The sequence below is a fragment of the Thamnophis elegans genome, chromosome 11, assembly GCF_009769535.1.
Source record: "Thamnophis elegans isolate rThaEle1 chromosome 11, rThaEle1.pri, whole genome shotgun sequence".
In the NCBI taxonomy this organism is placed as follows: Eukaryota; Metazoa; Chordata; class Lepidosauria; order Squamata; family Colubridae; genus Thamnophis; species Thamnophis elegans.
The window spans coordinates 28,842,516-28,914,604 of record NC_045551.1 but is presented as its reverse complement, the minus strand read 5'-3'; the positions used below and the strand labels follow the sequence as shown (position 1 = coordinate 28,914,604).

Genomic DNA, 72,089 nt, shown 5'->3' with positions numbered 1-72,089 from the left:
ACATAAAGGATCCATATAATGTCAGAAGATGACTGTTAGAGATAGAGATGAGCAGTCATCTCAATTTGTTCACTTCTTCAAAAATTTGTTTACTTCCTTAAAATAAAAGACATTATGACTGTTGTATAGCCAGCAACAGCCTGTGCTGTGACATGATTGGCTGAGACGCAGCACAGGCTGTGATTGGTTGGTGAATTTGACAGTTAATGACAGTTGCTGTCGGGAGAGTATAAATACCATGACCGTTTGCAAGGGAATCGAATCGCTGTCATCTTGTAACTAATAAAGATCTTGCACTCTGTTCCATGGCTCCTGCGTCTTCCCTCACAATACACAAAACTGGTGACGAGGATGGGATCGCAATTCCGCAGAGCCTGGAATAATAAGACAATAAGCCAGTCTCAGCCAAGCGAACGCGAACGCTGGAAAAAACCCATTGAGGACCTGTCAGAGCTGCAGCAGCAGTAGCCACCGCCTCTGGTTTTCGCCTCCGGTTTCCGCCAACCTGAGTAGATACTCAGGCACGGCCTCCATCAGTCAGAGGGACGGGCTTCCCATGCTTAACCTCGGCTGGAGCCGCCGCCGCTGCTCAGGGACGAGCTATGAATCACGACAGCTCAACCGCGGCCGAAGCTGCCTGCCTGCCTGCCAGCTGTCCTTACGGCACCACACATGTAATGCTGCTGCCGAGAGGCCCAAGGAACAAACCGCCACGACCAACCGCCTACGTTCGAATTGAAGTCGCCTCAGCCTGTTTCCTCGGAAGCCTAGCCGTTCCTCTGAAGCCTCGCTGCCTGCACGCCCGGCTCCGCTTACACACGCTGCATGGCCATTTCACAAATACAAACTGGCCACTGCCTGCACCGCTTCTCCCGATGCTCTATCTGGCCGCTCAGTCTGCCTTCATCAAGCCGTTTCTCGGCCACTAGCCTTCCAACACCACAATACAGGCTGGAACTGCTCCTCTGGAAAATTCACTGATTTCATTAAATAGAGGCCACCTAAGTATCTGAATGGCCACTCCTCGTCCCACACAACCAGACGATTTTGGAACTGTAGATGTAGTTGAGGATTCTGTGAGAACCTTCCCCGGATGAATTTCAGCTCAACGACTTATTCCATCCACCTATACTCAAACTGTATACTCAAACTGAAAGCCGCTCGTTTCGCCTTCTGAAGAACAGCCCGAGACGCCTGCCTGCCTGCGAAGCCTGCCTGCCTCCAATGAGCAGCCCGGGAGCCCAGGAAGGTCAAAGCCGTCGCCGCTCAGAAGCCTACAATCTGCTCACAAACCGCCTCTACTCCACCTCAGGCCACAAACTGCCTCTCCGTCCTACGCATCTCCGTCCTAAGCCGCTCGCTTGTCGCTCTTGCCTCAATCTACACTGCCACCGCTGGCCCCCGCTGTCCTCTTCTGCTAGCCTCTTTCGCTCGCAAAGACGAGCCATAGATTCTCGATTGCAAAACCCCACAAATAGACTCACCAGCACAGCAACAATGACGAGGCCTGGAAGCATGCGCAGAAGCATGCGCAGAACACATGCGCAGAACTGGGGGGGGAAGGAGAGTGTTATGCAAATGGAATGTTGAATATGCAAATAGCAATATAGCAATAGCAGTAGACTTATATACCGCTTCATAGGCCTTTCAGGCCTCTCTAAGCGGTTTACAGAGAGTCAGCATATTGCCCCCAACAATCTGGGTCCTCATTTTACCCACCTCGGAAGGATGGAAGGCTGAGTCAACCCTGAGCCGGTGAGATTTGAACCGCTGACCTGCTGATCTAGCAGTAGCCTGCAGTAGCCTGCAGTGCTGCATTTAACCACTGCGCCACCTTGGCTCTTAAATAACTGGGGGGGAAGGAGTGTTGTGCAAATGGAGTGTTGAATATGCAAATAACTGGGGGGAAGGAGTGTTGTATAGCCAGCAATAGCCTGTGCTGCGACATGATTGGCTGAGACGCAGCACAGGCTGTGATTGGTTGGTGAATTTGACAGTTAATGACAGTTGCTGTCGGGAGAGTATAAATACCATGACTGTTTGCAAGGGAATCGAATCGCTGTCATCTTGTAACTAATAAAGATCTTGCACTCTGTTCCATGGCTCCTGCGTCTTCCCTCACAATACACAAAAATGACCTGTCCAGGATTTCATGTCCAGACATTGATGGAATCATTCCTTACTTTACTGCTGATGTCAGAATATTGAGAATCCTCGAACATGTATAATGGCACCAGGATAGGTTTGGGAGACTGTGGCTGTGTGTCCTAAACTTCAAAACTTTTCCTATCATCCAAGGTTTGAAATAGCTACCTTGCTTAGCCAAACACTATGGCCATCTTTGTCCTGAAATGTTTTCAAGGTTAACATGAATTACATAGTTACATTTTCTAAAACTGTACCTGCTACAATAGTCAAAAATGAAAAAGAATGGAAGATACAGTTAATGAAATGTTGGCAAAACAGAAGGTATGTTATAGCTCTGCAATTGGAAGAAGGTTTATTGTAGCTTTGTAATATATAATATATTATACACTATATACTATTCTATAGTATATAATATACCATATTATACAGTATAGTATAGCTCTAGTAGCAATTTGAAGAAATTAATTATTTCCCAAGGCTATTGGAAAACATATTTTAATTGGCAAAATTAAGTTGTTAGATTTTTGACTAACTGACAAAAAACAAACTGAAATTAAGTCTTTGCCAACCAACTGCCTGATTTACCCAATAACAGCCAAATTGAGTATTTTCAGGAAAAATGTCAAAGGAAGGAATTATTTCCAATTTGTCAAATCAAACCAACCAACCCAGAAATTTAACTTGAAGTCCTAATGATCAAGCTCAAATTAGCTTTAGACATATTAGATGAAGACCCAGCTCTGTGGACACAGTTATAATGCTGGGAAAGGTGGATGGAGAAGAAGATGGAGAAGAAGAGGATGACCAGTAGCAAGATGGATGGGTTCAGTTACAGTGGTTACAGTGGAGGACCCCAAAGGCAAAGTTAGGTACAGTTTGTCATGGAGAAAATCTATTTATATGGTGCCTCAAAATAAAAAACAACAACCAATTTCATGTCAAATAATCTATCAATATATAATTATCATGACTTATACTTAAACATTTATGTTAGTTAAAGAAGGATACCTTATAAAACCAAGTAAATGGTGGAAAATTCTTCTGGCATGAAGTCACTTGGCTTTTTACTTCTAAGGCAATTTTGAACTAATGTAAGTGAAATGTTGGCCAAGTAAAGAGATACTGGATTTCATTGGGCTTTTACAGGAACAAGCCAAATACATTTCAAGGAAAAATTCTGAGGAAGCTTTTTACCTAAGATTTAAGTAGACGATAAACACAAAGGAATAATACTTCATTTATTATTGGGGGGGGGGGGGGGAGTTTAAAATTACAAACAGCAAGACTTTTCTTTTAAGAGGTTGGGACTCCACAGTAAGCTATCAAATATAAATTTTATACTACTTTAAAAATGTCAGTAATGTATGAGTCTGAGGATGGAAGATCTCAGCCCAATTTCTCCATGCCAGTTGTAATTGATAGAATGTGTGGTGGCAACTTACTATAGAGCAACTTGAGGTCTCTTTGGAAGTCACAATTAACTTTCAAAAATATTAAGAGAGATGAGAAGTAGAATATAAGATATCAGTAATATTTTTATTTATTTATACACATAACAGTTGAATTGTTAACAATGAAGGTTTAAGCAGTAATCTGGAACAGTGTACAAAATGCCAATGGCAACAGATCTATAGAATCTCATTTAAGGATAAAAATAGGGGTCATCAATTAGTCCAAAACAAGTGTTTAGATTGCTTTCATTTGACCAAGTTACAGTAGGTGGATACTATACTTTGTCTTGCTATAGATTATTTTTTCTTGCTTCTTGTCTTTGTTTTTCATAGGAAATGTTGAAATTCTTTACAGTTACAATACTTGCAAAAACTTTGTTTGCTTTCGTCATTCATATGTTCTGTCAATTTTAGTGTTGATTTTTAGTTATTACATGCACAAGACTTTACCAGCTACAGTAGTGCAGTTCTAGAGCATTGCCAAATATAATGAATGATTCATATGTATCCTATTTATTCTAACTTAAAGCTGACTCTTGCTCTGGCATTAAGAGCTCTGTAATGAAAAACAGACCTAAGCAACGCTTACCTTGTTCTGTTTCTTTATGCACTTTTTTTCTATAAGGAAGATGTGAATGTTTTTGATATAGGAAAGAGGCCAGTGTGGCCAGGTATTGTTCTATCTATATCTCACAATCTAGTGGGACATTCATCTATATAATGTAAAACATATATTTATTATTGGTATTAAATCTGTGTGATTTATCCCAAGTTTCTCCATGTGTCTGGTAACTTCTCCATTTTTAATTCTATACTTTTCAACAGCAGCATCCAAGAAATAATCATACCTCATTAACAATCTTAATTAAACTATTGTTTGTTTATTCCATATATTTTTGGTTTTATTTATTTTCTTCCATATTATATATTAGTTCATCTGCATGTTTCAGTTTGGATCTGGTAATAGTTGCACTGGGCAGTGATCAATAGGTACAGGAAGGAATATAAATGACCAACATTCTTTGCTACTCTAGTAACATTAAAGGCATTGTGGATGAACTCTTTCAATTCTAATCAAAGGACAACAGAGATCAAAAGTATGGTAAGATACCAGAACTACTGAACAGAATCCACAATTCTATTTGAATGTTTAAGCATGTTATTATGCAGAAATTAGATTGCATGTCAATGAACATCTATAGTATATCAATCAGTAGCTATATGAAACAGCATAGGAAATGATAAGAGGCGGCTCAGACAATATTATTTCTCTACAGAAGATGTTTTTAGTGTAATATGTGGTAAATTTCATAGACAGGACAACCACTGCAGCCTAAACTTCAATCTGATAAGAAGGATCTGAGTCCAGATGAGGGATGGGAAGGAAAAAGAATCTCAAAAGGGTTCCTCTCTAGTTTTCTGGAAAGTAAAGGCAGGACAGAGAGGAAACACTTTCCAACTTGCAAGATTCTGTTAGTGTAACCATACAGTAATGTTGGGTTCTGGCAGCCCCTCCTGCCAGTTTACTCAGGGACGTGCCACATGGACATGCATGCTTGATGAACATTGCATGTGCATGCACAGTACAATGAAAATTGCTTTGCACATGCACAATAGCAAAAAAGAAGATGGCATTGCCTATGGCAATGGTTTGGGGGCGTGGCAGGCCTAGGTTGCTGCCAGTTTCAGTGATCCAGGCCGCTAAGCTACTACTGATTCGTCCGAACCGGTCCAAACTAGTAGGAAACCCCCACTGCCGTACAGTAAAAGTAGATTAGTACTCATGGTTTTTATTTCCTGTCTGAACTACACTGAAGAGCTGATACATATTAATCAACATCACCTTATGTAATACCTTTGCCAAGTCCTATGCTAATTTGTGTCTGGTTTACTTTCACGGAATTTCAATGAGCATAGAAGTTGGCTACTTATGTGATTACACCATTTAGTTAATGGTTATCATCATTCTGTGGATGATTTCATAATATTGTGCTTATCATATCATGTCATCATTGCTAACATTACCCATCTATTGTTAGATTTACTGTAAAAACATAAGGAAAGGATATAAATATTTCAAGTTAGCTAAACCAGCAGGATCTTAAGAGGCAGTGGCCCTCAGTGACTAGGCTAATTGTTAGTTTTTGCAAGCATGGCATTCCATCCTTACAAAGCATGATATTTTCTAAAAATATTTAGGGGAGAAATAAGGGCCACACCACTTGAGTAGAAGAAAAAAAAGATTCTTGAATAGGTGCCAGCAAATGAAATTCTTTTCCAACAAGCAAACCAACCCTTCCAAGAAAGTTCACAACTGGGTGTTATCTGTGTAAAGTGTTATGTTATTTCTGTTCACCTTCTCTTCCTGTAGATTTATGTATGAAGTGCCCTTCTTACAATGGTGATTTCATTTTTAATAACTGCTGACTTTTACATTTCCCATTACATTGTTTATTGGATCCTGCCTAAGAGTATTGTGACACTGTAACTGGAGCATAAATTCTTTGGGGTAGGATCTCCATGGACTATGCCTGATGATATAAAATTCCTGCTTGTGTCATGCACTGATTGTCCAAGACTGTTCATTTTTCCTTATATTTCCATTTTCTGTTAAAACCAAATTTTGGATCATGATATGAACCACAAGTACACTTTCCACACTTTTCAGCGTCCATCTAAGCTTTTCAAATCCACAAAATCAGATTATTGTTAGCTCTTCATCAACATGAAACAAACTAAAATATAAATGTTTAACTGGTTACTGTCTCCAAGGTTTTGGGTACATTTAGCAACACTTTGACTAGGTCATAGTATGGCATAAGTTTGTGAGGCCAAGGACTTAAAGGTACTTCTCAAAGCATCCAGCACTTAATAATAGGACAGGAATTGTATAGAGGCACTCCTGTTAATTCCTTGGTTATCATTTCATATAATCTAAATCTGGGTTTGATGAATTGAAATTACCTTACTATATACTCTTGGAGGCTTATGTGAATTAAATAGATTATTGTAGGTTTGAGAATCAAGCCAATAAAATAATCTCTCTCTCCTCTTTCCTCAATCTTCTCTTTATCATATCATATCATATCATATCATATCTATCTATCTATCTATCTATCTATCTATCTATCTATCTATCTATCTATCTATCTATTTTCTAATATCCATCCATGTACCTATCATCTATTTACCCTCATTTACCCTCTATTTATCTCATCTATAATCTATCATCATCTCTCTCTCTCTCTCTATTTCTATAGCTTCCTCCAGAGCTCTATATGGCACATGGCCAGGCTCTCTGTGAAAACCCATTTCTCTAAAGAAATCTCATGTTACCATTAGAGTGGGCATGTTATCAAATAGAGTGGGCAAGTTCCTGGTCTTTTCCCAAATATTGTCATATCATGGGAGCTAGGAATTGTGCCTTTTCTATGGCAGCCCCTGCCCTATGGAAGACTCTATCTCCTGAAGTTTGACAGGCCTCCATCTTTTAGCCATAAGACCCAGCTTTCCCCCAAGCACTAGAAGTAGATTAACTCTCAAAGATAGAATGTAATGTGGATTAGTCCCAAGTTTTTGTTTAATGTTTTAACTGAGTTACAGTTTTTAAAATGATTTATATATCTTTAAATTTTTGATTGGGAGCTGCCCAGAATCAGTTAAAAGATGGGCAGCTATATAAATGTTTTAAATAAATAAATCCCTGCTCTTCTTTTAGGACCATAGCAAACTACCTGAGTTGAGAAATGTATTCTTTCTGGAGCAGAAATATTTTAAAATTAAAACAATATTTTTTATTTTTCAGATCTTAGTAAATCAGTTATGAAAGCTTTGGAAAAGATAGAGTATTCAGATTCCATGTTGTGTCAGATCAGAATAGTTCAAGCAATTGATATTCCCTGTGACACTCAACAGAAGCAAAAGTTGAAATAGTATAGGAAGATTATTGATCCTTTTGCATTTTGGGATTGGAGAAGACTCATGAGAATATTATGGACAGCTGGGAAAAACAAAGGAATCATCAAACAAATAAACTCTGAGGCATAAATGACCAGGCTCAAATTATCCTACTTTAGACAATTCATCCAAAGTCTTAGTTCTTGGAGAAGACTAGAGCTAGGAAAGGTGGAAGGAAAGGAAAGAAGACAATGACCAGGAGCAAGGAATGTGAACTCAATTAGAAATGGCAATTGATGCACCACTGGAAGGTATGAAGAGATCAAGTTCTTGAAGTAGTCATGAAGAAAATCTATCTCTGTGACTGCTAAAAGTTGTCGTTAGCTTGATAGTGCATAATTAGCTTCCCTCCCCCCAAAAGAGAAACTAAGTGTGCAGTGTCACTATTTGATGTCTTTTACATCATGGATTCAACCCAACTGAAAATAGAGAAAAAGACCACCAAAGGAACAAAAACATGAAATTATTTTATGATCCCCTATTTAAAACTACAGTAATAAAAGTTTGTGCATTTTAATTAAATTAAAATAATCATTGCCCAACATTGGAAAACTCTAAGAAATGGAACAATTAAAATATAGATTAACAAGGTCTTTTCAATTAGCATATTAACTGCATATTAAAAAAATACAGTTATAATAATATTGTAAGTCATCAGAAGCCAGAACCACAATTCTATGATAAAAATTAAATGCAATATAACAGCAATAGATTATAATATGGTATACATATACATATATACAAATGGTATATTGTATACATATATACATATAGAGTATACAACTTGTACTTGTACAATACCCGTCTCTTTACTGTACTTAAATTTTACATTTTTCTGTAATTTCCATATCTTTTTTCTTTACGCATCTTGGATTTATGTTATTTTGGTTATTTGATAATGTAGTTAATCATACTTGTCATTGTATTATATGGGAAATATGTCTGTTTTTCCTAACTAAAAACAGATGCCTCTCATGTTTAATAGGTATGTAGGGGCTGATCAATATTTAATATATTTAACATTCTTGAACAGTTCTAAATCATTAAGGGATTGAAATATTTGTTGTTGTTTTGTCTGTGTGCTTAAGACTATTCTATAAATAATTTTCATTTCAATAAAACAAGGATTACTTTCCTTTAAAAAAAAACTTGATGGGTCTACTAAGATTTCAAGATTATTACAAATTCCCTAAAACAATGCAAAATACTGTGGTTTTCCGGCTCATATGTGAATTATACAAGTGCAAAAAAAACCTTACTCTTAGAATTATCATACAAGAATACTGAATTGGCCCTCATTGGTGTAGAGAAAATAAACAGTAAACAGGTACTGTTATTGGTGTAATATGCACCATTCTCCAAAATGTGGATGCATGATGAGGAACAACATATTCATGAAATATCAGCATGAATATTTGAAGTTATGATTGCACAAAGAATGCTGTGCAGTGCATCCATGAGTATTAATTTAGCTGTAATATCAAGTAGACTAATCGGAATCTGCTTTTAGGTAGTCATGGTTGCTACTACTTTTTCTGATTTTTGTTGCTATCTCTATTGCTCTTTCCTGACATTATTCCCACTCTCTATAGGCACAATTTGGAACTGATGACGGCTCTTCTTTCCATATATCTCAACCAGTTTCTTCATCTAAGTTTTTCTTTAGAGCCTGGACCAATGACAGTAACAAGACTGAGAGCAGCACTTATCAGATCGGGCACAGAAGGAGAGGATGAATGGGAGGACAATGAAAATAGAGGTTGCACTCCACTAAACACAAAGGTCCAAGTCAAATAGCTTAGCCAGCATTGTGTATATATTTGTGACAAAAACATCCAATATGTAGATATAACTCAAGCAGAAAATTATGCTATCCTTCTGTTTGAGGCTATTTCTCTGACAAAGATTCAGTGGGCACAAATAGAGCAATTATCCCCTCATCTGCAATCATTTGCCTTTGGTGAGCCATCCTTTTTCAGTCCAGTGCAGCAAACTTGGGAACCAGTTTGTTAGCATGTATCTAATGTTGTCCTGTTATATTCTACTGCTTAAAATAAAAAGCTTACTAAGCTTAGGAACCTTAATGGATTTCTTGACACACTAGTAAAATATTTAAAATGCCACTTTATCATAAGCTGACCAGATTTTCAGATTGGAAAAGAGGGACGCCTTTGACCGGGGGGGGGGGGGGGGGGGGGGCTTGATTAAAAAAAATTTTTTTGTCAAAAGGTCACCCCAGGACACTGAAACCAGCATAAATACGAATCTGTTGCCAAACAAAATTTTGATCACGTGACCATGAGGATGCTGCAACGGTCGCTAAGTGTGAAAAATGGTCGCAACGGTCGCTAAGTGTGAAAAATGGTCATCAGTCACTTTTTTCAATGCCATTGTAACTTTGGTCACTAAATGTTTTCCCCCTCCCCGAGACTCCTCACTTCTTCCTTCATTCCTCTTGCTTATCTACCTTCACCTTATTCGTCTTCTGCTCTTTCCCTCCCTTCCTTTCTCCTTCCATCCTCTCTTCTTTCCTCACTCACTCCCTTCCTCCTTTTCTCTTCCTTCCTCCTTCCATTCTTTCAGCTTCATTTCTTTTGCCTATCTACCTTCTCTGTCTTTCTGCTCTTTCCATTTCTCTTTTCCTCTTCGCTTCTGTTCCTTCCTCCTTCCCTCCTTTCCTATTTTCCTTCTGCCTATCTACCTTCACCTTCTCTGTCTTTCTGCTCTTTCCCTGTCTTCCCCTTTCCTCCCTCCCTTCTTTCCTTTCTAGTTCCATCTTTTCTTCTTTCCTCTCTCCCTCCCTTTTTCTTTTTTCCTTCCTTCCTCTTTCCTCTTGCCTATCAACTTCATCCTCTTTGTCTTTCTGCTCTTTCCCTCTCTTCCCCTTTTCTTCCTACCTCCTTCCCACTTTTCTCCCTCCCTTCTTCTTTTTCTTCTTTTTTTCTTCCATCTTCCTCCTTCTCCTCCCATTCTTTCTCCTTCCATCCATCTTTTCTCCTTCCATCTTCTCCCCCCTCCCTTCTTCTTTTTCCTTCCCCCCTCCCTCCTTCCTTCCTCTCCTTCCCTTTCTCGCACACAGGAAGGGGAGGGGAGGCTTTCTAGTCGCTTTCACAGCATAATTTCTTTATCTAACTTTTAAAAAACAGTGTGCAAATCAAACTTGAGATTTTCGTAACCTGCGAAGCACCAAGTTATTATCTTCTGTTGTTACAAATTCGCAGCTACTCCATTCTTTCCGATAGGGAACTGCATTTCCCAAGATGCCTCAAGTCCTCAAAGCGCTGAACGCGGTTTTGCAATTGACTCCAGCGAGGCCCGGTAGCCGCCGGCTGGGGTGGCTGTCAAGGCGCTGACAGCGGAGCAGACGCGCCGTTTGTTACTGCTTCCAGCAATCGAGACGGACGAGGGAAGCGGCGGTGGCGGGAAGCAACCAAGCCTTGCAGACTCGCTTCCCACCGCAGCACAGGGGCCACACAGGCGTGATTGCTTCCCACCCGGAGGTGGCGGCAAGAGCAGTGCGTTGTTGTTGTTGGGGCCAGCCTGCTCGTCCATGGCTGGAGCTGGGCAGCGACTGTAAGGACTGCTCGGGCGAGGTGCGGAGGAAGAACGGAAGGTCCCTAACGCCCGCGACGACGGCTCCAGCCATGGACGAGCAGGCTGGCCCCAACAACAACAACGCGCTGCTCTTGCCGCCACCTCCGGATGGGAAGCAACCAAGCCTTGCAGACTCGCTTCCCACCGCAGCACAGGGGCCGCACAGGCATGATTGCTTCCCACCCGGAGGTGGCGGCAAGAGCAGTGCGTTGTTGTTGTTGGGGCCAGCCTGCTCGTCCATGGCTGGAGCTGGGCAGCGACTGTAAGGACTGCTCGGGCGAGGTGCGGAGGAAGAACGGAAGGTCCCTAACGCCCGCGACGACGGCTCCAGCCATGGACGAGCAGGCTGGCCCCAACAACAACAACGCGCTGCTCTTGCCGCCACCTCCGGATGGGAAGCAACCAAGCCTTGCAGACTCGCTTCCCACCGCAGCACAGGGGCCGCACAGGCGTGGTTGCTTCCCACCCGGAGGTGGCGGCAAGAGCAGTGCGTTGTTGTTGTTGGGGCCAGCCTGCTCGTCCATGGCTGGAGCCGGGCAGCGACTGTAAGGACTGCTCGGGCGAGGTGCGGAGGAAGAACGGAAGGTCCCTAATGCCCGCGACGACGGCTCCAGCCATGGACGAGCAGGGCAATAACAACTAAACAGGCAGGCATGCCAAGTGGCACAGGACAGGCAAGAATTTACCAGGGGCTTTTTAATTAGGGGTGGAGGGAGATGGACCTCAATTCAGGACCGCGTGAGGGAGTCCTGTTTTTTCAAGCAAGAATTCTCAAAGAGCAGTTGCTGCCGCAAACGAAAAGCAGTTTTTAACCCCAAGCGCGATGCCACGAATGTCACTATTTCCATCCAAGCCGCCACCACAATCCTTGCAAGCCGGCAAGAAAGCGGAAGCAAGAAGAAAAAAATAAATAAATAACCACCCTCCCAAGCAGCCGGAGCTTGCAAATGGCGACGTTGCAATGAGGGTCGTACTCCTGACCCTCTAAAACTCTCGGGAAACTCCTTCACAGCCACGGGGGGGGGATCACAGGAGCAGCCCCACTGGCGGGAGAACGATGGGACGGCTGCGAAAAGGCACAAGGGGGGGGAGATTGACAGCAAGGGTCCGTCCCGCCGCTCGCCTTAAAGTTCTCGCCTAGCCGAACTCTGGGGTTGCAGCCGCTGCTCGCCATTCCCTCAACTCAGAGTATGGAGCGCGCGCAAAACCCTGCCAGGCAGGACTCCCCGCAAACCTCTCGCATATTCCCCCCCCGCTTGCTCCGTCTTACCAGATTTTGGGGGGTATCTGTAGAGGAAATTGGACGGGACATCCACCTCTTCCACTCCGGCGTTCTGCCGGCTGGTGAGCGCTCCCATGCTTCAGGCACGGCGGCAGAGGGTATCCGGGGTTGCAGAGGGGGGGCAGAGAGGAGGGGGGTGCGTGCGTGCTAAGCGGACTCCAGCCAATCAGTGAGCTGGCTGGGATGGAAAACTTTAAGCACACCGCATTTTCCATCCCAGCCAGCTCACTGATTGGCTGGAGTCCAGGCCAATCCAGTCAGTGAGCGGCAAGCTGGGCTGGCTTAAATTTGTAGGTAGGTAGGATAGAGAACAGAACGATGAGCCAGCCCAGCAAGCTAGCAGCTGACTGGCGGGAGCTGCGAGCGCCAAAAAAAGCGTGCCTTTTAAAAAGGCGGGCGGGACGCGGGAAAATGCATTCAAAAGCGGGGGTGTCCCGCCAAAAGCGGGACGTCTGGTCACCTTACTTTATCATTATATTAATCATGTATTTTCCAAGTTCTTTCATTAGATCTTCAAGATAAGGAACCCAGGTTGAACTAATTGTGTAATGCTCAAACCACTAAAGCATTTATATGTTATTGTATATCATACATATCTTTTGGCAAGTCAATTAAAAATAAAAACATCGCTTTTAGATCCCACAGATTAGGCCTCCTCCGAATTCCATTCACTGGCCAATTCCATCTGGCAACCACCCGGAGGAGGGCCTTCTCTGTGGCTGCTCCGGCCCTCTGGAACGAGCTCCCCGTGGAGATTCGGACCCTCACCACCCCCCAGGCTTTCCGCAAAGCCCTTAAAACCTGGCTGTTCCGACAGGCCTGGGGCTGATGAGTTCCTGTCCCCGCTCGAATAGTGTGGCTGTTGATTGTTTTTAAATTGTGGTATTGTTTTGTCCATGTCTTTTTTTCCTATTTGTATCCCCCCACCCCAGACTTGGTTTGTGAGCCGCCCTGAGTCCCTTCTGGGAATAGGGCAGCATAGAAATATAATAAATTCAAATTCAATTCAATTCAATTAAATCTAAGATAACTTTTAACATTGTTATTTAAATAATTAAACAGATAGTTAAGAATTAAAATGGAATGGGGTATTTTTTTATATACCCTCATTGGATTCTGCAGCTTATCTTCACCCTAAATTTATCAATAAAAAAGCCACTATGAAAAAAAATGTGAAAAATGTTTTTATTATAAAACACAGTATATTGATCTTAATATTACATAAAATACAGTAAAATATCAAAGTCTTGTAAAGACCAATAATTTATGTACTGAGACACCTGTGACTGATATACTTCTAGTCTCATAGTCTGAAAAACACACATTGACAAATATAAAATAAAAGAACATCAACTAGGAATTCTGTTGCTGAGTTCTATTTTTACTTTTACAGTAATTATTGTTTTGCCATGCTGAAATAAAATCAGAGGGTTATTACTCAGTTACTGATAATTGGAAGATTCATGAGAACTGCAAAAGAGAAAGGGGGGGGGCATTTTGATGTTGCTGAATTCTCATCAATTCTGATTTCTGACCATGGTTCCGGCATAGGAGTCTTCAGGGTATAGGTGAGGTCACATTTATCACAACATCATTGCACAAATGGTAAGACTTAAGGACAAATTGCAATATGGCTTGTATCAAAAGCCCTTGCTGCCTTGGGTTACTGAGCATCATAGTTTGACTTCTAGAGATCCATAGTTTCCTTAACCCCTGTGATAGAAGAATAGTTAGGACTAATTATAGAGCAAAGCTTGAAACTGGATGTATAAAGAAATAGCTTGCAGCCAACAAGAAGAAGAAAGCATTTTTTCCTATGTCAACTTTTGTTAGAGTAATACTGCTATGGTATATCTTAAGGTGTTTGTTTCAAAACAGAATATAAGCTTATCCGTGGTTAGAATAGAGTAGAAATGGTCTATGAAAAATTGTCAACAAATGTTTCCCAATTTAGCATTATTTGTAAATATTGCATATTTACAGTATATTCCAATTTGCTTCCTGTCCAATAACATTACAAATTATGGAAAATAAATGAGTACAATAAATAATTTGCAAATGGACACTAAGTAATTTTCTTTCCTTTGTAACTTGCTCCATCATGGCAACTGATTTTTGAATTTCTGCATCCACTTCACTGGCAGATAATGATGTAATATGGGAGGAGGAAACTCAAAAATTATGCTACCACATTCAAGGGTCAAGATGATATATATTCATATTTACATATGAATATATCAATGTAAGGGAACTTGAAGCTAGAAGAATACATAGCACACCCTAAATCGGGTTAAGGATTAGTTTTAGGCTTTATGCATTGCACAAAAGAATTAATTACAGTGGTGATTGCCATGAAATCCCCCTTAATGGAATCCAAACAAATTTGGTTTGATTGATACATGGATATAGGGTCCCTCCAAGTCAAATTTCAAAGCTATATTCAAAACATCAATTTTACAGTGCTCCCCACTAAATTTTGATTGTATATCCCCTTGCTTTAATGTTAGGTTCCAAGGTGAGAATTTTTATTAACAGCCTAGAGAATGTTCGTAAGCCTTTTCTAAAATGATACCTCAATTATAGTTTGTTATTTTATTAATATTCAGCTGCGTGATTCAACATTTGCATTCAGCTACTTTATTTCCTATCATTGTTCGCTTGACAAGGATTTTAGATACCGTTATATATTCAAAGATGTTTACTAGGATTTTAGAATATGTGTATATAGGTTGCTTTGGAATCACTGCCTAGTATGTTTTTAGCAGTGCATTTATAGAAGCCGGCATCTCTTTGTGTAGCCTGCTGGATGATTAGGGTGCCCTGAGGATGAAGGAATTTGTTTCCATACAGACGGGACTGAGCTCCTGTGGTTAGATGCAGTTTCTCTGGCAGTTCCCATGTTATTTCTGCTTTAGGAATTCCAATGGCCATACAATTCAGCTTCACTGTATTCCCTGGCCTTGCATAAATGACAGGTGCTGGTTCACTTGTGATCCGGGGTGGGTAGGCAATCACAATCACAGGAACATTCATAAGGGAAGAGCCATAATCTGTGGCTACCTTGCATAGGTAAGTCCCTCTATCAAACACAGAGGCCTCACGTATGATGAGGGAGCCATTCTCAAGCAGGGAGAATCGTCCAATGGCCTGGGGACTATCTAAGACCATTCCATTAGGCAGAGTCCAGGTTACACGAGCTCGCTGACCAGGCTGGGTGGCACAGTGAAGCTGCAATGTCTCTCCATTGATGATGCTCACCAGGTTGTTATAAAGATTGCTGATTTCTGGCTTCACTCCCACTTTGAGGAAGACCACCCTCTCTACATAGCCCCCTGGGTTTCTGGCAGTGCAACGGTAAGTTCCAGCATCTGCTTCAGACAGAGCACTGATGTGTAGTATCCCATCCCTTTTGTGATAAAATCTCTGCAGATGACTGCTTTTCATCAGTTTGGTACCATTGGGAAGGATCCAGGCAGTTCTGGGTGAGGGGGTCCCATGGACTGAGCAATTTAGATTGATACTGTGACCTGCAGTGGCTGTAATCCTTTCAGTAACAGGATCCTCAAAGAAGGGTTTTTCCACGTGATCCACAACCTGAAGCTGCACAACTAGGCGGGCCTCTCCCCCTTCATTTCTGCCAATACACACCAGCTGCACAGCATCTGTGTGCCTTACCCCACGAATATTCAGTGTACCATTGCGATGTACAGTGATTCTGTTTCCAAAATAGGGGGCAGGGAGGATCACTCCTTCTGGGAAAGCCCACATGACCCGGGGAGATGGGATACCTTCTGCCTTACAGTCAATAAGTTTCTGGCTGTCTTTTACAGCCATTTCTCTAACTGAGGTGATGGTGCTGAGGTGACCATTTATTTTAGGGGGTTGAACATTGACATGGATCCAAACAATTTTGCGGTCCTCTCCAGCACTATTGCGGGCTACACATGTATAATTGCCACTGTCAGATCTTTGGGTTTTTTGTATGAGAAGTGTCCCATCTATGTACACTTGATATTTATCTGATAAGGTTGGGATTGGTCTATTACTTGGGGATAACCAGAATACCTTTGGAGTAGGCTCCCCTTTTGCTTTGCATCCTACAGATACTGCATCACCATATGGGATGTTGAGAATGACATAGGTTTTATTCCTAATTGTGGCAGGTTCAGCTACTACTTTAACCCGCACTTTCATCTCATCTTTACCAATCTGGTTCTCAGCATAACAGGTATAGTCTCCTTCCTCTCTCAGCCCTACATCATTGAAATATAATGTTCCATTGTTAAATACCACATATCTCTTTGATCGGCTCCCACTGTCGTCTGATTGCATGAAAGTGTTAACCATACTTCCATCTGGAAGACTCCAGGAGATCTCAGGGTTTGGTAGACCTGTGGCAACACAATCAACTTTTAGATCTCCTCCATATATCACTTTGTGATTATTCTCATTCTTGTGTTCAATTTTGGCAGGTTTCATCATCACATTCACTTTGAGGACCACATAATCATCTCCAATCTTGTTGCGGGCCATACACAGGTAGTCTCCTGCATCCTTGTCAGTGACAGAGTGGATAACCAGAGTTCCATTGCCAAGTACTTTGATTCTGCTGTCCAAACTGTTTTAAAGGGAAAAAGGAAGGAGAATATATGCTTATTAAACCATCATCTGTTGAGCTATCAACAAACAAAAATAAGTATACAATAGTGGTAGAATATCTGTAGCTCAGGTGTAGGATGAGGGTGAAAATTCGTTCTTTAATCTTGATATAGAACAAAATAAGATACAAAAAGATGAAAGAAAACAATGTAATTTACAAAAGCAACACTAACAATTGCAACCAATTCTACGTGGGACAAACATCACATCAGTAAAAAACCAGGATCCACAAACATTAGTTGGCAGTCAAATGCCATGATCTCAAACCCCCAATTTCTACTCATACTGACATCAAACAGCACCAGTTTGATTGGAACAACACAAAGATCATTGGCCACACTACCATCTGCCATATGCATTGAAGCCTGGTACGCCACAGGCAATTCCATCAACAGACCCATTGACCTAAAACCAGCCACAAGATCCATCACAAGGGTCTCACTGGTGACTCACACTTGACCCATCACAAGACCCACCATAAGATACTCTCTTGACACACCCACACTGACCCATCACAGAGCCTATCACAATACCCTGACTTGATGGGACCCTCACTTGATGTGACCTCATCATCACAGGACCCACTGATCACACAGAGCTGTTATAAACAGAAGAACACTGACATTGGCATCACCTAACTCTGCTGAAGATATTACCTAGTCTGGTAAGGAAACATTTGGAACCCAACCCACAAGTGTGGAGAACGAACATTCACCCTCAAAAATAATTATCTTCATTTTCAGGCCAACAACCATACTGAAACTGACTTTATTTTAATAAAATGATGTTTTTGTTTACTTCCAATTTTCCTTTTGAAGATTGTAATTTTATTTATAAAACTGAATCCTGCATGTAGACATGAAAAAAAAATCGTATATATATATATAACATGGATAAGTTTCAAGTAACTTTGTACACATGGATGCACATGTTTATAGAATGAACGGAATATTGAGACTACAGTCCATATGAAAAGATATACATATGTTTACTAACCAAGAAACCTTTCTGCAGAGGCTGATAGTATTTTGATTATAGCAGTTAAACAAATTGTCTATTAAAAGTGAAATATATATGTATTTATTAATATTCAAATTTTGGTACCAATCTGAAGCATACTTCTCAGAAATATATTTCCCATTTGAATAGACATACACTGAATTATGCTGTCAATCAATAATAATCCATAATGGATTTCTTAGCATCAAAAAGAAATAGAAAAGTCATTTTTACAAGCCTTATACAAAATATTTACATAAAGTAATCTCTTAAAATATATCCAATATGCTTAATGTATAAGGAAAAAACATTGTATGTCACAGTGAAATATATGATCAATCTATTTTAAGTCATTATAGAAATCTAATGACATAATTCCAGTTTATTATGCTTATTTGGCAAATTAGATGTTTGCATTGGATAGTGATTCTGGCTGAGAATTTCTCTACTCTTAAGCTGCTCCCACTTTTTGAGGCATTTCTTGTTCCATTTGTATCAACTAAAAAACAAAAATATTCAAACTCTATATTTTTGCATATGTCTGTGTTTATGTGGGTAAAACTAAGATAAAGAGTTAATGAATGGATTTTCAGTTATTTCTGTTCAATTCAAACGCCACAAGAATAAAAGAAAGGAATTTAAGACACAATAAATAATTGAAGGTGATAAACAGGACATACCTAATACTCCTTCCTCCTCATATTTTCCCCACAACAACTCTGAGGTGGGTTGGGCTGAGAGAAAGTGACTGGCCCAAAGCTATCCAGTTGGATTTTATATTTAAGGCAGGACTAGAACTCACAGTCTCCTGGTTTTTAGCATGGTGCCTCAACTAGACTAAGCGGGCTTTTTCTTGGTCTTTAAAACTCAAATCAAGCAAGAGAGGTAATATTATTTGGGACCAGTAAAAAGACTACATTTCATTGAATACAAGCTTGCTCCTTTCTTGTAATTCCCCCCTTTTGGCATTCCAGAAGTCTCTCAAGACATGGATTTGTTATCAGTCTTGCGGTTCTCAGAGAACTAGAAACATGCTTAAAAGGCTCATATTGAGGTCACAATTTTTATACTTTCTGAGCCTAGGCTTTATATAATACACACACAAATACACACACTCACACACACACACACATTCTTCAATTGTTGTACGCCTGCCAAAGTCACTTTTTGTGAGATGGAAAGCTGAATATGATTAATAAATAAGTACATAAAAATAGCATTGGATCATGTTTTCAGTATTTTGTGATAATTATCTAGTCATACCTACCACAGCTTTTGCGTAGATTGCAGTTATAGGCCTCAGCCTAGTACTCTTGAGACTCAAAGCTGTGAGAATAGGACATTTAATTTCCACTCATTCATCTGTAGCTGGTAGTTGATACTTTTATACTTTCTCCCTATGATTTTCTATAATTAATTTCCTTTCTACTATTCCTAGTCTGTCATAGAATAGTCTATTCAATATAGGTTCTGTCCCTTTCATAATGCAATGCGTAAGTAATTAGGCCATCAATCTTCCCATGCTACCTGTTAATCTATGTAGGAATGTATAGATTGAGCTAGAGAAGAGGGTTATCAGATCTGGGCTGACAAAAATAGCAGTAAGGAACTAAATGACAGCAATCAAGTATAGTAAACTAATAACTCTTGCATCCCTTACTGTAGCTATGCAGATTTGTGCAACCAAGATGTGATAACTTTAAATGAGCTCATATTACATAAAAGAAGAAATATTATTTGAGAACTTCCTGGGAGGAGCCTGCTGATGGTGGCAGCTTAAAAATTAGCTGTCCACGAATTCCTGGTAACGTACCTGTTTAGATGATCATCCATCTGACGTCTTAACAGGTTTTCTTATCCTTCAGGCAAGAAGGGCAAATGCCCTTCAATTTTTGCAGCTTTTGTGTCTGCAGAGAGAGGGGGGCCAGCCCAAAGCAGAACGGCGTCTGTGCTGGGAACTTCAAACTGCCTTGTGCGGTACAAAGTAAGGTTTCCCCCACTCAGTTCAAAGCTTTGATTTATTTGATTTTATCACGAGCTGAATCCGTCCACGTGGAAATTAATTGTTTATCAAGATTTTAGCTTCTTTTTTTACAAGATCTTTCTCTGAAAATCTATTTTCTTAGAGGCTTTTAAAATGGCGCCGAGCAGGCTGGATTCTCCAGTAATAATGATTATCCACCTAAACTTTTTGTTAAATGTTACAGAACTCTAAAATTTCAAAGGAGCGTCCTTATTACTTGTTTTACAATCAGCCAGCAGAAGCTTTCTAATTAGTTTCACTTTTACAAGACTTCCATTCTCTCATTAATCTTGCTTATCTGGAACTTAAATGGTGATGAATCTGCTGAACTGTCTTGTTACAATGCTTACTTTCTGAAAGTTTTGCCAAGCCTCAAATTTCAAAGTAAAGGGAGAAATTCAGCGTCTTTACTTATAGCTGCATAGTCAGGCAGCAGAGTTTTATTAATTTCTGGAAGATAAATTTTGGAATGGCCTCAAAACCAAATCTTAATTTGAAACCGTTGCCCTCTACTCCCAGGGGCACATCCCCAGTGCCTGCCACTAGGTTGCAGCCTCCGCTCCCTACGCCCCCTGCTGGGGATTTGTTAACGAAAGAATTCTTCTTGAATGAACTAAGTGTGGCTCTTAACGCACAGACAATTAAAATGGAAGATAAACTTAGAGATCTTAAAGAGGAGATAAAACAGGAGATAAAACAGGAGAGAAAAGAGGAAATAAAAGAAATAAAAGAGGAAATTAAAGGTGAAATAAAAGGACTTAAACAGGAGTTGTATGATAAAATTGATGCCAGGGTTATTAAAATTAAAGATGAAATGCTGAGACTTGTAACTGTATTGACAGAACATGTTTCCAGAATTGAAGATAGTCTAGAGGATCTTAATGAGGCCAATACCAACTTGACATTGAAAACAGAGGCGGTGGAACAAAAAGTGGAAAATGCTGAAAAAGAAATTATTATGATACAGTATAGACAAATGGAGTTCGCATTAAGAGTAAGGGGGCTGCTTGAGGAGAAACGGGAGAACCTGAAACAGATTCTATCAGACGCCTTTGACCGCTTGGTGGGAAGACCAGGGACCAACCTCGACTGGCAAATTGACAAAGTTTATCGCGTTAACTCTTGGGTGGCAAAGCAGAAGCAGCTTCCTCGAGACATCGTTATATACTTCACTACAAGAGAGCTTAGAAATATGGTACTACAAGAGTCTTATAACACTAAGCTTCAAATTGGCGGTCAAGACCTGATTGTTTTGAAAGAGATACCACCTCAAATGTTAAGAGCCAGGAGAGACTACGCTTTTTTAGTCGAAGAACTCAGAAATCGTCAGATACAGTATAGATGGGACGCACCATTTGGCATTATATTTACATTTGATAGGCAAAGATATCGCCTCAACTCTGTATGGAAAGCCCGAGATTTTTATCATGATATTTTGAAGGCTGGATATCCTGCATCATCTGGACCTGGAGAAAGACCACAAGAAGGACAGGACAGACAGCAAACTACACAACCACCAGATAAGATGGAGCATCTCTCTCTTCTAGAAGCGCAAGGTGTTATGGAACAAAGACCTAGCCGCATGATTACTAGACGAATGGAGAAACAAGCTAAAAAGCAACAACATCAACAATCACCGGCCATCGATCAAGGAGCTACAATAACAAGTCCGGAAGCAGTGGGACGAGCTAGGTCTAAGGTTAAACAGGCCATGCAGGAAGCTCTAAAAATGCTTCAGCCAACCAAAGATGACAACTAAGATTTTAACATGGAATGTCAATGGACTGAATTCCCCACAGAAGAGAAAGAAAATATTTCACTATCTCAAACAGTTTAAGAATGACATAATTTGTTTGCAAGAAACTCATATCAAATCAACTGATCAAAAATATTTGATTAATTCAAAACTTGGTCAACATTTTGTAGCTTCTGCTATGGAAAAGAAGAATGGTATAGTTGTATACTTAAGAAAAGACATGAAAGCTGAATTAATTGAAGCAGATCCCTTCGGAAGATATATTGCTTTAGACCTAATCCTAGAAGGGAAAAAGACATTACTTTTGGGAATTTATGCCCCTAATCAACAGCAAGATGGATTCTATAGAAATCTTCATGCTAAATTAGTACAGTGGGACTATAGCTCCTGTATACTATTGGGTGATTGGAATGGAGTGATAGACACTAAGAGAGATAAGACTTCTTGCCCAAATACTAAGATGCGAGCAAAGTTACCCAAACCTTTTTTTGACATCATGGATGACTTTGAATTGAGAGATATTTGGCGAGAAAGAAATGCAGAGGAACATGACTTCACTTTCTTCTCTGATAGGCATCAATCCCTTTCAAGGATTGATTTTATACTAACCACTAATGATTTGCTTTCTAGGGTCAAGAAGACAAAGATTGCGGCTAGGGTCCTTTCGGACCATAACCCAGTTTGGATGGAGTTGGGAAGGGTAGTGCAGGCAAGAAGGTCTTGGAGATTGAATGAAAACTTATTTAGATATGAAAAGTATATTAATGATTGTAAAAAATTGTTATCTGAATATTTCGTTTTGAATATGAATAAGGGTACATCTATGGAATTCGTATGGGATGCAAGCAAAGCGTATATGAGAGGAGTGCTGATGAATATAAATAAAACACATAGATATAAACAAGGGTTAAAACGAACAGAACTGGAAGAGGAAATTAAGAGAAAAGAGTTGAAGTTAACAATGAATCCAGGAGATACAAAGGTTAAGGAAGCTATCACCATATTAAAATCTCAATTTGACATGTTGATCTCCGACCAGGTAGCTACTAATTTATTATACGCAAAACACAATACCTTTTGTAACGCAAACAAACCTGGCAGATGGTTAGCTTATCAGATTAGGAAAAAAAGGAAAACTCGAAATATATCTAAACTGATTCATAGAGGGAAGGAGGTGTTTCAACAGGAAGAGATTCAAAAGGCATTTCGGGAATTTTTTACAGAATTGTATAAAGGGGATAAAATTAATGGTCTAGATATAGACAAATATTTAGATAAACAGAAAATACCTTCAGTTAGAGAAGAGCACAGGCAAAAATTGAATCAACCAATAACCTCGGGGGAAATTTTGCAGGTAATTAAGCAATTAAAGTTAGGGAAAGCACCAGGTACAGATGGTTTGACAGCAGTTTACTATAAAAATTTACAGTTACAAATGGTAGAACCTCTTAGAGAATTATTTAATAAGATTCAAACGGAAGGTAAAGTGTCTCCATCTTGGAAGACAGCGTTCATATCTTTGATACCCAAAGAAGACCAAGATACTACCCAACCAAAAAATTATAGACCTATCTCATTACTTAATGTAGATTATAAAATCTTTACCAAAATACTAGCAAATAGGTTAATGCTGGTTATTCAACAATTGATACACACTGACCAAACAGGTTTTATACAGGGGAGACAGATGAAAAGTAATGTCAGATTAATTATTAATGCATTAGAATATTTGGGAAAGAACAACTAGATCCCTGCTGCGTTCATATTCCTGGATGCTGAGAAGGCCTTTGATCGGGTTAATTGGCAATTTCTGTTGAAGATACTGCAAAAAATGCAGATAGGAGATAATTTTTTACAGTCAATTAAAGCAATATATCAACAGCAAACAGCACAAATGTCAGAACTCTCCATTAGATAATTAGGAAAGAAGACCACGAGACTCCATGAGTAGAAATCAAGTGTACTTTTACTAATTATAAATGATTAAAGGCATAGCGAACGTACTTAGGCCCCAACCTCTTCGACTTTTGTGTAGTTTGAAGGAACTTCGTGGATAAATAAACCTGGTCACCCACTTTGTACTGGTAAGGTTGCGCACGCTTCTTATCAGCCTGTTTCTTATGAGTGCGATGCGCAGCATCCAAAGTACTAAGTGCCAAAGGCCAAACAAGGCTCAATCGCTCACTCCACTCAGAGATGGAAGAAACTTGTGGTTGCTCAAGGGGAACTTCAGGAATAGGAACAAAGTCCTGACCAAACACAACACGAAAAGGAGTGAATCCAGTGCTGCTATGGACAGAATTATTATAAGCCACTTCAGCGTGTGGCAACAAGTCCACCCAATCATCTTGCTGATAATTGATGAAACAACGTAAATATTGTTCCAGAACAGAATTAGTCCTCTCGCAAGCCCCATTAGTCTGAGGGTGGTGGGCGGAGCTTAGGCCCTGGGCGGAGCCAATGCGCTTAAGAAATTCCTTCCAGAAAACAGAAGTGAATTGGACACCTCTATCGGAAATGATGCGATCAGGCACCCCATGTAAACGGTAAACGTGAGAAATGAAGAGCTTAGCAAGTGCCTTCGCAGAAGGAATCTTGTGGCACGGAATAAAATGAACTTGTTTGGAAAATAAGTCAGTAACCACCCATATGACGGTGTGCCCCTGGCTCTCGGGAAGTTCGACAATAAAGTCCATAGAAATTTCCTTCCAAGGGGCGACAGGGCGGGCTACAGATTGGAGTAGACCTTGCGGTTTTCCTGGTGGTCCTTTAGCGGCTGCACAGACCGGACAACTGGCAACATAAAGTTCAATGTCTTTTTTCAAAGAGGGCCACCAAAACTGCCTCTTCACCAAATGCAGCGTCTTCACAAATCCAAAGTGACCCGCCAACTTGGAATCGTGAGCCCGTTGGAGAACAATGAGGCGAAGAGAGGCAGGTACGTAAAGTTTCGCCCCAATCCACGGTAAATCATCCCTCATCGTGCATTCACCTTGATGCTGCTGGAACCAGTCATCCTGGGGAAGGGCCTGTTTGAGGTCAGAAAGGAAATCTTGAGGCACTTCTACTTTCGAGCGTGCCTGCTGCCGAGTGACAACCGGAGCAGCAAGGCTGGATGCGGGAACCACGTGTTGAACAATACTCAGCTTAGAGCAGTTGTACTGAGGGAGTCTGGACAAAGCATCAGCCATGAAATTCTTCCCTCCTGGGATGTACTTGTGTGTGAAATTGAATCGATTGAAATGCTGAGCCCAGCGCATCTGCTTAGGAGAGAGGTGCCTCGGAGTCCTCAAAACCTCTAAGTTCTTATGGTAAGTCCACACCTAAAATGGGTGCTTACCGCCCTCCAGAAAGTGGCGCCACGTGGCCAAAGCCCAATGCACCGGAAATGCTTTTTTCTCCCAGATTGCCCAACGCCTTTCTGTGTCTGTGAGCTTACGGGAGGTGTATGCGCATGGTTGCAAATTACCTTGGTCGTTGGCCTGAAGCAAGACGACCCCAACTGCCACGTTGCTGGCATCAGCTTGAACAACAAAAGGCTTGTCCATGTCTGGATGCTTCAGAACCAGTTCTGCCGCAAAGAGCCATTTCAACTTCTCAAAAGCAGCCTGACACTCCATGGTCCAATCCAGCGGCTTGCTAGGCTTAGGTTTAGGCCCACCTTTGGACTTCAATAAATTAGTGATGGGAAGCGCAATTTTGGCAAAAGAAGGGATGAACTGACGATAGAAATTGGCAAAACCCAAAAATTTCTGCAATTGTCTATGTGTACGGGGCGCCTCCCACTCAGTGACCGCCTTCACCTTAGCGGGGTCCATCTCAATACCAGCGGGGGAGATACAATACCCAAGGTAGTCAATCTTCTCCTGGTGAAATTCACACTTGGACAACTTGGCATAAAGTTCAGCGGCCTGGAGCTTTTTCAGGACAGTGCGGACCAACGTGACGTGTTCATCATAAGTTTGAGTGTAAATAAGGATATCGTCCAAATATACGATAACGCCCTTGTAAAGGTGGTCATGGAAAATCTCATTAATTAATTGCATGAAGACTGCAGGCGCCCCCTGCAGGCCAAAGGGCATCACCCGGAACTGGAAACAACCGAGGGGGCAGTTGAAAGCTGTCTTCCACTCATCCCCCTCCTTTATGCGGACTCTATAGTACGCTTCTCTGAGGTCCAATTTAGTGAAAATGCGGTCCTTTCCCAATTGGGCCAGCATGTCCTTCATCAACGGTAACGGGTACAGGTTTTGAGCTGAGATACAGTTCAGGTTTTTGAAATTAACACATAATCTCAGGGAGCCATCTTTCTTCTCTCTGAACAACACGGGTGCAGCTACCTTGGGTCGTGCTGGCTCAATGAAACCCCTTTCCAAGTTTTTATCAATGAATTTTCTCATTTCCTCCATTTCCCTAGGAGACATTGAATATATTTGGGGCTTTGGAAGCTTTACTCCCGGCAAAATATCGATGGAGCAATCAGTAGGTCTGTGGGGTGGAAGCTTATCTGTAGATTTTTCACTAAAAACTCCTTTCAGGTCCCAATACTCTTTTGGAATCTTTTCTTCCCCCTCAATTCTCTCCTGGCCCCTAGCGGCCAATGCGGGGCTGGAGCCAGCAGGCTCTGGGGTATCGCCCTCCCTGTTTGGAGCTGTGCTGGTGCGAATGCGCAGCCACCCCTCCCTCCAATTAATGCGAGGGTTCCATTTACGAAGCCAGGGGAGTCCCAAAATCAGGGGTCTGTCCATTCCAGGAGCCACAATAAAAGAGATCAATTCTGGACTTCCTGGGAGGAGCCTACTGGTGAAGGCAGCAAAAAATCAGCTGCCTCCGAATTCCTGGCTACGTACCTGTTTAGAGGATCTTCCATCTGACGTCTTATCAGGTTTTCTTATCCTTCAGGCAAGAGGGAAAGAAGAAACTGTTTTGCTGGCAAATGCTCTTCGATTTTTGCAGCTTTTGTGCTTGCAAGGAAAGGGGGGCTAGCCCAAGGCAGAACGGCTGTCCGTGCTGGGAACTTCAAACTGCCTTGTGCAGGACAAAGTAGGTCTCTCCCACTCTGCTCTAAGTTTTGTTTGATTTAATCTTATCACGAGCTGAATCCGTTTACTGCGAGGACAATAATTGCTTATCAACATTTTAGCTTCTTCTCTTTTTCTCCTCCGAAAAATTATTTACTCAGAGGCTTTTAAAATGGCGCCGAGCAGGCTGGTTTCTCCGGTAATAACGAACACTTTTTGCTAATTCTCACAAGACTTCAAAAGAATTCAAAACAAAAGAGATAGCTTATCATATGTTTTGGTTTCACAATAGAAGAATTTTACTCCTTCATTAACTTTGCTTATTTGGAAGTTAAATGGTGACGAATCTGTTGAACGGTCTTGTTACAATGTTTACTCACTGAAACTTTTGCCAAGCCTTAAACTTCAAAATAAAAGCCTCTTTACTTAAAGCTGCATATTTAGGCAATAGAGTTTTATTAACTGCAGGCAGACAAATTTTGAAATGGCCTCAAAACCAAATATTAACTTGAAGTCGTCACCCTCCACTTCCAGGGGCACATCCTCAGTGCCTGGCACAAAGCTGCAGCCTCCGCTTCCTACGCCCCCTGCTGGGGATGTGTTAACGAAAGAATTTTTTCTGAGTAATCTAAGCGAGGCTCTTAATGCACAGACAATTAAAATGGAAGATAAATTTAGAGATAATAGAGAGGAGGGAAAAGAGGAAATAAAAGAAATGAAAGAAGAAATTAAAAGTGAAATTAAAAGTGAAATAAAAGGACTTAAACAGGAGTTGTATGAGAAATTTGAGGCTAAGGTTGATAAAATTAGAGACGACATGCTGAGTCTTGTAACTGTATTAACAGAACATATTTCTGGAGTGGAAGATACTCTAGAGGTTCTTAATGATGCCAATGCTAACTTGACATTGAAAACAGAGGTGGTGGAACAAAAAGTGGAAAATGCTGAAAAAGAAATTATTATGATACAGTACCGACAAATGGAGTTCGCATTAAGAGTAAGGGGGCTGCGTGAGGAGAAACAGGAGAACCTGAAACAGATCCTATCGGAAGCTTTGACCGCCTGATGGGAAGACCAGGGACCAACCAAGGCTGGCAAATTGACAAAGCTTACCGCGTTAACTCCTGGCTGGCAAAGCAGAAGCAGCTTCCTCGAGACATCGTTATATATTTTACTACAAGAGAGTTCAGAAATATGGTACTGCAAGCGTCTTATAACACTAAGCTTCAAATTGGCGGTGAAGACCTGGCTGTTTTGAAAGAGATACCACCTCAAATGTTAAGAGCCAGAAGAGACTACGCTTTTTTGGTCGAAGAACTCAGAAATCGTCAGATACAATATAGATGGGATGCACCATTCGGCATCATATTTACATTTGATAAGCAAAGGTACCGCCTCAACTCTGTATGGAAAGCCCGAGATTTTTATTATAATATATTGAAGGCCGGACACCCTGCACCATCTGGACCTAGAGAAAGACCACAAGAAGGACAGGATAGACAGCAAACTATACAACCACCAGACAAGATGGAGCATCTCTCTTCTCTAGAAGTGCAAGGTGCTATGGAACCAAGACCTAGCCGCATGACTACTAGACGTATGGAGAAACAAGCTAAGAAGCAACAGCATCAACAATCATCGGCCATCGATCAAGGAACTACAACAACAAATCTGGAAGCAGTGGGAGGAGCTAGACCTAAGGTTAAACAGGCCGTGCAGGAAGCTCTAAAAATGCTTCAACCAACCAAAGATGACAACTAAGATTTTAACATGGAATGTCAACGGACTGAACTCTCCACAGAAGAGGAAGAAAATATTTCATTATCTTAAACAGTTTAAGAACGATGTAATTTGTTTGCAAGAAACTCATATCAAGTCAACTGATCAAAAATATTTGATCAACTCAAAACTTGGTCAACATTTTGCAGCTTCTGCTATGGAAAAGAAGAATGGTATAGTTGTATACTTAAGAAAAGATATGAAAGCTGAATTAATAGAAGCAGATCCCTTCGGAAGATATATTGCTTTAGACTTAATCTTAGAAGGGAAAAAGACATTACTTTTGGGAATTTATGCTCCCAATCAACAGCAAGATAGATTCTATAGAAATCTTCATGCTAAATTAGTACAGTGGGACTATAGTTCCTGTATACTATTGGGTGACTGGAATGGAGTGATAGACACTAAGAGAGATAAGAAGATTTCCCGCCTAAATACCAAGATGCGAGCAAAGTTACCCAAATCTTTCTTTGACATTATGGATGATTTCGAATTGAGAGATATCTGGCGAGAAAGAAATGCAGAGGAATATGACTTCACTTTCTTCTCGGACAGGCATCAATCCCTTTCAAGGATTGATTTTATTCTAACCACTAATGATTTGCTTTCTAGGGTCAAGAAAACAAAGATTGCAGCTAGAGTCCTTTCGGACCATAACCCAGTTTGGATGGAGTTGGGAAGGGTAGTGCAGGCAAGAAGGTTTTGGAAACTGAATGAAAATTTATTTAGATATGAAAACTATATTAATGATTGTAAAAAATTACTATCTGAATATTTTGTTTTGAATATGAATAAGGGTACATCTATGGAATTTGTATGGGATGCAAGCAAAGCGTATATGAGAGGAGTTTTGATGAATATAAATAAAACACATAGAAATAAGCAAGGGTTAAAACGAACAGAACTGGAAGAGGAAATTAAGAGAAAAGAGCTGGAGTTAACAAGGAAACCAGACGATACAAAGGTTAAGGAAGCTATTAACATATTAAAATCTCAATTCGACATGTTGATCTCTGACCAGGTAGCTACTAATTTATTATATGCAAAACACAATACTTTTTGTAATGCAAACAAACCTGGCAGATGGTTAGCTTATCAGATTAGGAAAAAAAGGAAAACTCGAAATATATCTAAACTGATTTACAGAGGGAAGGAGGTGTTCCAACAGGAAGAGATTCAAAAGGCTTTCTGGGAATTTTTTACAGAACTGTATAAAGGGGATAAAATTAATGGTTTAGACATAGACAAATATTTAGACAAGGAGAAAATACCTTCAGTTAGAGAAGAACACAGGCAAAAATTGAATCAACCAATAACCTCGGGGGAAATCCTGCAGGTAATTAAGCAATTAAAGCCAGGGAAAGCACCAGGTACAGATGGCTTGACAGCGGTTTACTACAAAAACTTACAGTTAGAAATGGTAGAACCTCTTAGAGAATTATTTAATATGATTCAAACGGAAGGTAAAGTCCCTCCATCTTGGAAGACAGCGTTTATATCTTTGATACCCAAAGAAGATCAAGATACTACTCAACCCAAAAATTATAGACCCATTTCATTACTGAATGTAGATTATAAAATTTTTACTAAAATATTAGCAAATAGGTTAATGTTGGTCATTCAACAATTGATACATACGGACCAAACAGGTTTTATACAAGGGAGACAGATGAAAAGTAATGTTAGATTAATTATTAATGCATTAGAATATTTGGGAAAGAACAACCAGATCCCTGCTGCGTTTATATTTTTGGATGCTGAGAAGGCCTTTGATCGAGTTAATTGGCAATTTCTGTTGAAGATACTGCAAAAAATGCAGATAGGAGATAATTTTTTACAGTCAATTAAAGCAATATACCAACAGCAAACAGCACAAATCATAGTCAATGGAAGTCTGACAGACTCTTTTCAAATTGGAAAAGGTACAAGACAGGGCTGTCCTTTGTCCCCATTATTGTTTATTATAACTTTGGAAGTATTGTTGAATAAAATACGGGGCTTGGATGGTTTAAAAGGGATCAAGATTAGGCAGCAAGAATATAGAGTCCGCGCTTTTGCGGATGATTTGGTCATAATATTGGAACAACCGCAGGAATCCAGTATGGTTTTAATGAATATGATTAATCAATATGGTCAAGTGTCGGGCTTTAAAATAAACTTAGGAAAAACGAAAATATTAGCTATAAATATGAATATTAAACAAAAGGAAGAATTAGGAGTGATGCTAGGATGTGAGGTAGTTAAAAAAGTCAAATATCTTGGAGTTAACATTTTAACTTCAAATGGGAAATTATATAAGCATAATTATGAACCACTTTGGTATAGCATACAGACAGAGATGAAAAAATGGGAGAAATTGCACTTATCTTTGCTGGGTAGGATAGCGGCAGTGAAAATGAACATTTTACCAAAATTTTTATTTCTCTTCCAAATGTTACCTATACTTAAAAAAGATGCGAACCTTTTAGAATGGCAGAAGGGTATCAACAAATTTGTGTGGGCAGGAAAGAAGCCGAGGGTAAAGATGAAAATAATGCAAGATGTACGTGAGAGAGGAGGATTGAAACTACCTAATTTAAAACTATATTATGATGCAGTGGCATTATCTGTAATTAGTGATTGGATTCATTTAACTAATGATAGAATATTGAACATTGAGGGACACGATCTGGTATTTGGTTGGCATGCTTACCTGTTATTCAACAAAAAATTGGATAAGACCTTTAAAAGTCATATTTTAAGAAATGCTTTATTGCGGGTCTGGAAGAAATATCAATATAAATTAAATGACAAGATACCCATGTGGGCAATTCCTAGACACGCAATTGAAAATATGAATACAGCACAAAAACAGGACAGAATTACTTACAGACAGCTTCTTACCTCGGAAAGGGGGGTATTACAATTAAAATGTTTAGAGGTATTAAAAGAGGAGAAGGTAGTTCAAACATGGTTCCAGTATGGGCAATTACAGGCTAGGTGGAAAATAGATCAAAAAATTGGTTTTATTCAAGTTGAGGATAATCTGTTTAAACAAATAAGAGATCAAAGCTTAATGCATATAAAGAGGATATATAATGTATTAATACAGATGGATTCGGAAACAGAATTAGTTAAAGATTGTATGATAAAATGGGCTCAAAATATTGAGGAACCAATAATGTTGGATACATGGGAAAGAATCTGGGTAAGAAATGTGAAATTTACACAAGCTCAAAATCTGAGAGAAAATTTTTACAAGATGTTCTATAGATGGCATTTAGATCCTAAAAAGTTGGCTTCTATGTATCCGAATGTACAGCCTAAATGTTGGAGGTGTGGTTCTCTCGATGCTACATATTATCATATATGGTGGACCTGCCAAAAGGTTAAGGCATTTTGGATAAAAATATGGTGGGTCATGCAAAATGTTTTTAAAAGAAGGATAAAGTTTAGTCCTCAGTTATTTTTACTAGGTATATGTACTGATTTTACAGTGGTAGAGACCAATTTGACTCTGCACCTGATAACTGCAGCAAGACTGTTGGTGGCGCAATATTGGAAGAAGGAAGACTTGCCTACAATCCAAGAATGGACATTGAAAGTAACAAACTTAGCTGAAATGGCTAAAATATCGGCATATCTCAAAGATCATTCAAATGAGAGATATAAACGAGACTGGAAAAAATGGATTGACTATATACAAAATAAATACGGGACTAAGAAATTCCAGTTAGCCTATGCTTAAGATCAGAAATGATTTAAACTGTTAAAAGTCAGTTCAGTAAGAAGAAGCTAAGGTCAATCTAGAATGTCATTAATTTCTTTATTTCTTTTTTCTCAATAGATTTTAGACTGTGTTAGTTAAAAATCCATACCGTGTACGGGTTCTGGGAAGTCGGGGGGGGGGGAAGGAGGAGGGGGGGTGGGGGGTGGAGGGAGGGAGGGATACACACAACAAAAAAAAAATTGTACTTCAATGTCTTAATGATTGACAAATGATGACATATTTGTGTTTGTTTTTTTTAAAGAAAAATAAAAAAGTTGAGAATAAAAAAAAAAAAAAAAAAGAGATCAATTCTACGTGGGTGCCCATTTTCATCTCTAGAGGTTCAGTATAGAAATGGGCTGGGCCACCCCCTGCAATGGATCCATCGATTTGGCAAAACACAATAAGGGTTTTCAAAGTTCTTAATTTCAGGCCCAGTTTTTCCACCATTGCAGGATTAATCATACATCTCGAACAGCCCGAGTCAAGGAGGGCAGGAAGCTGTTCTGTCATCCCATTGGGTGGTACCCTTAATTCTATTGGGATCAACATGGGGCCTTTATTTGAACTCACCCAGCGAGGCGAGGCGTCGTCATTGGAGTCATCAGAGGAGCTGGGGGTGACGTCTGCTTCTTCCTCCACCTCCTCCCTGAAGCGCTGGGGGGGGGTGTTATCAGCAGCGAAAGCAGCCTCTTTCTTCTTCCCTGGACCCTTGCTCGTCTTCCCTTCCCTCTTGGCAGGGGGCGGGGCGGTTGCAGGAAATTTAACGCGGCATTCTGTGGCGCGGTGGCCTCCCCTCCCACAACGGAAACATTTGAGCGGCTTGGCCTTGCTGGTGGAGCTTCCCTTTCCCTCACCCCTGATGCGGAATGGGGCCTTTTGAGCTGGGGGGGGGGTGATCTTCCTGCTTTCTCCTCTCTCGCACGTTGAAGTCTAATCAAATCGAGCTTAACGTCTGCTGCATTTTCATACCAAGCTGTAACTCGCTTGGGAAGGTGTCTGTTAACGCATTGTTGGTAAATGTCCTCATTTAATCTTAACACAAACTGATCCAGAAGGGCATCTTGAGACCAGCCTCTCATATAACAAGAAAGCTGTTGAAACTCCTGAATATATTCAGCCACCGGTCTATCTCCCTGTTTGAGGGCCATAAATTTCATCTTTCCCCGTTTCTCAATTAGTGGGTCATCAAATCGTCTTTTAAACGCAGTCATAAAAGCATCAAAATTTCTCAGGAGGGGGGAATTGCTTTGATGCAAGCTGACCATCCATTCGGCCGCCTCTTCCTCCAAAGAAAGTAAAACCATTCGCACCTTCATTTCATCTGTTTCTAAATCAGGCCCATAAATCTCCATATAGTTCCAAATTTGTATAACAAAGAGACCCAGTTTCTTGGAATTCCCATCATATTTTACAGGCAAGGGAGGGACTTTTGCCATTCTGCATCTTCTGGGGGGCCCCCCTACTCTGGCAGCCACCCTGGCTGGGGGGGGGGAAGCTGTTTCTGGGTTTGTTTGCTCCCATCCTCCCTCGGCCTCTTCACCCTCCCTAAATTTTTGCATAGAGTACCTTTGTTCAAACTCTTCCGTTTGTTCTCTTTCTCGGGGCTTCCGTTCGGTCAAGGTTTCTTCCCAGTCGGCTGGTTTTCCCCTTTGTTGTCTCCTAGTAACTCCAGCACCCCAACTTTCGCTGTCCTCTTTTTGCCCCACACTTAGGGACCATCGAGGGGGAACCGCAGGGTCCGCTATTCCTAGGCCAGCCATCCTCCCAGGTAATGATGTGTCTGCAGTTTCCCTTTCAGTCTCTTCTTCATCGCTCGCTCGCAAAGACATTTTCCTCGTTCCTTCTTGTAAGTACACCCCCCACGGAAGGTTGAAATCTCCTGGTGGGGTGTGAGTGAGTCTTCGCTTACTGTCAGAACCTCTCCATTAGATAATTAGGAAAGAAGACCACGAGACTCCGTGAGTAGAAATCAAGTGTACTTTTACTAATTATAAATGATTAAAGGCATAGCGAAGCGAAGACTGATTATTTAGGTGTGAAAGCGATTGATATATAGAATAACCCATTCCCCACCCCTTGACATCACAGTTACAGTCCAATCACAATTCTCCCAAGTGTCAGGTGTGAGATAACTTCAAAAGGCATCACGAAGATGGAATGTCGGTGCCGTTAGTCCTGGCAGGAATCTCCTACGCATGCGTAGTCCGACAGGCAGCTGAGGTCCAGAACCTTCTTCCAGCACAATTAGTAACCCCTCCCAAATACCATGCCCTCCCTCCCCATTTCATGGCAGCCGAAGCAACAGCAAAGCAAAGGCTGACAACAAATTATAGTCAATGGAAGTTTAACAGACTCCTTTCAAATTGGAAAAGGTACAAGACAGGGCTGTCCTTTGTCTCCGCTATTGTTTATTATAACTTTGGAAGTATTGTTGAATAAAATATGGGGCTTGGATGGTCTAAAAGGGATCAAGATTAGGCAGCAAGAATACAGAGTGCGCGCTTTTGCGGATGATTTGGTCATAATATTAGAACAAGTAGGGATCCAGTAGGGTTTTAATGAATACGATTAATCAATATGGTCAAGTATCTGGTTTTAAAATAAATTTAGGAAAAACCAAAATATTAGCTATAAATATGAATACTAAACATAATTATGAACCACTTTGGCATAGTATACAGATAGAGATGAAAAAATGGGAGAAATTGCACTTATCTTTGCTCGGTAGGATAGCAGCAGTGAAAATGAACATTTTACCAAAATTTTTATTTCTCTTTCAAATGTTACCTATACTTAAAAAAGATGCGAATCTTTTAGAATGGCAGAAGGGTATCAACAAATTTGTATGGGCAGGAAAGAAGCCGAGGGTAAAGATGAAAATAATGCAAGATGCACGGGAGAGAGGAGGCTTGACATTACCTAACTTAAAATTATATTATGATGCAGTGGCGCTATCTGTAATTAGTGATTGGACTCATTTAACTAATGATAGAATATTGAATATCGAGGGATACGATCTGATATATGGTTGGCATGCTTCCTTGTTCAACAAAAAATTGGATAGGAAGTTTAAAAGTCATATTTTAAGAAATGCTTTACTGCGGGTCTGGAAAAAATACCAATATAAATTAAATGACAAAATACCCATGTGGGCAATTCCTAGACATACAATTGAAAATATGAACATTGCACAAAAACAGGATAGAACTACCTATAGACAGCTTCTCATTTTGGAAAGGGGGGTACTACAACTAAAATCTTTGGAGGTATTAAAAGAGGACAAGGTAGTCCAAACATGGTTCCAGTATGGGCAATTACAGGCCAGGTGGAAAATAGATCAAAAAATTGGTTTTATTCAAGCTGAAGATAATTTGTTTAAACAAATAAGAGATCAAGGTTTAATGCATATAAAGAGGATATACAATATACTAATACAGATGGATTCGGAAACAGAATTAGTTAAAGATTGTATGATAAAGTGGGCTCAAAATATTGAAGAACCAATAATGTTGGATACATGGGAAAGAATATGGGTAACAAATGTGAAATTCACACAAGCTCAAAATCTGAGAGAAAATTTTTATAAGATGTTCTATAGATGGCATTTAGATCCTAAAAAACTGGCTTCTATGTATCCGAATGTACAGCCTAAATGTTGGAGGTGTGGTTCTCTCGATGCTACATATTATCATATATGGTGGACCTGCCAAAAGGTTAAGGCATTCTGGATAAAAATATGGTGGATTATGCAAAATATCTTTAAAAGAAGGATAAAGTTTACTCCTCAGTTATTTTTACTAGGTATATGTACTGACTTTACAGTGGTAGAGACTAACTTGATTCTGCACCTAATAACGGCAGCAAGACTGTTGGTGGTGCAATACTGGAAGAAGGAAGACTTGCCTACAACTCAAGAATGGACATTGAAACTCACAAATTCAGCCGAGATGGCTAAAATATCAGCATATCTTAAAGATCATTCAAATGAGAGATATAAACGAGACTGGAAAAAATGGATTGACTATATACAAAATAAATACGGGACCAAGAAATTCCAGTTAGCCTATGCTTAAGATCAGAAATGATTTAAATTGTTTAAAGCTAGTTCAGCAAGAAGAAGCTAAGGTCAATGTAGAATGTCATTAATTTCTTTGTTTCTTTTTTCTCAATAGATTTTAGACTGTGTTTGATAAAAATCCATACCGTGTACGGGTTCTGGGAAGTCGGGGGTGGGTGGGAAGGAGGAGGGGGTGGGGGGTGGAGGGAGGGAGGGGCATACAAAAAATTGTACTTCGATGTTTTACTGATTGAGGAATGATGAAATGTTTGTTTTAAAAGAAATAAAACTTTTGAACTACAAGAAGAAATATTATTTCTATGCAGGGGACTATGCAATGTAAGTTACAATGATTACTTATGTGAAATGATACTCAGAGCACCACCATTTCAGTCAAATATATCATCCTCAAAAAGTATATCAGCATTTATTATCCAGGTTTGACAGATCTCTCTCTCTCTCTCTCTCTCCCCCTCCCTCCCTCCCTCTCTTAAATTACAGGCAAGAGAAGAAATTGCCTAATCTTTAAATTGCTGAATCTATGAAGGTTTGGTTAAAGTTTTTTTTAATTTGACACTTTGCAAACTCCATCAAGTAAGTCATAGCATGTGTGTGTGTGTGTGTGTATATATATATATATATGTTATATTTATGCTGATAAATAAATAAAGGGAGACTAGTATAGATCTATTTCAAGCTATTTAGCTCTCATCAGCTAGCCACACCCTTGTTGGGAATCGAACCTGTGCTCTATTGCGTGTGTGACCTTCCTCCCATATTTGGGCATACCAGGGGTTGTATATATGTGTGTGTGTGTGTGTGTGTGTGTGTGTGTGTGTTTATGTATGTATTGTGCCAGTATTCGCTCATAACCGAGTCTGAGTATGTGAATGGGTGAGCAAATACTTTTGGCAATATAGTGTGTGTGTGTGTGTGTGTCTGTCTGTCTGTCTGTGTGTTTGTACTTTGCAAACCTCCCAAAAACGGCCCTTTTTTTGCAAAAAGCGGGCCTGTTTCCCCCCAAAAAAGGCATGAATAGCCTTTAGGGAGCTTGCAGAGTGCTCCTGCCCCCCCCAAAACGAGCAAAAAACAGCCCATTTCCCCCCAAAACAGGTCAATTTTTTTGTTAAAAAAAGGGCAGAGATAGCTTTTAGGAAACTTATAGAGTGCTCCTGGGGGCTGGGGGGGGTAAAATTGAAAAAATACGGACCATTTTTCTCATTTCTGCCCTCCCTGGCCCCCAGAGGCTATGCACTGCCATTTTGGTGAAGGGGCAGGGTTTTGGGAGGCAAAAAAATGCTGTATTCAGTGTATACGACACACCCAGATTTTCAGTCTCTTTTTTGAGAGAAAAAAGTGTATCTTTTACTCTGAAAAATACGGTATATATATATATGCATACAGTACATACATACATAGATACATACATACATACGAAAACACTCACACAGGAATCACGAAATCTCCAGAACCGTAAAGCCTACAAACTTAAAATTTGGCACATATGTTTCTCTTGGCTTCTAGGTGTTCGGTAACAAAGGATTTTTCAAAATGACCATCAGAGCATTAGTATTTTGTACATTATTATTAATATGCTTTGATGATAAGGAGTTAGATGTTCTATTCCCACTCCCAACCTGAAAACTTGGATGTGGGTGTGGCCAGCATGTGACTCATCCGGCCTGCTGGTTGAGAGTTTGGAGAGGAGCCCGAGGGAGAGAAGGTGATAAGATAGGAGGGGCTTCTGTGGGGCAAGGCTGAGGGAGAGAAGGGAATAGGACAGGGGAGGATTCTGTGGGGCAAGGCTGAGGGAGAGAAGGGGAGAGGGGAGGCCAATGGTAACTACTCATTAATTTTCAAGTGTCAATTTATCAAGCCCGATCACATAGTTTTGTAGCGGAGCATGGGTATTCAGCTAGTACATACATAAAATCAAGCAATCTGCAAATGTTGCAATGTTACATGAAAGAGAAATACAATGGTATGAAAAATATAATAAATTTACTGATTAGTTCATATTCAGAAACTATGATATATAGATTATAATGTATCTTTGCATACTCAGATATAAACTGATAATTTATAATCAACAAACATAAAACAGATGTGCAATTTTTGGGAACCCATGACCAGATTACAAATGGCCAGAGCAAATTACAAATGAGGTAATTTGAATTAATTTATCAATACATTTATTCTCCAGAAGTTAATAATTTGTCCCATTAATATCTTACTAAGGTTACACTTCTGTAAGAACTTTGAAAGTCCTACCAATAATTTAGGAAGTTATAGATAAACATGGGCCCAAAGTCCATACATCCCTGACTTAATGTAGATATCACTGGAATGAATGAAAGAATGATGTTGATTTGAAGAATCATTATCTATAAAATCAAAATACAACAACTTATACCTAGAATGCCAAAAGAAATATTTACCTTTGTAGAGAATCCACCATTCTTTTTGAAGGAAGCCTCCAGAGGATCCATGGCCAGGGATCCCCAGAGGCACTGCAATTCAGCCGCAGGGTGCTACCATAAGTTACATCTGTTCTCTGGGGTGAGCTTCCTGTGATCTTGGCATTTGTTGACTGCTTTTTGACCTGTAGCTGTACAGTTCTCCTGACTGCTCCAACTATATTTGCTGCAATGCATTCATAGCTCCCACTGTCTTTGGGCAATACGTGACGTATATAAAGGGTTCCATTTGGAAAAACAAACAGATTACCATGGACAAATTGAGAGGGACGAATCTGAGTCCCATCAAAAAGTACCCAACGGATGCCAGGTGGAGGGGCTGCTTTTGCACTACAGTGAATGTGAATGCTTTGCCCCACATTGAGAGAAAAGTTTTCTTCTTTCTCTTGCTCAATAATTGGTGGCAAGGCAGCTATGTGAAGTCTCACGGCAATACTGTCAGCTCCTGCAGCATTGCTGGCTATGCATTTGTAAATTCCCCGATCTTGAAAGTTACTGTCTTTCAGGAGCAAGGTTCGGTTCTCATATAGCATAACCCTTCCCTCCATAGTACTCACAGTTTGAAATATTTTACGATTAGGAAAAATCCAAGAAATGTGTGGGTTTGGGATTCCAGTGGCTTGGCAATCCATAGTCACTTTTTCTCCAAAATAAACAGTCAAATCCTTAAAGCGAGAACCCAACATTTTAGGCTGTTGAGCTATGACAGTCAACAGGACAATCATTTTATCAGTGCCATGAGAGTTTTCAGCAGCACACAGATACTGTCCACGGTCCTGAAGCTGAACACTCTGAATAAGGAGTGTGCCATTTTTCAAGACTTCAAACCGATGCTTCTTTGTTTGGGCTGTCATCGTTTCTCCTAAAGTTTCAGGGTAGGAAAATGAAACACAAGTTGTTTAAACACTTTCTAAAATACTTATCATCTATTAAATAAAACCTAGAAATCCACTGCAATGCTCCCATAAAATCTAAGACCCTAGTAAAAGCACCACACCCTATCACATATATTAGGGCATTCTTCAGATATTTTAAAAACCCCGATTGATTCTATAATCTTGGGCAGATTGACTGGAATTAACATCTCTGTGGAACCCAATTTAACACATTCACTATAGCTTCAATGAATTTCACAATAAAGATGGGAATACCTATCAAGATATAATTCTTTATTTTGCATCAATAATGTACATCAAAGACTGCAAATATGCATGATGCAACTATCTATTTTACTGATTGAACTTTATAAATGTACTGCACCTCTGAAATCATCAAAAGAAACAAAATACATGCTTATGTTAAATAAAATGCATTTAATATAACTGATTTTACATCCAACTGCTGTTGAAATAAGAGGATTAAAAATGTTACCTGTAGAGATTTTTGTCCAAGAAAGGAGAGGATTGGGATCTCCTGTGGCATCACATGGGATAGCAATATCCGACTCAGCAAGAGCAGAAAGAATGTTAGACATTTTAGTGATAATTTTAGGGTTTTTTCCTTGTTGTGTTAAAGGCACAGAAGACTGAATGAGGCTTGAGTTGAAAACCTTGATTCTATCCAGTTTAGGCACAAATAACACATTTGGATTATTATAATACATACTACTGGAAGACTGCAAGGTTGAACTCACTTGAGATTTTATTTTTGGGGTAGTGAAGGTAGGAATGATTGTCCCAGATGCTGGTACAGTATCCAAGGATGTAGGAGATACTGGGATAGTGATGGCTTTTAAAGAAGTGCTATGCATTATCTTTTCGGTAACAGAGAGAAATGTTTTCTCAGTTGTGCTTACCGGTGCTGGTAGATTAGGTACTAGTGGTTTAGAGTTCACTCCCAAGTGTTGAAATATCCTGGTTCTGTTGATCAGAAATGGTGTTCTAGCATTGGTATAATATGGTATAGCGTGATTGATTGTTCTTCCAGGCTTATCTCTACTTTCAGGAAGAAAGTTGCTGACAAAAATTTTGGAATGAATATTTTGTCTGGTTTCATCTTGGTTGTCATATTTGCCCAGAATAGGCATTTTAGGTCTATATAATGGAGCAGGTGTGGGGGTAGAGAAAGTTGAAGAGATTTTTCTCTCTTGTGTGGTATAGGCTGCGTATGCTGTTATCTCTGGTTTATTGGTATAATGAAGGGGCACTTGGTGAGTTATAAAATGATGAAAAAATCCTGGTGCAATGAGATATGGAGGTTTTACAGTCCCCCTCACATGACTGTACTTTGGAGGTAGGAAACCCGGGTTTTTTCCAACTGGTTCATTTGGAATATGCGGACTTAATGAAAAGCTGCTGTATGGCCTGCTACTACCTTGCTTTTTTTGAGTGGTAGAAAGTTCATTCTGTCTTGAGCTATATCTGGCTCTTATACTATCCACAGTGGGTATCTTCCTATCTGGGTATGTTACTTTAATAGATGTGAGATTTTCATTTGTTGAAGAATTATATGCTAAATTAAGATTGTTAGGTGTTAATGGAGGCAGAGGAGTGAGCATTGAAATGGATACAACTGAGGGATCATTTTTTTCATTTCTATATATTGCAATATCATCTTCATGATTATGGAACTGGCTAGTAATTTCTTTGGAATATCTTGAAGTTGGTAGAATGTGTGTTTTATTTTGCCAAAGATCAAGAATTTGGTTCATTTCTTTAGGTATAGAAGTATGATCAGAGACTGAACTGTGGTGAGATATAGTCACTTTTTCAACTTTATGAAAAGACGGTTCCACTGTAGTCTTTAATAAGTAATTTTTCCACAATTTTTCTAAAGATGGCAGAATTTCAGGATGTTCTGTTTGGCTAACAGATAGATACTGTTGACTAGCAGACTTTGACTGAGCTACCCTTGAATCAATGACATTTGGAGAATCTGATGAGAAAGAGTTGGCTTTTTCTTCAAGTTCTGGAATCACTGAAGAAGTAAGATCAAAAGATGATGTTGAACTCTCTCCTAAAATACTTGCTACGGGGGTATTTGTCACTTCATTATAAGCTATGGGTAACTTATTTTCTGTAGCTGTTGTATACTCTGGATTGTGAGATAAATGCAGCTGCTTTGGGAGTGACGTAGTCACTGAATGATACGTTGATGTCACTGTTTGACTTTTCTGACCCTTTATGACACTAGAAAGAGTTAATGGTGTCTTAGGTAATAAAGTAGGAAGTTGAACAGTTGAAGTTGCTATTGTGTCCTGGGGTTTTTGTAAAGTAGCTGCATTTATTAATGATGAAGAACTCAATTTTTGTATTTCATCCTCTGACTTCTGATATCCCCCCATAAAACCTTGCATGGTTTGAGTAGTATTGTCAAGTTTAGATATTTTTGAAACAAAAGTTATATCTTCTACATTAAAAGGAGGAATTGGTTTTGGTCTTTTAAATCTATTTGTTCTCCGTCTGCCATATGGTCTTCTTCGTGAATGCTTATTGATTGCTGGTTCAGGTGTACTCATTTTTCTTCCATATGCTGTTGTTATGGCTACTGTTCTTGGTTTGTTAGTAGTAGCAGCTGTCAGCATCCATTCTTTCTTTTTCAGTGGATGAATAGTGCTTTCTATAGTAGAAGAGAATTTTGTTTTTTCAAGATTTATATTTGTTAATATTAGGTTTTTAGAATCTGTAAATGGATTAAAAGGAATTACTTGTACATGTTCTATGCTGTTATGTTCTTTAGGAGCAAAATCTGCCATTTGAGTAGCAGAGGCAACAATGGTAGCAGAATTGTTGATTTCAGCATGTGTAAAAGTTATTGCAACATTACTCACATTACTCATAGATTTAGCTTGTAAATATTGTTTGCTAGTTTTAGTCTTATGGCTTTTGGCAAGGACAGGATCTTTGACTGAAATTTCTGAATATGGATTAGGTGTGGCTTTCTCCCTGTTGCTGACTATCATTAAAGTGCTCTGAGTATAAGGTTCAACTTTTTTGGAGATCCTATTTATTTCTCCATTAAAAAATTCTATCCTTTTTGATTCTTCTACTTGTGATTGGACTGTGTTTAAATCACTATGATCCCAAGGTTGTGTCTGCATAGTTGGAGAGAACTGGATTTCCTGTGCTACAGAGGTTTCCATGTGGAATGGATCTTCTGGCATTTTTGAGAATTCATGTTCCACATGCACTGCTGAAGAAAGTATTTGGTCTTGATTATAATTCTGCATGCTGATGACAGAGGGAATGATGACTGAAAATAATTCTGCTTCATCCAAATGGGAAGTATCTGCTGAAGATTCTTCTCCATTGATTTCCACAGCACTTCTTGGTGGGAGACTGGAGATAGGTAGATGACTTCTTGTGGTCCATTGTGTAAAAGGAATCTCTGATGTGGTACTTAGAAGAGGAACAGAAGTGGTTGTAAGTCTGGGAAAACTTTTTCTTCGGACTTTTGCCAAAATGTTAGCCCAGTGTTGTGGATTAATTTGTTTGTTTGTCATATGAATTCTCCTCCTGGATTCAAATACTCTTCTACCCTCAGCAACATTAATTTCTTCGGTCCTATCAATGCCTTTCCATAATTTCATTTTACGTTTCCCTTTTTTATCTGTTCTTACCTGAACATGAAAAATGTCATCGCTCTTCTGTTTAAGTGATTGTTCGAATTTTTTGAGATGAAATTTCTTGCTTGGCATACTGTAAATCTCTTTATCACCTGATCCCTCATCATCTCCGATGACCTGCCCCTTTACTGATATTCTTGAACCAGGTTGCTTTTTAAATTTTATCCTTTTAGAAGATCTGTCAGAAACCATCTTATTTACTGTTACTTTAACAACAACTTCATCTGATCCTTGTTTATTGATGGCCACACATCTATAGTAACCGCTGTCACCTACCTGACTGTATGGAATTAACAATGTGCCATTTTCTAGCAAATATCCACTAGAAGAGTTTGACAAATCATTAATCATTTGGTTGCTTGGAAGTATCCAGTTTAAATGAGCATCTGGTATAGCCACTGCACTACATGGCAATAGTATGGAATCCCCCACATTTTTTTCAATTTTTGTTAGTTCAGAGTCAGCTTGCTGAATAACTGTGGGTTGCACTAGAACTTTGAAGGCCACTGTGTCCACGTCGTCTCTCACTTGGGCAATACAGTAATATACCCCTGAATCAGCATAGGCCACTGACCTGATGATTAACTGGCCACTACTGAGGACAGAAAACCTTTTGCCTTCCATTTTGAATGGAGCTTTCAATCTTGTCCCATCTGGGAGAATCCACCTGATAGAAGGACTTTCTGATGCTTTGACATTACAGCTAAGCTGAGCATTTGAACCTTCTACTATACTTTGAGCAGCTCTTGTGTGCTGGTCTTGCTCTATCATAACCCAGCTGCTTCTCTGTTGCTTATTTTCATGAGGTTGAATAGTTTGAGAAACCTGGGAAGAAAAAGAAAGAACTACCATTTTTCCTGTGCTCTGGCGTCTGTTTAATTGGATGTGTATGAATGGCTGCATCACCCAGGCAGGCTCAGCAAAGATTCTGCCTTTCACACCTGTGTAATAGGGAGCATCATCAGAATCAGGACCTTGCCTATAGTGATAGCTTAATTTAGGTTCACGAGTGAGCACATGTTCTCTTTCAAGTTTGACAGGCACTTCACTGTAATATGCAATCAGCTTCCATAACTTCTCGTAGTTTTCTCTATTCATATGGCATTCCATATCCAGAGAAATAGTACCGTTGAGCACAATTTCATAAGGAGAGATCTGATTCCATTGGATTTTGGTAGAGTCCGTTGGTTTTTTAATTTCACATTTGAGGTTCACTGAGTTTTTGTGTTCATCAGTCAAGTTCAGAGTAATGTTCCATGTAGGCCACTGAAATTCTTCCATTAGTAACTCAGAGATGTCATCTTCTTTACCCTCATCATTTTCCTGAATGTTGGTGCTCTGTTTAAATGGGGACTGTATGATTGGCTTCCTGCAGGAAATGTCTTTCATATTTTGAATATCTTGTTTCTGGAATTGTTTGGGAAAAGTACATTTAGGACAAATCTGACCATCCTCATAGGCTTTATCTTTTTTACACTTTAGGATGCCTGAAAGACAAAAAGAAAGGGCATTTTGAATTCACAGGATTTTTGTTTAGCTCTCTCTCCTTTTCCATGTTTTAAACTATACTTTGAATTTAGTAATGGGCTTTGAATCTTATAGTCATAGGTTTGGAAGGGACCTTGGAGGTCTTCTAGTCTAACCTCATGTCTTGTGCAGAAATCTTCAAACTATTTGGAACAAAAGATTGAGCGGAGGTGGCGCAGTGGTTAAATGCAGCACTGCAGGCTACTTCAGGCTACTTCAGCTGACTGCAGTTCTGCAGTTCGGCTGTTCAAATCTCACCGGCTCAGGGTTGACTCAGCCTTCCATCCTTCCGAGGTGGGTAAAATGAGGACCTGGATTGTTGTTGGGGGCAATATGCTGACTCTGTAAATCGCTTAGAGAGGGCTGAAAGCCCTATGAAGCGGTATATAAGTCTAACTGCTATTGCTATTGCTATTGCTATTTTCTTTTTTAAAAGGTTGTGCCATCTTTTCTTTAATAATTTAATTAAATTATTCTTTTTAACTGGCCTGAAATTATTTTAATTATTATTTATCTAGTTTGTTCATGTTCTTTTCAAGATAATGTTTATGCTATCTAGGTTAATCATTAGATAATGTACATTTTTTAATAAATATACATTTTATATTTATTCACTTAGTTTCATACTACCTAACAGCTCATTGGTTCATAAATATTTTTATGTGATAAAATAAATCTAATTACCGTATTTTTCAGAGTATAATTCAAATCTTTTTCCCTCAAAAAAGAGGCTGAAAATCTGGGTGTGTCTTATACACTGAATACAGCATTTTTTGCCTCCCAAAACCCCACCCCTTCATCAAAATGGCCATGCAAAGCCTTTAGGAGTTTTGCAGAGTGCTGCTGGGGGCTCTACAAACCTCCTAAAGGCTATTCATGCCCTTTTTTAAAAAAGAAAACCAGGCCCGTTTTCACGAAAAGCGGGCCATTTTTAGGAGATCTGCAGTGCAAAAACTTTTTAAAAATAAATTGCCTCTTCAAAACCTTGCTGCATCTTATACTATGGTGCATCTTATACTCTGAAAAATATGGTACATTATGTGTTTTTGCAGAAACACAGATATAATCAGAGACAATACTTAATTGATAATATTATAAATCTGTCTGTAAAATTTGAAATGTCTTCATTTCTCTTGGGTTTATCTTTTCTGTGACTCATAATTATTCAGACTATTCTGAAATATTGGTTTTGCTTCTAAAGTCAAATAAGTTATTTTTGCTATTTCTTACATCACTTGGAAATCTCTACTCATAAATACAAAACTTCCTTACAACCTAGAGAGAATTTAATGAACAGTTTTTTGTGGTTAAAAGACTCCTATAATATCTACTTAAATGTTTACATTATGTTCCATTCAACCTAACACTGTACAATATCAGAAATTTATTAGTGTGAAGGTTCCCAGTTTCGCCTTTTTAACTGTAAATTGAATAATATGTTCCTAATTTTGAGAAGAAATACCATTGCCACTTGAAGTACATTATTGTAGTATGTTTATTCTTGATGTATTGGGAGATAAGTGGTTTTCATCTTTGTTCATTGAATGGCATGGCAAATTATGCAAATTATATTCTTTTGAGGAAAAAAACCTCAAACATGATGAATATGTTTTAAATACAGATTACAAGATAAATTGGAAAGACTGGATTTATATAAAACATTACATGAAAACACCTTAAGATGATTTAATATAGATTGTTATCAACTTATAACCACAATCATAACCAAAGTATAAATTGCTGAGCAATGCAATCATTATATGAGTTATCATGTGTCCTGACTCAATTTTATGACCATCTTTACTGCAGTCATTCAGTATATTACATACTTAGGTGAATTATGTGGTCCTTAAGTAATTCTGGCTTTCTGACTTGTTGGAAGACAGCTGGGAAGATTGGAAATCATGATTGCGTGTGCTACAACTGTTATAAATATGAGCTGGTTGCAGATCACCTGATTGTGGGGATAATGCAATGGCGATAACTTCAAGGTTGTAAGTCACTTTTTCCAAGGCTATTGTAACTACAAACTATCATTAAAGGAATGACCATAAATTGAGAACAACCTGTACAATATATGTACCCAGTCAGTATTTCTGGCCAATTTCTTCTGAAGGTGATTTTCTACAACTATTTGTAACAAAGTTCCTCTTACCCGCAGATTTCTCAGTCCATTCAAGGAACCATTTCAGCCTGCAGTCACAAGACCAGGGATTCCCATGAAGATAAATATTCTCTAGAAGAGGCATTCTTTGAAAAATGTCCTTAGGCAATGTTCTAATGGCATTTTCAGATAAATAAAGATGTTTTATTGTTGACATTCTGAAGTAATCAAGAACTAAGAGTGTTGAAAATGTGTTTGGGTGAAGCTGCTGAAGCAGGTTTCCTTCCAAGTGGAGAAGTCTGAGGGAAATTAATCCATTGAAAGCATTTGGATGGATGAATTCAATTTGGTTGTGATCCAGGTGCAGTCTCATCAAGTTGAAAAGCCCTTGGAGGGTTTGGCCAGTTATAACCTGCAGTTTGTTATAGCTTACTTTGAACACCTAAATGGACAAATAAATTAAGGTTACTATCTTTATTGATATTTAAACTTTACAGAAAAAGCATGTTTTTATAGAAATAGAAAATCTGTGTCCCTTAAGAGTTACCTAAATTACAATTCTCTATTTTTCATCAGTGGTACAGGATAACTTAACGGCTCAATCTAGACATTCTTAGTTATCCATTTTTAGAATTAAGGGAATTTGAGTTAGATACATAAAAATTTATCCCCAGGAAATTAACTGAAGCAGACCTTATTCTATTAGGGGATACGAGATATAAAACCTTAATAAGATAATTCAAGAATTTCTACCTATAAAAGAATTAAATGTGTTAGAGTTATTGCAGTGTCATCTATCACTAGCATGTACCCCGTTTCCCCAAAAATAAGACCTTCCCAGATAATAAGCCCAATTGGGCTTTTGACCACATGCGCTAAAATAAACCCTCCCTTGAAAATAAGCCCTCCCTTTTAATATTGCAACACAGCAGCACCCATGAAGGGGCCATGCTTGGTGCCTCCTGAACCTCAAAAATAATAAGACTTCCCTGAAAATAAGGTCAAGTGCTTATTTTGGGGGTCAAAAGAAAATAAGATTCTGTCTTATTTTCTGGGAAACCCAGTATGAGCAGGCACATCTATTTAATACTGTGATAATATAAGATAATATCTTATAGTCACAGATGGATTTTCTAGTAACAAAATCATTGGCCTCTGTATAGCCAGATTTTGGGTGAGTATTGGAACACACTTTTGTTCACTAATGCTTAGGAAATAGAGTCTAAGTGTTGTGATTTATTTAGTAAATATTTCTGGCTTTACCTGTAGTGATGACAGATCTTTTAAAGCACCATTAGGTATATTTTGGATATCATTGCCATGAAGCATGAGCAGTTCAAGTTTTGAAAGTCCCGCAAATGAGCTTTCAGATACAGCTTGAATGCTGTTAAACCTGGAAAAAAAGAAATGGAAATTTGTTTAATCATTCACCATTATTCTGTAATGAGAAGGTTTGTCATTAGGGGTAACTTTGGTTTATCCATAAATTATAAATGGACTTTGAGAAAGTAATAAACCATTTTAACTGACATTTCACAAATTGTTTTTAAATATCTTCCTTCCTTCCTCCTTTCCTTTCCTTTCCTTTCCTTTCCTTTCCTTTCCTTTCCTTTCCTTTCCTTTCCTTTCCTTTCCTTTCCTTTCCTTTCCTTCCCTTCCCTTCCCTTCCCTTCCCTTCCCTTCCCTTCCCTTCCCTTCCCTTCCCTTCCCTTCCCTTTCCTTTCCTATAAATTATAAATAAATTCAACTTGGAATTTAAATTCATGGAAATTGCCAATTACAATGGGCTTTTTCTGATAACATTCTCCTTGAATGAATAAAAAAGTATGTAGATGACATTTAAAAATGAATGCCTGCAAAATAAGTTCTGAAAGCAGAAAACCAAAACTAGTAGCTGAATTGTTAGATCTGTACATGTTGGAAAATAATAAGAAATTTAATTGGTAATGTAAATCTGGTAGAATCAGTGCCAAGAACAGATTAACATAAACATGTCTGTATTTCACAAGAACTTCATTATATTATTGCAGCTGGCTTTTGAAATGTTAACAGAACATAGCATAGTTTCTAATTAAATAAAATCAACTTTTAATTGTTCAAAAGGCCAATTATATTTTTATGTTCTACATTTATCCCTAATAATAACAGTAGCACCAAAAAATAAAAATATACATAATTTTTGATCCCCAGTCTAATTCAAAATTGTTCTTTTTAATAATATAATATTCAATTATATTAATGGATTTTTAAAAAAGCAGCTCATGTTGTATTTGATTGTTGCAATAGGAAAAACAGATGTCTGGATTAAATAATACATAAGGAAGTAAGGATTTTAGGGCTTGTACATCAGGTATTGTTCTACATAGTGTTTAGTTTGTTCTATACCAGCAAAAGCTGCATCTGTGCTTGGCAAGCGAGATAGTAAATATATTCGCTCCAGCTGCTAATATATCCTCTTCCTTCTCAAAATGCTGGAAAATATCAGGACCGACAAATGAAATAGCGAATACAGATCACATGCTATCATTAGGTAACTAGAAGCAAAAATGAAGAATCTGCATTCAAGTATATATTTTATTTGTTTCAAACAGCATCTGTCAAATAGCTTTCAAGCTATAGACTTCTTTCTCACTTTGAGGTCTCTAGAAGATACAATGCACTATAAAACTAAAGTCACAAGAATAGGAAAAAAGAACTTAAAGATTTAGTGCTATGATCTAAACTTATTCTAAATGTTTCAATCAGCTTTAAATTAAAATATGAAAACATTTTCAATACATCAGTAATATTTTTTCCTAGAACATGAGTGTGGGCATAATGGTAGTAAAGGAACATATATATTATTTTGTGTTTTGGAGCTATTGTTATAATATGGCAGGGGTCAGAAATATAACATCCTTGAACATCTTTGTGGTCATGCTGTCTGGAGCACCTTCTGACTTAGCAATATCTGAATTAGAGAATTTCCCACCCCTACAATATTGCATAAGGCAGGTAACATCAGAATTCAAATAAAAGCAAAATATTTTAACCAGCTGTAGAGTTTTATATGCAAAATGTGCGCTATTGAAATAACGCTCTCCATAATTTGGGAAGAAATATAAGGGAGGGGGAGCAAGAAGACAGATTTATTTATGTATTTATTGCCTTTATTATTTTTATAAATAATTCAAGGTGGCAGATGAATATTACTTCCTCCTTTTATTTTCCCCATAACAACTCTGGGAGATGAGTTGGACTGAGAGAGAGACTGACTGGACCAAAGTCACCCTGTTGGCTTTTATGCCTAAGGCAGGACTAGAACTCAGGCTCCTGGTTTCTTGCCTGGTGCCTTAATCATTAAACTAAAAAGATGTAGGAGGAGAAAAGATGAAAACAGGTAAGATTTATTCATTTATTTGTATCCCGTTGTTATTATTTTTACAAATAATTCCAGACAGCAAACATATCCAACATACCCTCTTTGTCCTATTTTCCTGACAACAACAATCCTACAAGGTGAGTTAGGCTGAGAGAGAATAACTGGACCCAAATCACCCACCTGGCTTTCATGGCTTAGGTGGGATTTGAACTCATAGTCTCCTGTTTTCTAGTCTACTGTCTTAACCACTAGACCAAACTGGCTCTTATTTGATTTACCTGATACAGGTGAATCAAATGAAACAAATTTAATGAGAAATTGATGGGGTTGGAGAACATCTCACATTTAACCACAAATTTGAATTATAATAGTTAATCAAAGGGTTTACAACAGTCATTCATCTCTTTATGAAAGACATTTGATTGTTTCAGATTGCAATTTATTTCCTTGACAATAAACAATGCTTCACTTAGATGACATGTAGGATTAATTTCACATAATTGTATTCAAGAATATAAAACTCCATAGAAAAATTACTATACAAACCCCAAATTAATTCGTTCCACATGCTTAGAAATTTTCGATGGCACAGCCACTAAGGACCGAAATGTGCAATGAACTTCACTGGAAACATAGCAGGCACATGGCTGAGGACATGCCAGGATGACTTCTGAAATCCCCAGGCAGACAATCAGCACCATGGATAGTGTCTCCAAATTTGGTTGCCTTTGCATCTTCCTAAAATTCTTCATTTTGCTCTACCTTAAATCTTTGTGAAAAAGATGCATAATTAGACAGGTACAACTTAGATACAGCAATCAAGGTCTCTAAATTGAAATATTTGTTAATAGGGTTAGAATGCTTTGTAAATTAGAACAAATTGACAAGAAAGCTAGTCTAACACAGGCTTTTAATATTAAGCATCAAAACGGACATTTCTGATAGTACAGTAATTTTCATTCTAAGCACTGAATACAAGATGTGAACATTTCATTCTATGTATTGAATACAACATGTGAACAACAGAAGTTGGGCCTGGAAAGTCATTTGATGTTGGGGATGTCTTAGTAGCTCAATCAAAATGATCTTTTCTATGTGCTGACCCACAAAAGAGATGAATCCCTAACCCCAGATGCTACCACATTAGTCAACAACAGGAAACAAAGGATTCCTCATTTGTTTACATAATTAAGAATATAATATTACTTTATGGAATAGAATTGTCCACAGAATAGGATAGACCCAGTATAAACTCTGTTGACAATAGAAAAGTCATTAAAACATGACCTTACTAGGAAGCTTATTGGGAGATAAGTACCTAGAGTTAGATTATCTAGTCAATAAATGTGATTTAATCTTTTCTCTGCATTTTGCTTAGCATTGTATTATATGATTACAATTTTGTTGATTTTCATAATATTTTACTATGGGGTATATGAAGTTGTTATATTGCAGTTGTTATTAGATTGGTGCATATGACATTTAGAGTTTGTTTAATGTTTAATGTGAAACATTAGTGGAGAACCAACTAAATAAATAAATTACTGTAATGCAATGCCATAAGGTCTATAAACACAAGGTCAAGATTCATTATTATTCTTAGCAATTAACATATTTTTTGAGATCACCCATATTATTAAAAAACAAAAATTCTAAATATTTGAACTTAATAACTAAAATATGGCTATACCATTGGAAACAATAATTCTATTGTTAAATACTGACATATGACTGTACAAGATATTCCCTATTCTATATTAACAATGGCTAGTATAAGTCAACATTTTTAAAGTGTCATAGAAAAGTGCCATAGAAAAATGCATAAATGTCAGATTTTCTGATAATTTACCTCTCAATTTCTATCTGAAAAAATCTTTTTCCATAAGAAAAAATATTTATTTAAAGTTGATATAAATTATGTGAGCTCTCACTTTGTTTCTATTCACCAACAAATTTCACTTGGATTTTTCTGATTTGCTGCTTGTAATACTCATTTTTTTTCCTTGAGTATCTTTTCCTTTTTAACCAAGATCTGCAGTGCCATGCCTAACTCAATATGCCACCGTTATACTGCATATTATGAGAGACAGTTGGAGAAACCATGTTCTTGAGTCAAATAGTGTCACAAATTTACCAAGTAAGGCCAGTATTATAATCCTTCCTGCTAATTATACAAGCCACTTCCTATTCTCAATATGTATAATGGAACCACTAGTCTTCAAAAGTTCTGTGTGCATTTAAATCTGCAAGAAATAAAGTGCTTTTTCTATCAGCATCATATGCAAGCCATTATAACTGAAAGATTTCACCAGGCTTAGTAAGCGTCTGAAATATTTGTGGCTAGAATGCCCCCTCAAATATTAAAAAGCACCCCACCCCAAAAAAAAACCCCTCTCTGGTATGAGATGTCTAACAAAGTTCTATTTAACAGGGCATTTCTTTCACTGGTCATATTTAGATATGTTGCCTATTTTCTTTTCTTTTGAGAACTAATCTACATCATCTACTCTTCCGATAATTCCTGTTGAATTCTAAGTTGAAAATGTTGCATAACGCAGTGAGGTTTCTCTCTTCCTAATCAAAATAGCAATGGAAAATGTACACTATGCTGTGGCATTATCTTTCTTTCTTATCACTGTCTTGAGGGTCAGCAAATGCAACCAGAAAACAACAGCTTTAGGGTGTTTTTTAGGGTCTTGATTACGAAGAAAAAGGACAATCAATATTTTAGTTAAGATTTTAATTAATCTATGAAGTCATAATAGCTTAAATAGAAAATTTTATCCAATTCTGTCTACTAGATCAAAGTATAGATACTTGTACTTGTAGATATTTCATAACAAAATTGCAAGGATACACACATGCACATACATTTTTACTCTAAAAATATCTATGATTATAGTGGGATATAAATGGGATAAATAGATAAATAAATTAATTGGTGGCATATATTCTTTTGTACTGCAGTGCTCATTTTTAAAAAATAAAAATATAACAGAATTTTATCAACAGCTGATGTCCTGAAATGAATAAAGGCTAAGAGTTAAGATAAATAAGGTATTTTTAGACTTAATATTTATACTTGCATCTTCATGGGACAAACCCATCTGATTAGAAATAAGGTCACATCTCTATATAAAAGCTAGTAAAACATTTCTTCATATTGTGTTATTAATCTTAATTTTCCATACACATAATTCAATAATTGCAACATCAAACTGCACTCATCATAGGTCTCATACTATTGGCAAAGACTTTGATATACCACACATTACATCAAATAGCTTGGTTCAGACCTGATGTGAAACCAGTTTTGTGCTACATATGTAAATGAGTTTGGAATGTGCCTTAGGCCTATGTAGCTTCTTCTCATCCTCTCTTCCCATTTTATAGTCAGTTTAATTAGTTACTACTTGGTTTCATTGTGGCATGGAAAATATAATCCATATTTTGCTGTTTCATGTTTAATTGAAAATTATGGTTTATCATATTCCAAGAAGCTGTGTACACAAGTGGAGAACTAGAATGGAGGAATCCATTTGTGTGTGTGTGTGTGTGTGTGTGTGTGTGTGTGTGTGTGTGTGTGTGTGTTTAAGGCTCATTTTAAATTCTTCATGTCTCACTAAATCATGGCAGAGTACCAAGTCTGCACCAAACTAGTGCTTTTCAGTGGAGAGAGATCACACATTTACTGATGATGAGCAAAGATATTCTGCTGGAAACTTGGCCATCAGCCAGTACTGGTGGAAAGACAAGAAAAACATTTATTTGAATTTTTAAATAGAGACAGACCACCAATTACCAAAAGCCTACAAGAATTATTATATTTCTTCTATTGCTTTAATTAGGACTAAAGTCTCACTAGATTAATAACCATGTATGGAAAAGTACACCACTAAATGTACTCCAGTTGTTTCTGAAATGCCTAATCATGCTTCAACTACTCTAATCCCCAGCTAAAATGAGCAAAGTCTATGCTGATCAGGACTACTATAGCACTTGAAATCCAATACATTTAAGAGTCACCAAATTGGGACAGACTCTTCTGGGCCATTCAACTTCTTTTTGACAAAGAAAAGGAAATCAATCTAAAGTAGACTTTCTGAAAACAGAGCCCCAACACCCTGCTGATAGTTCTACTATCAAATTAGTGTTACCGTCTAGACAGTTATCCCAACATGGAACTGAAAGCTAACATCCTGTAATTTAGATTTAGTATAGGCTTTTACTTGTATTTTCTTTTCTTCATCTTAAATATACAGTAATGATATGTGAACTTTTTGCACATAGTTTTGCAGTTAACTCATATGAGATTTATGATTTATTATCTTGACATGGATTTCACAATGTAATTCTGACAAACAGGTATTCCATGCTACTCTTATACAACTTGTATGGTTCTGTATCAATTCCATTCATTTTCATAATGTTTGTTTGTTTGTTTATTGGATTTATATGCTGTCCTCCCAAAGGACTCAGGGCGGTGTACAACATTAAAAAAAACACATATTACAAAAGTTAAAAAGGAAATTAAAGTATCCAAAAACAAACCCAATTAATATTAACAATATAATTTTAAATATTAGATTAAAATTAATAATTAAATTAATCATTTATTTTATTCTGTTCAGGCCAGGCCGGCTTGCTGGAAAACCCAACTTTTTAGGATGCGTCGGAAGGACTGGAGGTCAGCGATTATACGAAGCTTCGGGGGCAGCTCATTCCAGAGGGAAGGCGCTCCAACAGAGAAGGCTCTCCCCCTGGGGGTCAGTAGCCAACAGTGTCTGGCTGACGGCACCCTGAGGAGGCCAACACTGTGGGATCACACTGGGCGGTGGTAGGCTACTGGTGGCAGTAGGTAGTCTCACAGGTACCCTGGGCCTAAGCCATGGAGCACTTTAAAGGTCATAATTAGTACCTTGAATCACACCCGGAAAACAACTGGCAACCAGTGCAGGCCGCCTAAAAGGGGTATAACATGAGAGCACCTAGGTACCCCCATGATAATCCGCGTGGCCACATTCTGAACTAGCTGAAGCCTCTGGTGCTCTTCAAGGGCAGCCCCATGTAGAGAGTGTTGCAGTAGTCCAGGCGAGAAAGGATGAGGGCATAAGTGACTGTGCACAGAGCATCCCGATCCAGAAAGGGGCGCAACTGATGTACCAGGCGAACCTGGTAAAAGGACCCCCTGGTCACACCCGTCAGAAGTTCTTCTAAACTAAGCTGCATATCCAGGAGGACTTCCAGATTGCGGGCCCTTTCTGAGGGAGCTAAAATTTCTCCCCCTATCATCAAAGATGGAACAAGATGCACAAATCGGGATGACGGAAACCACAGCCACTCAGTCTTGGAGGAATTGAACTTGAGCCTGTTCCTCCCCATCCAGATCCGCACAGCCTCCAGGCATCGGGACATCACATTGAGGGCATCGTTTGAGTGGCTTGGGGTAGAGATGAAAAGTCACAGCCGTCAGATGTTCTTCTAAACTAAACTGCATATCCAGGAGGATTTCCAGATTGCGGGCCCTTTCTGAGGGAGCTAAAATTTCTCCCCCTATCATCAAAGATGGAACAAGATGCACAAATCGGGATGACGGAAACCACAGCCACTCAGTCTTGGAGGAATTGAGCTTGAGCTTGTTCCTCGCCATCCAGATCCGCACAGCCTCCAGGCATCGGGACATCACATCGAGGGCATCATTTGAGTGGCTTGGGGTAGAGATGAAAAGTTGTGTATCATCAGCATATTGATGATACCCTACCCCAAGACCACGGATGATCTCGCTCTGCAGTTTCATATATATGTTGAACAGAAGGGTGAGAGAACCGATCCCTGCGGTGATGCACCTCGGGGTCGATCCCTGTCCTCTAGTCAACACGAACAGCAACCGATTTGACAGGTAGGATGAGAACCACCATAAAACGGTGCCCCCCACTCCCAACCCCCTGAGTCATCACACTAGGATACCATGGTCGATGGTATCGAAAGCCGCCAAGAGGTCTAATAGGACCAGGACAGAGGAGCAGCCCCTGTACCGGGCCCTCCAGAGATCATCAACCAACGCGACCAATACCGTCTCTGTGCTGTACCCGGGCCTGAAACACGACTGAAATGGATCCAGGTAGGCAGCTTCATCCAGGTACTGGGGAAGCTGATGTGCTACCATACTCTCGACAACCTTCGCTACAAAGCGAAGGTTGGAGACCGGACGATACTTGAGTAAAGAAGCTGGGTGCAGGGAAGACTTCTTAAGGAGGGGCCTCACCACCGCCTCCTTCAACGCAGTGGGAAAGTACCCCTCTCTCAATGAAGTGTTGGTAATCGCCTGGAGCCAGCTTCGTGTAACCTTCCGGGAAGCCGAAACTAACTAAGAGGGACACGGGTCCGGCACACAAGTGGCAGCACTGAGTCTCCCCATAATCCTGTCCATGCCCTCGGGGGTCACAGGGTCAAATTCATCCCAGATAGTCTCCACAAGACTCATCCCTGTCAACTCGCCCAAATCTACCCAGTCAGAGTCCAAGCCTGTGGATCTGAGCGATTTTATCCTGCAGATACTGAACAAATTCTTCAGCCCTACCCTGCAAGGGGTCTTTCCCAGTTCCTTGGTTAAGTAAGGAACGGGTCACCCTAAACAAGGTGACTGGGCCGTTATCTGCGGATGCAATGAGAAAGGACAAATGTTGCCATTTTGCCGCTTTTATTGCCACTAAATAGGATTTAATATGAATTCTTGCTAGTGTTCGATCAGATTTGGACTGGCTGGCCCTCCAACCACTCTCTAGGTGTCTTTTCCGGCGTTTGATCTCCTGGAGCTCCTTGGTAAACCAGGGAGCTACCCGGGATCGACACCAGGTCAGAGGCCGCAAAGACACAACGTGATCCAAGGCCCCAGTGGCCACCCTATCCCAGGCTTCCACTAGGGCTGATATCGATATCGATATAGATACACACACACACACCTGTTTCTATCTGATAAGGTGTGTTCTATCTTCCTCCAAGATATTTCATTTACACATAAATCTGATGAAAAGTCCTGTCATAGCTTAACCTAAGATCTTCATAAAATTATGGAAGAGTATTGGCAACTCATTTTAAACAAGATCTCCATGTTAATGAACGTCCATGTTAAGCACTCTATGGTTTTCCAACCAGCTCTGGTTCCACCTAATAGCCTACTTGCCTAAAGGTATTCAATCAGTTTACAATTCTTTTCTTGTCTCTGGCCTATCATTAATTAATATGCAGTGAACCCTGGGCAGATATCCAGTCAGATTCATACATGTCCATAAAATTCAATGAATGTTTAAATCATTCTTGTATCTCAACAGAATAGGTTTGTGTATGGGGGAAGGGAAGACATACATAGAAGGGATTCTAAAGATCTTGAAGAAAGGGCACAATTATAAATAAAACAATGAACATGATCCCAAAATACTTGCTTCAGGCTGTGACAATCTTTATATAGATACGGTCTTTAGAGAAGCAGATAGAGTTGAGTCTGAATTATATACTGAGTTAAGTGGTAAAACTTTGGTTCCATTCTACTAAGATTAACAAGATGTAGTGACTGAAGTGTTGGAAACTAGGTTCAAGGATACCTATATTCATATTTTTCTCAACTAGCAATTCACTGGGCTATTTTAGGTCCATTACTACATTCAGCATAACCTATCTCTCACTATTTCTTATGAGGATACAAATGGAGGAATGGATGAGGAATGTTACTTTTGCCACTGTGAAATTCTGAAGGCTACACATCTTAAAGTAAATAATAATGTAACCAAAGAGTGGAAAATAGCAGTTCAACTGATAGATGAACATCAGGAAGTACTTCTTTTTATCGTATTATATTGTATTTTTGCTCATTTACATTTAAAATATTTTGTATTATTTCATATCCTTTTACAATTCCAAGGTGGTGCAGCCATTATCAAAGCCAAATATTTAATAACCTGCCTGAAGGACATTAATAGATGCAGCTACAATTCTGACATACCTTGCTCATGCTTAAAATTTATTGATTTCCAAAACTGAAGAAAAACAATGTACCTAAGATTAAGACTTCTGTTTTCTTTCTTCTGTCTTTTAAATGAAATTCAACTTGACTTCTGAATATTCATATTGTAGCACAGTGCCCCCTAGGGACTGTTCAAAGCAACTACCTAGCTATGGAAAATTAGAGGAAGCAGGAAAGACGTCTGATGCTCAAGTGTTATGTATGTCCTAAGGGAGGATTATGATTTAGTAGTGTTGGGTCAGTGATGGTGGTTGAGAATCTGATCGTGGTAAAGTCAAGAACTAACCTTTTGTTCAGCAGAGATCCACCTTGGGTCAAATTTTGCAGACCATTATGCGAAACTGCAGCATACAGTATGGATCTCCCTTGTTTAAGTCGGATCCACGAATTTATCCCCAAAGTAGCCTAAGGTTTCCTTCTGAGAAAGAAAAGGAGAGAAAGAGTAGGCGGTGAGAGAAAGAATGAGGGCTGATTACTTCACCAGCTCCACTCTGGTCAGCAACAGAGGAATGTGGCAGAAGTATAGGACCAAGTGACCCTGGAGTTGGTTGTGCATAACCCTGAGAGTTTCTTTTAAGAACACGTGCTTCCTATTAGAGAAGAATGCCCTTAATTTTCTGAGTCATTACAATTATATATTCAAAGAAACTGACAGACTGAGGCGGGGGGAGGGAGAGAGATTAACCTCCTTTCCTAATGAATTTCTATTTCATTCCAGCTCCCAAATATATCTAAAGTGATGGTTGTGAGGGGAAAAACACACACCCGCACACAAAACAGACCCAAAACTTTCCATTCATCGGTGTCAGGAAAATACCCGCAATCCATTGTTTCGTTTGCTAAAATACACGTGCGCGCACATTCACACAATTAAAAAAAAATCAGCAAACGGCAGGAGCCTTAGTGGCCCAAAGCAGTCCAGGCAGTGGGAAGAAAGGAACAGACGGCCTCCAGCAGCCCAACGGAAAACCCCCGATGAGCGGAATAACCGCTTAGCCGGGAGTTACCTCAGCTCTGAGCAGGCAGGTCAGACGCCCGCGTAGCCCATCCTTTTCTTCGCCAGGGATTGGCGCCGCAGGGCGCTTCGTTTGCCGGTGGAGCAGCCGCTGCCGTTCGCCTCTCCGCTCTTCTGGCTCGTTGCTTTCTCGACTGAGTCCCCGAAAAAGTTGCTGACGTTCACATCCCACCTTCAAAGCGCCTGACTCGGAGCCAAGCTTAGCACTCTGCCGGGTAGGATACCTCAACAACTCCGCTCTGGGAAGTTTATGGCTCCCGGACGGGGGATAACAATCGTGGAGGAACTGAGGGACGAAAAAAAAATCAATCAATGAGTAACGTTGCTCAGCGATGTCTCCGGGGGCTCTTTTGTCCCCGCACCCCTTTCAATCCGGGATTGTTCGTGTGAAAAGCCGAGGAAAAGAGGACGAAGAGCCTCCCTTAATTGAATGCCGCTTGTCTTTTCTCTTCCTCTTCCCTCTTGGAAACTTTGGCCGGACAAGTTTGCCGCCCAGCCCAAGTGGGACGGGAGGTAGACTCAGGCAATTGCCCCGCGCAAGGCATGCCCTGCGCTTCCTTTGCGCCTCCCCCACCTTTCTTGTGTGGCGCTTTTGAAGCGGGCGGGAGCAGAGCTTCTCCAGTCCTTTCCTAGTGGGCGGCTCTTGGAAGAAGGAGAGCTCCGGCCGATGGTAGAGTAAAGAAAGCAGCTGGATCTGGTGGAGCTCCCGCTGGTGCGTGGCTTTTCCCTCTGTACCCGCTTTTTCCTTTGTGCGAGATCCATCCCCCCACGCAATGTGAGGGGTGGACTGTAACCATAGCGGTCAGACCCATGCAGTGAAACGCGATAGACTTTTTACAACACGATGCACCCTGGCTCTTGCACCAAGAGCCAGCACCACACGGTGCTGAGATACTAGAGAACCTTTAGTACCAGTTGTAGTGTCTGTTATACTAATACTATCCAGGGGTGAAATCCAGCAGGTTCTGACAGGTTCTGGAGAACTGGTAGCGGACATTTTGAGTAGTCCTGAGAACCAGTAGCAGAAATTTTGAGTAGTTTGTAGAACCAGCAAATACCACCTTGGCTGGCCCCCAGAGTAGGGTGGGAATGGAGATTTTGCAGTATCCTTCCCCTGCCACACCTACCAAGCCACACCATGCTCACCAAGCCACTCCCACAGAACCAGTAGTAAAAAAATTGAATTTCACCACTGATACTACCCCTCTAAAGGTAAAGGTTCCCCTTGCACATATGTGCTAGTCATTCCTGACTCTAGGGGGCAGTGCTCATCTCTGTTTCAAAGCTGAAGATCCAGTGCCGTCCAAAGACGTCTCCATGTCATGTGGCCGGCGTGACTAAATGTCGAAGGCGCACGGAACACTGTTACCTTCCCACCAAAGGTGGTTCCTATTTTTCTACTTGCATTTTTATGTGGTTTCAAACTGTTAGGTTGGCAAAAGCTGAGACAAGTAACAGGAACTCACTCCATTATGCGGCACTAGGGGTCGAACTGCTGAACTGCCAACCATTTTGATCGACAAGCTCAGCATCTTAGCTACTGAGCCACCGGGTCCCTTTTACCTACCCCTCCATCAAAGGTTAAAAGTTGGGGTCTAAAAAAAGACTCCTGTTTGGGATGGAAAAAATAACTCGCACCCATAATGAGGGGAAATCTTTTCCCTGGAAGGTCGTCCAAAGTTAGGGAGCTGCTGGTGATTCATTAGATGGCCACGATTCTGGTATTCTTTCCAAGGCTGCTTGCCACACAGATATAGGTCCACTTCTGCAGGTGGAGGATAATGTATGGCAAATAAAGGGATGCCTTTAACCCACTGAGAGTATTTCTTTGTTCTAAATGCATTCTTTCTGAAACCAAAACAATAATAACAAATTGTGATATCAGAATCAGCTACAGCTATATTCAGCCTTGCTGCCACAGGAATAGAAATTGGTGGAAACTGTGGCTTTTTCAGCAGTGCCACACTTTCAGTTAGCCACAGTTACATGACTGTCATTTCCAATGCTCCCTAACAGTTTCCCCTCAAGTCAATCTAGCAGAAACTCTAAACTCAGCTGTGATTGTTGACATTCCCAGAAAGTCAGTGGGGAAACCAGAAGAAAGTTGTTAAGTTCAAGGCCATCAGGCAAGTAAGTGACTGCTACCTGGTGGAGGAGGGGCTGAAGGGTGCAAGAGAGGTATACTAAACATGTACATTGAAGATCATGGAGGATATGCAGTATAAAATATAGACTAGCAGAGTTGGAAGGTGTAATAGCCTCACCTCTGCTTTTCCTTCTGCCGATTTAACAGAAGGGACCTTGGAGGTCTTCTCGTCCAATTCCCCGCTTAGGCAGGAAACCCTATACCAGCGATGGCGAACCTTTCTGGCTCGTGTGCCATAAGTGGGGGGGGGAGCGCAGGGTGGTTGTGCGTGGGTGTGCCACACCCATAATGCAATGCACGACACCCCCCCCCAGTGCGCACATGACAGGCGCTCCCCACATTTTTTGCATGCTTTTTTTTGCCTCCCCTGCCCCCCCCCCCCCCAGGAGGCCCTCCAGAGGCTCCAGTGACCTCCGGCTTGCTCGTAGCGTGGTTTTTATCCTCTGGAGGCTTTAGGTCCCTGAAGCCTCTGGAAGGCTTAAGCCAACCCTATGAGGAAACCAGAAGTCAATTCCCAAACTTCCGGTTTGCCCATAGGCCTTTTTTTGTGCTCTGGAGGCTTCAGGGAAGATCCTGAAGCTTCCAGAGTGCCTCTGGGGGGGGGGGGGAAGGCTCTTTTCACCCTCCCCAGGCTTCTATAAAGCCTCTGGAGCCTGGGGAAGGTGAAAAATGGCTTTAAAAAAGGCTGAACTCAGCTGGCCTGTGCACGCATGCATACTGGCCAGCTGACAGGGCAACACCTCGCATGCCCTGACAAATGGCTCCATGTGCCACCTGTGGCACGTGTGCCATAGGTATGCCATCCTGGCCCTATACCATTTCAGACAAATGGTTCCCCAATCTCTTCTTAAAAACACTTGCACTGTTGGAACAGTCCTAACTTTTGGAGGCAAGTTGTTCCGCTGATCAATTGTTCTGACAAGAGATATGATACTGGTGAGGGAGAGTGTACAGAGGGTGCCCAAGAGGTGCAGTGAGGATGAGGGAGAATGGTAAAGGTACAACACAGTTTAGTGCACAGACAGAAGGGTATGTTAGGGTGTGGCACAGGTCAAGGGGGAAGTCCAAAAATTCAGACCAGGGAGGGTGTGAAAGTGGCCAACATACCATGAGTGCAATGGACTGGGGGAGAATGCACAGTTGAGGAAGACTTTCCAAGCATCTTGCAACCTTTCCTGTTGACTTTCTCCCTGCAATCTTCCCACAAACAAAATCTGTGGAAGATGTCAAGAAGTTGGAAATCACTTCCACTGCCTCTGCTTTTTTCCCCACCCTTGGTGACTTGGTTGATCTATTAATTTTGTTTATTTATTAATCTAATCTGTACAGCCACCCATCTCTCCCAAGGATGACTCTGGGCAGTGCACAACAGTAAATAATAGTCCAATATAAAATAGATATAAATCTAAAATGCCACAGTAATAAATAACCATAAAAACAAAAACACTAACTCTAGGAAAAGAGGGATAAAAATGCCCCCCTCAGCAATGGAGCCATTGAGACAAAACTCTGGTTCTCTGGAAGCCCCAGGCTTGGTAGCATGACCAGATCTTCGGGGCCTTTTGAAAAATGAAAAAGGGTGGGGCCAATCTAATTTGGGGGTGGGGGAGAGAAGGATATTCTGTAAGGTGGCACCACAGTAGAGAAGGCACAACTCCTGTCACCAACATGTAAGTTCTTAGAGAATGGTAACCTTAACATGACTTCTCTGTGAAATTCAATGGGATGGGCTGATGTAACTGGGGAGAGACAATTCCTCCAATAACTGAATCCCATGCCACGAAGTGCTTTGAAGATTAAAACTAGCACCTTGAATTTGGCCTGGAAGCAAACTAAAAGCCAATGCAACTCACAGAGCAGAGGTGTTTATTTATCTGTTTAGATACCAAACACTTCTGCTCAAATCAGATCTGATTTCAGTTTAGGCACCATATTTTTCAGAGTATAAGACACACCTTTTTCCCTCAAAAAAGAGGCTGAAAATCTGGGTACGTCTTATACACTGAATAGAGCATTTTTTTTGCCTCATGAAACCCCTCTCCCTCCACCAAAATGGCTGTGCATTGCTTGTAGGAGACTTTCAGAGAGCTCCTGGGGGCTGGGGAAGCAGAAATGAGTGAAAAACAGACCTCCAGGAGTACTGTATAAGCCTCTTAAAGGCTATGCATGCAATTTTTTTGACAAAAATGGGTCTGTTTTCATGAAAAACGGGCCGTTTTTTGCTCATTTTTGGGGGGGGCAGGAGCACTCTGCAAGTCCCCTAAAGGCCATCCATGCCTTTGGGGGGGGGAAACGGGCCCATTTTTGCTAAAAGTGGGCCATTTTTGAGAGGTCTGCCGAATGCAAAAACTATTTTTTAATTTACCTCTTGAAAACCTTGGTACATCTTATACTCCAGTGCATCTTATACTCCGAAAAAGTGAATATCTCTGAAATGATGACAAAATCAAAACAATGACTCAACAGATCAGAGGTTGCATAGTTAATTTCCAAAAGTCTGGTGTGCATCCCAAAGAAGCAGATACATACTGTATGAGATTAGATGAGATGCATGAACTAAAGGTCTTTCAGTTCCCAATAAATTCAAGAGACCCCTGTCATCAGATTTAAGACTTGAGAACTTAATCCATAATTATGTCTTATTTGACTGGATTGCCTGAGAAGATGTTATATTTCTTATTGCATGAACATATGGTTTCAGCCATAAAGGTGTCTGTGACACAATTTGTAAGCAAACATAATTGAATCTGTAATACTTCAGTAATTACTTGCTGGTTACAAAATGTTATTTCCTGGGCAAAGCAATTGTTGCACATCAAAACACAGTAACTTAATCTATTTCAATCTTAGTTTTGAGTCTGGGAATTCCTTAGTTATATTGATTGACGACTCATGTCAGTAGAGGGAATGCAATTTTATTAATTGCCCATGATTTCCTACTGCTTGCAATACCACAAAAAACAAACAAACAAACAAACAAACAAAATCATATCGTTTCCTTTAGCATTATCGTACCTTCTAGGAAGACTAATTGCAGAAGCCTGGGATAGATTTCTCTGGACATGAATTCTTCTTGGTGTGAGAAGCGATATAAACATAAGTACTGTACATCTATATGGCTGTACTTTGCCCATGTAGTAATAAAACTGTCATTCTGATCTAATGCTTAGGTAGGCTATTTGAATCCTGCTTCTGCCCTTGCTCTAGGACAGGGGTCCCCAATTTTTTGGAACTCAGGGACCACTTAATTCATAATTTAAATCACACGGACCACTAATATGATCTGCCTAATGATTGGCTGGGTGGGCATGGCTAGGTAGTCATTGACTGGGTGGGCCTGGCCAACTTGATGTCACTCATGTCTAGGGGCACCTTGTTGGCCTCTATTTGCCCCTCCCCTCCCAGACCCTCCTTGCCTGCCTGCCCGGGCACCTTAAGTCCCAATAGGAAGCAGTTGTTGGAGATAAGCAGCCACCAAGAGAAAGAGTTGGCAAAATAGCAGGCTCAGTTCAAATTGGATCTGACTGAGAAGGAGGCTCAGCAGAAGCACCTCACTGAGCATAGGCTTTCCAAGCAGAGGGAAGACCTGCGGGAGTGCAAGGCCAGGTACCGGTCCCTGGAGGCTCAGTGGGCTGAGATGGTCAGCCGGTTCCAGGACATGATGCAGTCCCACTGGAACAAGGCTCTCCGGTTCTTTGCCACCAGCGGTGCTTTCCTTCAGCCTTCACTCAAAGCCCAGCACAAGGAGGCTGAAGCAGAAGTTGGAATTTCTGCCCCACTCCAACCTGCATAAAAATATCCTGAAGGAGGAGACTCTCTGCAGCAACACAAATGTTCATTGCATGTATCCGGCCCAGGGGCTGTAGTTTGAGGACCCCTGATTTAGTGTAATATAAAAAATGCAAATAATTTTTCTGTGAACCAGAAAAATTTTCTCGTGGACCATCAAGGGTCCACGCACCACCAGTTGGTGACCCCTGCTCTTAGGAGACCTTGGGAGCCACCAGGTAGAGACAAAAAAAGCAGACCATTAGGTGCTGGTCACCAAAAGAATGCAATGCTGTTGTTAAAAGCAGTGAGTCTATTTCCACCAGCCAACTTTCAAACCTTGCTTCCAAATTCAAAAGGAAAATATATGAGAAAGAATGTTTGAGTTATCCTGGGGTTTAATCATGGGAAATGTGTTCCCATACAGCTGAGGCAGTTGAAGAGGAATGGAGATTCTTTGCTTTATGCTAAAAATGCAGCATAAAAACCTCAGTCCAACAGCTGAAAATACAATGAAAGATAAAATAACATGTATTTAAATTGATTCCCCTGCAAGTTTGAACAAATTTATTAGGATAGATAATATCTTCATTTTTTCTGCTATTAAGCTCTATATTGCAAGTTTTTATCTGTTATTATTTGTTGTAATTACCGATCATTAGACTATGCCTAATATCATTTTGTGAGATAACTATCAGCCCTCCAAAACTGAAGATTTATTTTTCATCTGTACAGTATTTTTAATTGTATTACTCTGCTAGGCACTCCCATGTTTTGAGATGTACAGGCTATAATATAATCATTTATACTTGAATAATAATTCCAGGTTATATTATGACAAGCCTCCTCCATAAAGCCTCTTCTAATAAGAAAGTAGACATTTGTGGCTTTGTTAAGAGGCCAAAACTGCTTTCTTCATTGGCCTGATTAAAAACACAGGAATTTTTTTTTGAGAGCTGTTTTGGTTATTCCACATAATCTTTATGTTTTTTGGTGCGCTAATCCGAAAATGACCTCCATTTTGTCATAGGACATCACATTTCCTGTCAATTTAGGTAACTATGTTAAATAAGGCAATACCTCAAAATAAATATAAATAGACTTATAAAATTAAAGTTTTATTACAATATTTTCATGAAAATCCTTTTTTGAACTGAAATGAGCTCACCTACACACACTAAACTCGATTTTTCTTCCTTGTGAGGCTCCTCTTGGTGCATTCACACTTGTGAGTAGCATCTGGAATGTCTCTCTGAAGCATCCAACAGTAGTCTGCCATCATTGTAATGCTCCATTTTCCCTGGTATCTCCTTTCCATCTCTTTAATGTCTTGGTGGAATCGTTCACCTTGTTCCTCACTCACAGCTCCCAAATTTTCAGGAAAGTAGTCAAGGTGGGACTGGAAGAAATACACTTTCAAACTTACCAGGCAAACTAAAGCTTGAAATGCTTTCAGCATTCTTCCTATGATCTTTTTGTAGTGAGGATCATTGTTATTGCCTAAAAATTTCTGTACGACTTCTTTAAATGCAATCCACCCTTCTTTTTGAGGATCCGTCATGGTATTGACAAACTCTTGATCAACTATAAGCCTTCTAATGTCTTGTCCGACAAACACACCTTCCTTCAATTTTGCCTCCGACAGGCATGGAAACTTGGTGACCAAGTATTTGAAGCATTCTCCATCTCTTGGAAGTGATTTTACAAATTGCTTCATCAATCCCAATTTTATGTGGAGAGGTGGTAGAAGAACTTTATGGGAAGGTACCAAAGTTTCTCAGAGGACATTTTTTTCACCGACTGTTAGCACCCTCGGCTGCCAACTCTTCTTGGTCCAGTGATTTTGTCAGTCTCAACTGACCCATAGACACAGAAAACAAGGGTATTTGGTATACCCAGCTTGTTGCCCGAGCAGCATGCACAAGACCGTCAAGTCCCCACACACTTGCCAACCATGGTCTTCATATTTAAGTTTACGAAGAACCAATTCCAAGTTCTCGTAGGTTTCTTTCAAGTGTACGGAATGATCTACAGGTATGGAAGTGTAAAAACCGTTGTGGAGTAAAACTGCTTTGAGACTTCTTTTTGAAGAATCTATAAAAATACCCCATTGCTCTGAATCATATTGGATTTTAAATTGACCCATCAGACCTTCAACATCGATGCAATAAACCAACTTGTCTTCCTGGGTGAAGTAAGGAATGAACTCCTTTTCATGATGTCTGAAACATGAAGATGACACTCCTGGTAACAATAAATTCCTGATTTTCAGCCTTGATCCAAGTAACTCAGCGGCATCTTTGGGAAGATTCAAGTCTCTTACCAAATCATTCATCTCCTCCTGAGAAAACAATTTTGGTCTTGTATCATCTTCAAAGTCAGAACATGATTCGTCATCTGGTTCAGGTATGACTTCACCTTCATTGGAGTTAGGTATCTCTTCCAAGGTAGCAGGGGGCTTAGGTACTGGTATATCTGTGCCACGGGGGATGGGATGAATTGCTGAGTGAAGATTGGGGTATGAATTGGAATGCTTCCATTTGGAATTAAACCCTTTCACATCGCATGTAACTATGGTTCTTTTGCTCTCGCCCTATCATAGGAATCCCATAACGGAAAGATTTTTTCTTACCCTTGAACCAGTTTCATAGGTCCTCAACACATCGTTTGCACACTTTATGAGACGCCCAAACTTTATCTTGATCTCCAATTTTTAGTCCAAAGTATGCAAAGTATACTTTTTTCACAAAGTCTGTAATATTCTGCTGTTGCTTCAACACTGTATATTCACCACAGATGAAACAGAAAGTGTCTGGTGAATTAATACACTTTTGCGGAGCCATAACATAATGGTTGAAGAATGACGAGCTAACATGAATTGCGATGAAAAAGTGTGAACAGCCTAGAACCAAGAACCTGATGATGATTCGTGCACAAGTGTGGCATGCAGGAGAGAGCAGCTCTGTGTCTATACATGAGACATTAGAAGCACAGACTTAAAACTTGCTTAGCTTATGTATGTATTGCTGACCATCAGATTTACAGTGCTATTTTTTTTTTTACATAACTCGGACAAACCCTTTAAGATTTTTTGGCATTTTATATCTTAAATGCACTTGTGTGAATTAATTAATAGTAAATTTGGATATTAAATTTGGTTAAAAACTCATAATATAAAAAAAATACCAAAATTAAAAACAAATTGATAAATTTGAAGACAGTTTTGCATGTTGTGGAAAATCATAACGTCTAGGAGTTTTTTCAATATTTTATTTGTTTTCAGCACATCAAAATACATGGAAATTAGATGAAAATAATCAAACAGCTTTTTAGTCGCAGACCTGTGAAAGCGACTGAATAGTTTAGGGCCGTGAAGTGATAACAGCTTTGAAAATATGGTGCAAAGTAGTGGATTGGAGGGGGTGACTATACCTTAGTTGCTTTCAGGCCTATGCCCCCACAAATGACTGGATGTGAAACCTATTAGTTTTTCTCTGGAGCTCATTTGAGTTTGTTGCTCCTGTGCCATCCTCCGTGCTGCATGCAATCTCCTTGCCTGAACTCTTTGACTCTGGTTGTGGTGATGGCGGAATTCCCCAGTTTATGGTATTTAGGGAATTTAATCTGAAGTAATGTATTGAATGGAATTAAACTTCAGTTATAGGCCACATGTTTCACTTGTACAGTGTCTCATGTTCTAATTGTCAACATTTCCTTAACCCTAATTTTGCTTGAAACTTGCTTTCTGCTGCCTGTCAACATAGCTACAGCTGAACTAAACAGACAAAAGTATGAATTGCCTTAAAGCAGTTTCCTGGAGTGTGCCATTTCTTTCTGCAGCTTGTCACCACTTGGGTTTACACATTGCACTGAGTCATATTTATTACAACTATGGTTTGTGAAATAAACCAAAATTGACATGACATGATATGTTAAGCCATCCACTGTGGTTTATATATCACAGTAGCAAGGCGCAAATGGCACATTAAACCAAAATAAGTTTGTATCATGCCTTAAAACAATAGAGAGATCTAGCCAAAGTGTCTCCTATGAATTTCTGCAGAGGATTAGTGACATCATCACACACATTGCATAATTCACCTCATTTGTGCAATGATGTCACTTATATAATGTCATCACTGCTTATATTGGAAATCTATGCCCATTCCACAATATGGATTGTTGTTTGTGAGAGAAGCAGGGAAACATACATCTGATCTATCCAAGTCTTCATACTCTTTTATTTATTTCTTCTTCTTTAATTTTAGTGATATATCACACTATTAACATAATTATATGAATCAGTATATTGTATTAGCTTAATGTTATAGAATATAAATCAAACCAGTGTAGTTAAAGAGTTGACTAATTTAATAGATACCAAGTTTCCCCGCTCCACCAAAAAGGGAATTTTGTCAAAAGATATTGTATAAATGATTCTTTGTATATAAATTAAATTATTATTGTAGATTAAAAATCCACAGAAAGTATTTCCCGAAAAGTTTACTTTAAAAAACAAACCAAGCCAAATTATGCTTTGTGTCTTCTGGGATGGCTTACAAGCTCCCTTTTGTCCCATGGAATTTCTTCAGTGGAAGAAATAGTTTATGTACCATGTTTTGCATCACAGAATGATAGACACATGAAAGGAAATCAGTGGTTTTGACATGCTGTTTCTCTTACTTAAGATTTGTTATTGTGAAGACTCTGTTCCGTGTGGCTATGGAGCCTTCATGCTGGAAGGATGTAAGCAAATCCCAGCCAGTTTAGACACGTTTTCTTTCTATCTATTAGACCGAATCAAAGCTTTGTCAATATTGGCAACTATTGACAATCTTTATCTATTGACTGTCTCTTTAACATTGGCTAGTACAAATTAGTATCTCTAGATATAATGAAGTATTTGAAAAGAGCAATGAGCACTTGCTTTTCATAGATGTAAGAGGAAAATAAAAGAGTGTGCTTTAGAATGACTGGGTTTGGAGATCAAAAGATTTCATTCTTTAAAAGGATTTGTTATATTCCAGACTTAAACTTTAAGGAACCAAATAAGAGAAGTAAAGCAGCCATGAAAAATGGACATAGTATAGATAAGAATTCCTTAAAAGAATATTTTTCTACTGGAGTAATCAGTTATTTTTGAGTGTCCAAACACAACTCTTATAATCTGGACAGAACTCATATTGTATGCATTTGGGTGTGTGCTTAATGTAACCATTAATATAGAAATAAACCGAAATTATAAATCTCTTTAAAATATTTCATGTTGTTTGGGTAGCCATGTTCTCTTCCTTTTATAAAAACTGAATGACCCTATGTGAATAATATCCAAAAGTTAATGAATAATGATTTTTATTTAGATATTCAATTTATGGTTGAGGTTAAACAAATATTTTAATGTTTTTGTAATTTATTATATTTTAGGTGCTACTGCTTCTTTATGGACAATGACAGCAAAAGCAACCATCACCACCACCACCACCATCCCAAAAAGACCATCCCCAAAACACCCAGTATTAAAGATGTCTATTCAAAATATTCCATGAAGCTCAGTTGGATTTTCCTTGAGATTTAGGACCTCATATATACTTTCAATATTACTGATGTCTTCAGTACTTTTAATTAATATATTGATTTGATGGATATATGAAGTGGGTTGTAGAGGAATATTTTTAAATGCTGTAGTAAAACTGGTATGGAAATGCATTGCTATACAACTCTACAGAGCTGAGATTTTCATTTTTCAAGAAGTTTTTCTACAAAGTAAATTTTGCTTTACCAAAGGCAGTCTGCACATCTGCTTCTGCTTACTGACAATTTTGCACAGCATTTCCCCCCTAATCCTGTCTTTCCTCTGTGTCTTCTAAAAATGTGTTTCAATGTATTGGGGGATATAGTTGTCCATGCGGGATGTATTGGGGGATGTAGTTGTCCATGGGGGGTTGGGAGCCCTGGACAGGCAATTGATGGAATGAGAGTTGTGACATTGTGATGCAAATCACATGACCAACATATCTGTATCTGACATTGTGACACATATTTCATACTTTTTTCATAATTATTGCAATTTGTATGCTACTTTTATGTGGGCAGACTTTTTGAAAAAATATATTTTTGGAAGTTTTAAAATGCATTTCATGTAAGATTTTCTTCCTATTTCTATCAGTGGAATTCATTACTAGATCAAAATTTCCTGTTGCTTATGTAGAGAGAAATATGTAATCTTTTCTGTCCTGTTTAATATGACTGGCATGTTCAAATACTTTGAAGTAACCCACAATCCACTGTTTGTATTAGTATGATTCAGATGTTTGAAAGAAAAGATGACATTTACACAGCTAGTAAGTGAGTTGTACTCATAAAGCAATACAATTCCATGCAATTATGAAATACAAGAAGAAAACATCCTCTATTAATCTTTCCTGTTTCTCATAAATTGATTTTATTTGTCAATAATCCTAACCAGATAAATGCTAACATGTTCTCTCACTGTGTCTCATTTCAAAAGGTTTTTTATGTTAGTTTGCAAATTTCAGTTATAATAGTTCATTGAACATGAAGTTAAAAAACCCTTAGTAATGTGGAGAAATTATTTCTAAAAAGAAAAAAAAAGATAAAGTGTTTTCTCAT

General features: G+C 39.4%; 1 protein-coding gene across 1 annotated transcript; it reads right to left on the bottom strand.

Annotated features, from left to right (window-relative positions):
- Positions 1-13,728: 13,728 nt before the first annotated feature.
- MXRA5 (matrix remodeling associated 5) lies at positions 13,729-51,262 on the bottom strand. The gene is made up of 6 exons (XM_032226729.1): positions 51,057-51,262; positions 48,413-48,542; positions 47,201-47,591; positions 40,326-45,005; positions 38,916-39,816; positions 13,729-17,050 (listed from the first exon to the last, which is right to left on the bottom strand). The coding sequence occupies exons 1-6, from the start codon at positions 51,260-51,262 to the stop codon at positions 15,142-15,144; spliced, it is 8,217 nt and encodes a 2,738-aa protein (XP_032082620.1). The 3' UTR covers positions 13,729-15,141.
- Between the last annotated feature and the right edge of the window lie 20,827 nt (positions 51,263-72,089).

Bases quoted from the DNA above. Each gene is read 5' to 3' on its own strand.
- MXRA5 (XM_032226729.1), bottom strand. From the start codon at position 51,262: ATGAAGAATTTTAGGAAGATGCAAAGGCAACCAAATTTGGAGACACTA. The intron at 48,543-51,056 runs GTTTGTATAGTA...CTTTTTTTCCAG, and splicing joins GTGGAACGAATTAATTTGGG to GTTTAACAGCATTCAAGCTG. The intron at 17,051-38,915 runs GTAAATATTTCT...CCTTTAAAACAG, and splicing joins ATGGTGGATTCTCTACAAAG to TTTGGACAGCAGAATCAAAG.